The sequence below is a fragment of the Thunnus thynnus genome, chromosome 6 (assembly GCF_963924715.1).
Source record: "Thunnus thynnus chromosome 6, fThuThy2.1, whole genome shotgun sequence".
Classification (NCBI taxonomy): domain Eukaryota; kingdom Metazoa; phylum Chordata; class Actinopteri; order Scombriformes; family Scombridae; genus Thunnus; species Thunnus thynnus.
Genome location: NC_089522.1, coordinates 7,074,109 through 7,146,197, shown reverse-complemented (window position 1 = coordinate 7,146,197; position 72,089 = coordinate 7,074,109). Strand labels below are relative to the sequence as shown.

Below are 72,089 nucleotides of genomic sequence, written 5' to 3'. Positions count from 1 at the left end.
AATGTTCAAGATATCATCGAAAGAAAACCTTAACATGGCAACAGTGAGGAAAATACTTGTCAGGTAGGTCTTCCAGTCCGCCCACCAGACTGATGCTGACTGATAAAATTAGAAAAATAAACATAAGGATAAAATCGTGTGACTAAATGTTGAATAATGTAGCAGTTATAGTTCAAAACATGAATAACAAATGAGAAAAACCAATATAACATCTGTGGTCCTGAGACCTGACTGACAGAAAAAGAAACGTTGTGCAGGTACGACACATTCCAATTGAAATACAGTACATTAGTTTGAAAGTCGTGCTGAGTGTCACATAATAAATGGAAAATTCGTGTCCATGTACACGAATCTATAGATTAAATTTCGTGACTATTTCACAAACTGCCGTTAGACTGGGTTGTTGGGTAACCATGCTGACCTGCAGCACAGTCTCACTCAGTCCTGTCTTGACTGGGTTTTAACATATTCCAGGCATGTGTGACCTCAACTGCATTGACGCTGCCCTTGGAGGGATGTAAACAGCTTTCATGCATTTCCCAAAGCAAGTAAAATTCTCCGTTTGAACTGCAGCGGCTACGAAGAATTGAAATCCCTGAAGAGATTGTAAACTGGAAGGGAAAAAAAAGAAGTTCTGTTATTTGGTCAGAGACAAACGCATCTGTATGATACATTCCTTTGGAGACCAATAAAAGTAATGGAATTCATGAGATATTTTTCTTCTCTTTTACAAATAGCTGTGACTGTACTTCTTTCTGTCTTTGGCACAGCTTTTCTGTTGCTGAAGTGACCCTTCAGCACTTCAGAAAGCGTAATTTCCATCTCCAATTCCTTTTCAGATTTCTTATTACATCGCTATGATTTCAGTTCTAAATGACTTAGAAAATCACTGATGACACCAAATCATGAAAACTTTTAAAGATTAAGAGAAGACACTTATGGAAATTGAGGTAATCTTTTTAGTTGCTTCATGTTCTCATTGTGCAGTTCCTGAAACTACACCCTATTTACAAGATTTATCTGGCTCTTTTATTTCTATCCACCACCATCTAAACCACTATCAGGCTTCCCTATGAAACATCCCACTTCTCTTATGTAACATCATTTGCTGGTGGAATACTGAAAGTTTTCATCGACATGCATGGGTGTCTCACTCCATTAAAATCTTCAGGAGAGACAGCCTCTCCACTCACCACCAGTCCAGGTGTATTTAAAAGTAATCAAATCAATTATGTGTATCTAATAAATTACAATTCTATACAGTCTCTCATAATGTGAGATAATGAGTCATGTTGATTACATTTGATACATTATGTGTTCTTGTACATTTGTTTAGTTGTATCTGCTTGATTTTGACTCATCAGCAGGTAGGAGTTAATGTTTTGTTTTGTTATAGCACAGCAGGTGTGGTTTTAGTTTTGAGAGTTTCTGTCCTGTCCTGTTCTGAGAATCTGTTTTAAAACCTGCTTCGGTTATAAATGACTCATCTGGGTGACTAGATTGTGATATATTGTATTAACTATGTGATTCAGAAGAAGTTATTTTTGTATTACTTTTTTTTAGCACTAGTGGCAATTTTCTCTCCATGGGAGGGTTGTTACTGTAAACACCACAAGTATGTATTTGAGTATAAACTTTGTAAAAAAAAAAAAAAAAAAAACTAAAAACCTTGCTTTTAACAATAGAAAGATGCAAAGCAGAATTTCTGTGGCACACAGTGATATATGTAAGAAATGATGGAGGGCAAGGAATTTTACATTTTCCTCATCCATTGTATACACATCAAGTTGACAAGTTCCACTTCCATGGACAGGTAAATTATAATTCAATAAAGGCTCAGTGGTTGAGGTGAATAAAGGCAAGACCTGAGTCATACCATCTAAAAAAAGGTCACTGGTCCCTAATTACCCTGAGGTCTCCTAATGAGATCTGAGGAAAGAGTGAGCAGCCCCTCGTCCACCCATGGCATCTACTAGTCACATTGATTAAAAATATATATATATATATTTTAATGTTTATTATCTCTTTTAGGTCAAGAATATGTTGATATCCACATCCAACTATAAAGGATATAAGGACTTTCTGTCTGCCTGTATGTGTGTATGTCCTTCGCATATCTCAAGAACCGTTCATCTGATCAACTTCACACTCGATAGTTGTATTGCTCAGGACCCAAGGAAGTACAGTGACAATTTGATGCAATTTGGACATGTGACACATTATTAATAATCTCTGAATAAACAAGCGATCTACGAGCTGCTCAGCTCTGCAGCAGCAGGAGCGGGACTTCATGTCTCTGCGACTGCATGTCACGAGCACATCCGGAAATCAGAGAGAAAAGTATTTTCACATGGCGTGCTTATACACTCGATGTTTCATACTGATAAACTTTGAATAAACAAGAGAACAACAAGCCACTCAGCTCTGTGTCTGAGCACTGAGTATGCTGTCCAGGAGTAAAGAAAGAGCGCGGTGTTGAAGTGATGATGATGGTCCTCTGCTGTTGGAGTTCCTTTGAATCTGGGAATTAATTGAGATTAGTGTAAGTGGACATTCTTACTCAGGATAAAATTTGATGATTTGGAAATTGTATAGGGCCTAACTGTAAATGGCGTGTGTAATAGTCAAATAACAAAAGCAAACGTTCTATCAAAATGATGGATTCACTTTATTTTCAAGGTGCAAATTTTTATGTATTTTATTTTTAAATGCAGCCCTCATTATACTTGAAATAAGAAAAGATTCACTATTATAGTATTTAACACCTGTGTGTAATAGAATGTTAGATTCTTTCATGTTGTCAGTGTTTATACTCAGTTCACACCTTACATCAACAGTATTAATTTTCCTGTGATGAGGCAGCAATGCCAGAGGCTAAGCAATCAGCCCAATCCAACCAGGCATGTTATGAACGGGCACCATACTAGACACAATAATTATTTCAGAGCAGTATGCTGCTGTTACATGTTTAGCTTTTAGCTTTATGAGCGCAGGTTTTAAGACCAAACAAAGGATGATAAATTAATTCATGAATTTAACATATGAAATATGTTAAATTCATGATGCAGCTGATGCAGTTTGATTTGTCGCTGAGCTTCTTTGTAATTCACTTACAGGACATAACTCAGAGATGCACAAAAAGTACCTTTCCATCATTCTTCTCCACAGTAAAATTATCGAAGTCATAACTAGCACCTTCTGTCCATGACAGAATCCCAAAGGACACTTGTTGTGAAGGCCAGTGTCTCTCAGATCAAAGATCAATTCAGTTTGACTTTGGCAGCCAAACCTGGTGGAAAATCAACACAGTGCTTATCGCTATGACTCGCACAGCTGGACAGCCACTCTCTCCACTGTAAATAATAGCTAGCTTTGCCTTGTGTAACGTTGAACTTATACTTTTGGTGTATAAACCCTGTTAGAAGTGCTGTAAAGCATGTTTTTGAAATTTGGAGAGAACTAGCTAGAGGCTAACTGTTTCCCCCTACTTTCAGTCTTTATGCTAAGCTAAGCCCTCATCAGCATCCCAAGTGGCCCAAAAAAATGTATTAATGCAGGTGTATGTTTCACTTTATTATTCTTGTGGGCAAAGAAAGATCTACATCTAACACCACAATTTGATTTTGAGAATCAGGGGGACTATGCCATCTCAGTTTTAGGGCGATGGGGTGCTCTTTGCTAACGCAGCGTCCCTTGTGATTTAGGCTGACAAGAAGACTGGATTTTCACAGAAAATCACAGAAAACCCTTCCTGGCGCAGGGTATTTCCTTATATTTTCTTCAGTCTGTGCAGTTTTGTCATAGCTGCTCCACTGAGGTTCAAGAATTGGCCTCAAAAGGTTTGGGCTCTTTTTCCTTATCCCTCTCCTGGCAGCTGATCAATAGATGAGCAGGGATGTGTGCCCATTGTGCCTCACCTAAATTGCTGTGTGAGAGGTGTAACAGAGAGGGATTTCTTACAGCCAAGCCCTTAAAACCTACCCCTTCTCCTCCAGCTGGAATCTGCCACCACATGACTGTGTTTCTACTCTGCTCCTACTTGCCAATCATCTATCCATCTCATCTCCTTACCTTTAACTCTTCTTTGCTGCTACTTCCATGCCCCCCTTTTCTTTGTCCTCTATTCTTTATCCCACCCAACCTTTCTTCTTTCTCCTTCCCTCTCTGTCCCTGCCTTTTAATATTCTGTTTTGTCCTCCTCCAGTCGTCCCTTTCCAGCTTCACCCTCCATCACTCCCGCCATCCGACCACCGCTCTGTTCCACCTCACAGCGAGCAGCTCTGATTATATTTTCCTGCAGTGCAAATCCAGGAGGCAGGAAGCAAGAAATCCCCAGTTGAGAACCTTCACACAGGTGATTGTCACTGTCAGCTCACTTGGCATTAGCCAGATCAGTCTGAGCGTATGCCCTGCCATTTTCAGTTACAGTCGATACACTGATGGGACAGAACTTTAAATATTGAGGGGGACTGAAATCTCTTAATGTGGTTGCATGTACATACATGCTGGAGATAACGTCTTTATGTCCTGGCACAATCTGTTAAAAACGGACAATTAGATGTGAAAACAGGCTGCGAACATATTTGCTGGAGACTCGTCCTTTTTCTGTGGCACTGCAGCACTCCCTTTACCATATACTGCTAATCTGTGGATCCATGTGAGAACTTAATATGATTTGTGCTCAAGTCCGAACTGTTCATATTCAGAGTCACCTGGGTACCCTTCCTGCAGCCAGACTATTGTCAGGAGTTGTAGTTGGAAGTAGGGATTGGAGTAACAATGAATTGCCTTGTGATTTGGCTGCACCGTTGCTGACCAGATGGGCTCCTTCCTTTCTCAGTCACTTTCCATAGAGCAGGCAATCAGTCAGGTCCTTTGGACATGACCAGCACTGATGTAGCCCTGATGCGGATTAGTTTGAGTTCACTATTAGGCTGTGTTGTTACTTTGCAACCTTAGGGAAATACCAAGGTTCTTTGACTTTGATCTCAGATAAACATACTTACAGTGATTTCTGTCTCTGACTTACATATACTCATATACCAGCCACCAGCAGCTGAATGGTGTCCCTAATATTTTGTCCACTCCATTAACATACATGGGGGGGGGGGGGGGGGGGGGGGGGCAAAATATTAGGAACACTTTTCAATATAATGCACTCCAGTACACCACCACCCACTATGACCTCAATAATAAACAGAAAGTAGAATTATCACCTTTCTGACAATGTCAACAAAAACTGAAAATATATAAGCTTCATAAATGTAGAATTTATGGCAGAGCTGTTGTATTGAATTGTATTAGATTGCACAGGTGTTCCTAATAAAGTGGCTGGTGAGTGTATAAAATCATTACTTCAGTTGTTGGTGAAGAGAGGGCATTGGGGTATGACTTACAAGCCGATCTAATCCCCAGAGTGCGTTCGCCTTCATTGTTTTGTATTTTGTAATTTAATTGAAGGCTATTCACAAACTGATTAACTTGTGAAACTTGGGTTTGCAAAACCCATTTAAACAGCACCATAATCTTCCCATATGGTTAACAATCTGACAAAGAAAAGATTGTTTTCCTCTAAAGACGCATTGCCCCAAAGGTTCCCTGCCTGCTGCCCTTTCCCTGTTATCTCCCCTCTGTTAATTGCTCATTAGGCGGGAAAATGTGGTTTTAATCGTCTGCTGGTCCAGACAGTCTGAAGTTCATTAGAGCTAATGTCCAAACTTCACAGAGGCATACAGTGGCTGATGGTGCCCGTCTAGACAAACAGCAACACTTGGCCAATTATTAATACATCCCATAAGAGCCTTTAGAGGGTGTTGTTTGTTTGCTTATGAATGTACATACTGTGTTTAATCCAAACATTAGAACAGGGTACATTTGTTTGGTTATAATTGGGCTGCCTCTGCTGTATTGCATATTCATGCAGTTGTGCTCAAAGCAGCATCTCTCCTCAGAAGAAAAATGTAATGTTTGGGGAAGAACCCACAACAGGACATTGTAAATTGTAAACCTCAAATACTGGCTAGCCAGGGGACCCATACAGTATCTCAGGCTTACTCACTAAGGCTACATTTATTTTAGCAGTACTAAGAGACTGCAGTATTGCAAACAGCTTTTTAAAGGTTAATGCTCATTGTAAAGATCACCAAACTAGAAACATAAAGGTTGAGGTTCAAACTTTGTATCTTAAGCAGTTGTGATGTAATTGCCAAATGATAGTGTCAGACTAAAGAAAGAAAAAAAACCCAAAACGTTCAGACACAGATAATGGCAAATGATTTGCTATCAATAGAAATTGTAAAGATATACAGTATCTCAAATTATATCCTTTTTTAAACTTCAAAATATCTGTGTGTCCATGTAAATCACACTTTCAGTTCACATGAAAAATAAATATGTCTTTTATTGTTCTGGTATTATTTGTCTTTAATTTCAATATTTCAGTTTAGTGTGCTAGCATGTAAGTTAGCATTAAACACAAAATAGTTTAGACTTATGGGAATGTCATTAATTTTGAAGGTAAGAAGGTGATCATAAACCAAGTTTTGCATACAATTTAGATTTTGAGTGGATGATGGTGTTAGATGAATTTCTGCTCTAAACTGCATGGTAATCTATCCTACAGCTGTCGAGATATTTCACTCTGAACCAAACCACTGTGTTATTAGGCTTCATGCAAATGGGGCCATGAATGACTGTACAAACTGTCATGGCAGTCAATGCAATAGTTTTTGAGATTTCAGTCTGGACCATATTGGACTGACCATCATTTCCATCTCTAGGGTTATGGCGCTAGCTTGGCTAAAAATGACAGTTACAGAACCAGCAATGTAGTGTATACTTAGGCCATATGTTTCATTTGGTCCTGAGTCTAATACCTTATGTACAGCATTCTTGCCTTTTTGTAATTATAGATATTGATAGCAGGGGAAAGGTCTGGCTGCAGTTGGTGACAGCATAACTGTAAGGCAGAGAATGTAGAGATTGATTACTCCTGTATTGTTTCACAGGTATACTTGGCAGAAAAGTGAGAATATAAAATATATTGTGTTCATGTGTTTTCATTATACTGTACTCATTTGTTGCCTTATCTGTGTTTAATGTGGACCAATGTGTACGATGTAGATTAAATAAACCCAAAATTCCTTTATTGCCCTGAGGTTTCTCATTCTAACAATAGTGTTGTAATGGTTTTTATAAAAGAATTATTGACTTTGCCTCTCGCTTTGTCAGTGAAAATAGATGGGTCACATTGATTTTCTTACCTGAGTGTTTTAATATCTGTCAGGTGCTGCAGGTGCCAACTTATAAAAACCATCAGGCTAATCACCGAAACTGAACATTATCTTTTTTTTTCTTCTTTTCCTCACATTTCTCGTTCATCATCTTCTTCTCCTCCTCCTCTTTCCCTTCCAGTGGTCGTGCTGTATTTGCAGGCTGTGGGAACCAAAGAGTGGAGGGAGGTGAGTTCAACATCCTTTTGTTCTCCGATATCAATATCCTATATTTATGCCTACCTCTATGCCAGATACAGTATGTGTGTATTTGTATGAATTCTATATAATGAATATTAACTTCAAGACTTCTCCTTGATGCCAGTCACAGCAAACCCCTGAGAACAGTGTTGTAGAAAATTGAAACTGTCAGCTTCTTCTCTTGCCCACACAAGTGTAACCGCAGTCTGAAATGGACTCAGGTAGGGAAAAAAAAAGCTCCATATACCCCACCCAAGCTGATGAATTAATAGTAGAAGTTAAAGAATAAATAAATAAAAAGGATCTCATCATATCAGGTTTATGATGTTAGACAAGAGGAATTCACATTATGACTCAGGGCTGGAAGAAAAAGAAGTAAGGTTCCTTTTAGGTCTCATCAAATATGCACGTCTGCTCCCCGAGACTTCTTGCTATCTCGCCCTCTGTCACTCCTTTTTAAGGCAGGGTCATATGACCTTCCACTCACGGCTGCTTCTTTGAATACCTTCCCTTTTTTCAATACATGTCTCTGGCACACAAACACATTTCTGTGTCATCTCTCAGCCCTATTTTACCTCATCTAATTTGCCCATGACAGTCTGTCTTTAGTCAGTGTATTTACCGATTTGCAAATTCAAAGTCAACACCAATGTTTCAGTGAGGGTTTTACCATCGCTGATCCCCTCACTTCAAGACACCTCACACCTTTTCATTCCATGTGGCAGGGCTTAATCAAAAACACGGCACCGCAATCAGCAGAGTAAACATCTCACTGCCAGCCATATACATATCAACGCCATGAGCAGATAATTGTGCTTGACTGGAAACCTGACAAATCCTTTGTTTTCTTTTGACATCATGTTTTGCATTATGGCAATACTGTTGTAAGTGCAATTTTGTCCTTTGAGGGAGAAATTGTGCATTTACATTCCAGCAAAAATATAAATATGTGAAAAATAATCTTTGTAAATAGCATAACTTTTATCATATCACTATATCCTGAGGGTGTAATATGATGTTCCTCTGTGTTTAAAAACTTTTTTTTAAAAACAATATTGGTTGTTTGGGTTTCTTTTTTCTGGTCTGTTTTTTTTTGACAAGTGGTTTGTATAAGGTCATAGTTACCTTGGGCTTCTTTTCTACCTGTTCCAGCTGTTTTCGGGTGTACTGCTATGTTTTCTGATCACAGTGGTTCCATTTCTCCCAGCCAATAGATCCCCCACTCATTGGCTCCCACATATCACCTGTGGTGGCCCATGGGGGATTACCATGGATGTATTAAGAGAGGTGAATACAGTGCTGCCACTCAGCCTTGCTGCCAATTTGTCCCAGTTGCCTGCATCAAAAAGCATTTTCCCCAGACCAAGCTTATAAAAAAGACATCTTTAAACTTTTTGACTGAACAAATTAAACTGCAAACAAAATCAGTTATTACTGTCATTCAAGTGAATGGCCGCCATCTTGAAGTATCCAGTTCTTATTAAACATCTATGGGGACTACAGACAGCTCAGTCTGCGTGATTACATGCTCTAAAATCAGAAAAAAAGGCCTTGTCACACCAATATTCTAAACAGTGAAGATTTGTGGCAAAATCTATTAATTCCAATGGAATTGCTGAGAGGAGTTCAACTTTGATTAACTTTGAAATGGTAATTTGTGCTCTTGATCAATAGAAAGGTGTCATGACAGTGCTGACTGTTGAGGGAACGAAGAGCTGGAGACTCCAAAATAGAGAAAGTAGCTTATCATTTGTGTTTTTTCATTCACCTTTATTTAACCTCCTCTGTCTTAGAATAATCTGTTCAACAAAAGAGGAATGGTTTGGAAACAGTTATTAGACAGGAGTCAATATAAGTACAAATGTCTTTCAATTGCATTTTGTGAACTAGCAATTAGCAGTTAGCCAACTGACACTTAGCAGTTAGCAGGCTAGCTCAAGGAGCTTTTTAATGTCTTGAATAAAACTCTTTATTGAATGAACCATAGCATGTCCCGGCTGGCTAGCGGGTTAGCAGTCAGCTCACCAGTTGCAGTAGATCACTGTGAATAGTCCTTACATCACCAAGCTTCTACAACTAAATAGTTTTGAGAACACATCTTATTTATTTATTGGGACCATGTACAAGACATGTAGATGAATTTCGCTTAGTCACTTTCTGGTGTGACCAGGTCTTCAGGAAAGACCCTGATTATTGCCAGATCATCTTGTTTGCATTAGTCCCTGAAATCCTATTTCCCAATCAGCCTCTTACTATGAATTATGGGGCCCTATATAATTATACAATTTTCTGTTCAATGGTCAAAGTTCAAAGTTGGAACTGCTTTAGTTATTTCATTTGAAGTAGCGTTCGGTCTGTGTTTTTCTCACTGGTTTGAAATGGGCAGGGCTTGGTTGGAAAAACAGGATGTCACGTACTTCCAGGCACTAATCAGGGTTTAACAACATTTGAAACAGAATATGATGACAGTTGTGAGGTTGTTTGTTTATGTTGACTGGCCACCATCAATCAAATCAGATCAAACACACCCAAGCAGATTAGCTGAGTTTTTAATAAATAATACCTTTGGATGTTTTTCTCCTATTAAAATTGATTTTTGCTTATTTGATCAATATTGGACTATTGGAGGCTAGGTTCTCATGGGCTTTAGGGTCACATTCAAATAAGCATAGCTAACTGTTTAGCTGCCTTTTGAATTATTCTGAGCTTGCATACATCTTAGTCTGAGTCTGGAGTCTTTCCAGGTACAGTGTTGAGTTTGCATAAGCTCTACCAAGGTCATGCAGCAGAACATACAAAGCAGTATTTTCAGGGTCTATTTATTCCATTCTGTTGTTCAAGGATAAACACAGATAATTCCATACACTTTATATTTGAAATTGGCAAAAAATAAATAAAAAGGAAGAAATGCAAATCCAACAACTACACCATAAACAATAAATATTATACTGCCCTGCTGTACTTCTAATACCCGTTAAATAAGCTATAAGGCACACCTAGTTGCCAGCTTGAAACCTGCAAGATTTCGTAGGCAAATCTTTGCAAAAGCTATAAAATAAACAAGAAAAATGCTTTCATCTAATGCAACTATTGTTGTCTGTATGAACTCCATTTCAGTTTCCCAAACACAATGAATGCAAATCTCTTACAAGTCAACACACAATTGTGCATACATGCAAACAAATTTAAGCACAAATCCCTCTTTTGTGCCCCACTGTTGTCGTTATTATTTAACAGTTATTTTTGCCTGAATGGGTTCTTTTGTGCATTTATGACCCTGAATAAATGTTTCTTTTCAATGGTTTACTGAAGAATATTACATCAAGAAATGCATGGTATCTGTAAAACACCCATTTGATATTTCTACATATGCCTATGTTGAATGCAATAATTGTCTTTGCTGCCAACTGCTCTTCTTACTCTAGAACAACAAGAAACATCTCCCTCAGTAACAAAGCAATTCCCTAACTGTCACCCAAAATGCCTGAGCACCTATTAACTAAGCACGCCTGAGTGAGATTATAAACCAAAGGACTCCAGCCCTGAAAATAGCAACACTACTACTAGGAAATATCATGGGATTTTCCTTTCAGGTCGATAAGGCGGGTAGGTTCTGAGGTCCAATACACTCCCCTGCGAGGCCTTGGTAATGGATAGGCTGGGGACGCAGTTGATAGCGCGGATTATGTGCGTTGGGCACTAAAGACATGAGTCGAGGTATTGAGGCTGCAGTGAGGCAGTACCAAGATCAATAGCTCATTACACGGTGCTGTCGGGCCAGGCCGCAGAGGCGAGGCTGGCAGTCCACCAGGGGGATTACTGGTGTGATTGGTAAGGAGATGGAGAGACGGCCTGGCCCAGGAGGGAGGCTGGGACCAGGCCTCTGTGCTTATGTAGGGTAGAGTGCTGGCTCTGATGCAGCTCTAATGTAGCATTCTGATTTCTCCAGGGACTCAAGATTTAGCAAATAGCACAATGAAGCTCGGTGTTAAAAAGTGTGGTCATATTTTAGCCAAAGGAGATTTATATTTATGAATTCTAATCCTGTGTTAAATGTTACAATGGTAATATGGGTTGCTGCTGAATCTCACAAATTTTATTCACTTTTTCCTCTGGTGTGTTTGTCTTGATATAAGCTTAATCACATTTATTTGACCATTGAATCAGTGCTGCTTTTACAACCAATTATTTCTGTCTTTCTATTTTTGTAGTTTGGCAGGACAGAGGTAATCGATAACACTCGGAACCCAGATTTTGTCAGGAAGTTTGTCCTGGATTTCTTCTTTGAAGAAAAACAAAATCTAAGGTTTGATGTGTAAGTATTCTGACAGTATTTTACTTCACTTTTTTCTGAATAAATCTGAACTTGTTTAATTCTAAATTTGGATACATTCTGCTATGTGAATACTTAGATTCTGAGTAACCAACCTAAGGTAGCAATGCCTTTGATTACATTTGAATAATATCTCGCTCTGCAGGTCCTCAGTTGGGTGAAAAGCTAATCTGGTTCATTAGGAAAAATGAACAGGCCAATCATTGCTAAAATTAGATTCTGGGATGTCCAATCATGGAAGGAGTTTTTTTTTTTTTTAAAAGCCCACTTACCAAGGCCACTTGCTAGACCCACTGATTAAATCAATGTCTGTATACGCACTTGGCTGTTCTGTTCAGTTGACCTAACAGTTATCCTTAATCAATAGATTGGAAAGATCACTTATATGCCTCTGAAACTTAAATCAAGGCACAGAAATGTGCTTTTATTGTTCAGTGAGGCCTGTGGGGCAGTTGCTTGTATACACTGTTGGGGAGGATTTGTGTGAACTTGAAAATGTAACAGGAACACTGTTTGCTTGACCTCAGAGCGTCTTTATTGTTTTGCGAGGCCATTTTCTATGTCCAGTATCCAAATAATACACTTTTTTGTAAAACAAACCTGAACCTCTGATACAGAGGTGAGAAACAATAGGCATCAGAATTTCAACATAACAACATTATATATATTCTTGTTTTCTTGGATTTTTTAGTCACTTTCTCATAAATAAAATGGAAAAAAACATATGCTAATGATTCACAGTGTTGGAGAGGTTACCTGAAAAATGTTATCTATCACTCACTCTACTCACTGAAAAAAAGTATGTTAAAGGAATTGTTAAGCATCCTTGGAAATAGATATTTTCTTTCTTGTCAGTGATGGTGACCTCAAAAAGCTAGGAAGTTTTGGAAGTACTTACTGACCGTCAACAGCTAGCTTAGCTCTGGTGACTGCTTGCAGAAGTCTTAAACTCAGAATCTGTGTGGTGCACCCTCCAACTCTGAACAAAAGACATGTGATCCCTGAATGTAGTTAGCAAGAGGCTAGCTAGCCAAATAAGTACAGGAGAGAAGTTAAGAGTTGCAGGAAAGATGATTCCTCCTTGCTACAACCTTCAAGGTGAGGATAATATGTGAACGATGGGGTAAGCAATCACTAGTTAGTTAATCTGCTAGCATGACTGCCAGCTAACCACTATTGGCTGTGTTATCTTATAGAGCACACTGGATGTGGGATTCACAATGTTGTTTCATGAGTTTAATTTAAAAAATGAATGAATAATGAACACATTTCAGTGGGAAGTGATTATTGAAAATGTTTTTTACTACAGCGGCATTGAGCTGCATCCTCCACATTATCTGACATTTCTTTACACTCTGAATAGAGTTGGAGGAAACTGGGTGACAGACTTGCATATTAAAAAACTGGAGAAAAAAAATCTACAGTAATAAAAATGTAATACAGAAATTCCAAAGCAACTTATAGTGAAGGGATCCTTCAAAATCTGACTAGAAGTTACGTTTGCATTAATATTCGTGAAGGGTGTAATGGCATATCTTAGAGGAAGGTTAGCTTATGCTACAAATCTTTAATTAGTGTGTTTCTGTCATCATCTTTGGTTTCATATTATTACACTGATCACATTCAAGTCACAGTAATGAGGTACTGCCTTGTCAAAACTAAAACGATGTGAAAGAATAAAGAAAACACCAAGATTTTCCAGCATATTTTCAAGCATAGCTGTTATGTCAGTCTCCATTGATCAGTAAGTAGTACAGTAAGTAGCAATAAACTGGAAGAGTCCCTCTAGAGTTCTTCAGATTAGCAATTGCAATGTAATTACTGAATTTCAAAATGTAATCCCTGACTCACTACTGACAAAAGTAATTACATTACCAGCACGCCCCAGTAATGTATGCATGCATGCTACTTAACTACAACATCCCCAGTTCGGTTCCGGCAGTTTGTTGCATGTCATACCCCATTTCTCGCTCCTTGTTTCCTGTCATCTCTACTGTCCTATCTAATAAAAAGATATTTTAAAAAAAAAGTAATTACATTATTGCAACATGTTACTCAGTAATACTGCTCAACACTGATAATTAATAGTTAAAAAATGAAGCAGGGAAATCTGTGCTTTTGGAAGTAACAGCTCTTTTGTTATGATGGTGGATCTGTATATGTGGTTGTTTTAAAACTCTTTGAACTTGCTGTCACAAGTTCTTCTAATCTTATCATCTATTTCTTTCTCACAGGTACAATGTGGACTCCAGAAGCTGTAACATTTCCAAACATGTAAGAGCTGACAACGTCCATCAAGCCTTGACGTGTTTCATATCGTGTTAAGCATTATTCATATTGTTAAAGCTAATTTACATTGAATGAGTGCAGCTGCAGCCGATTCTTGATTAAGCATATATAAAATCTCACTGACTATTCAATATACTGTAAATCCTTCTTCTGACAAAAAAATTTTTTCTTCTTAAAAAAATCTAATCATACCGGAGAGCAGAAGGTGAGTAGTTTATGTGTAGATTGTTGTGCTCATGAGTTCACCTTCATTTATTTCATTCTTTATTTCTCTAATATATTTCAGGTCATTGTATTTTTCTCCCATTGTTTCATCTCATTTCATCAAGAACAAACACCAACCGCTCCCACCTGGAAAGCTTCACCCATAATGTTATTCCTCATTTTGTCTGTCTGCATTTTATCAGTTGCTCAGGTAAAGCAACTTTCAGAACTCGACTTCAAAGTGAAAGCAGCTGCTGTTGTTTGAGACAGTGTACTATACCAGATTGTGCATGTCAGGACATTTACAGGAACTACACACACATTCAGTTTGCAGGACTCACACCTACACCTGCTTGCGCCCACACGCCACACTCATCAACACATAGTGCTCTGCCCTTGTTGCTGCGCAGGAGTTTTACTGTGTCATGTCATCACTCTGTTTTTTCATGTTGACATATGTTTTCTCTGTAGTGTGTGGGCAGGTTGTAAACTTGAAATTCTGTTGTTCAATGAAAATGTTTCTTTTCTACTATAAAGATAGGTGCCCTATGACAGTGTAGCCCTTTTAAGAATAATCAGGTCAACAAGCACCTGAATAAAGCAACCCGCTAGGACTTCCTGGGCTTGACCTAGTTGAGTTAATGCATGCTTATATAAAAGATGGAATTAACCTCTAAATCTAACGCTTAATTTAAAATGACACTTCAATAAAATAAGATTAAACTTTAATGAAAGTTTAATAACTTTACTATCTCTATTACTATCTCTATTGATTTTATAGTGTTTTATAATTGCTATTGAACCTATTATCTTTAGTGCGAACCCTATAGAGAGCTAATGGTGGAACCTATAAACTCTTGTTAAAAAAAGTTTGAGAGCTCTTAAAAATAAATGGAAATCTGTCAACACTGAGCACACTATGGTGTCTTGGAAATGTGTTAAATTAAGAATGCCTGAGTCAGGCAGGTCATTATTAAGTTACCTTGAGGTTGTATTTATGTAACTTTCCTGTTAGATAGAGCCTGTTTTCAAACCTGGATTATCTCCTGGACCTGTCATGCAATTAATTCTCTCTCTTCTACCTTTCTCTCCCCCTCAGGACTTTCTGGGCCAGACCTTCTGTACCCTCGGAGAAATCATTGGCTCCACAGGAGGACGGCTGGAGAGGACTCTCTCGTAAGTTCCCCCATGCAACAGTTTCTCATTTATACCAACACTGTATAGATGAGAAATGACTGCCTTTTTTGTTCAATCATATTCATAATAGAAATAACGCACAGAAATATTTCTTCAACTGTGCAAAATGAGAGTGAAATGAGTCCCTGTCTGTCCATATTGATGGCTACTGTTGAAAACAACAGTATATGAGCCATCTCACTAATGCAACGTGTATGGACTCACACAGTTTAAATAGCCTCGTCCATTATATTGTTAGATTAGAGTGTGAGAGGCCAGATCAGCCTGCTGCATCATTGCACACTGAGCAGTTGCCGCTGAAGTAGTATTGAGTTTTTGTTATGTTTGACAAAAGCCACCGAAGCCTGCAACAACAGTCTGATGTGAGGGAAGTCAGCATAACTTATTGACTGATAAATACAGAATCTGCTCATATCTTCTGGAGAGTGATATCTGGATGGGAGAAATCAATAGGTTTTTTTTTTTCAGATAATAAATGTATACTCATTGCAAGCACAAACACCTATTTTATTGCATCTCTGCAGCGTTAGATAACACACTGTATTCTGAGGAGTGAAAGGAATGCTGGGAAACAGAGAGAGATGTGATGTCAAAAATGTCACGAGCCATATTTCAACCCCTTTTATTGCAAGGACAAGGAATCCCCCTTTGTCCGCCTATACACTGTGAAGCTCATCATACAGGGTTTAGGGAAACAACACCTTAAGTCCTCACAGTAGCACTTACTGTCAACAATCATATGAATCAGAGACTGTATAGTATCAGCTGAACAAGCATAATTGTAGCACAGGAGCACTGGTGGCTGCATAAGCAAAAAGAACTGTACAGCATCAAAACAGTCAGTTTGGTTGTCTTTGTTTGTGGCGCCGCTGGTGGAAATGGAATCTGATCATCCCTTCTTTTGGGATGAGGAACTTGTTTGTAAAGTGAATATTTAGATGATCATGATTTTATGACAAACTAGTGTTGATTTCCTCATGAGAAACATTGAGTAGTGCATGAACTGATTTGTAAGGGAGTGGGGGTTAAATCCTCTAAACACTGAAGCAAAAGTAAACTAATTGGCTGAGTAACATTGTCATTAACCCTTTGTAACTGAAGGACACAAATTCACATCAGGATTCATACCCTTTAAGCATCAGTAAACCCACTTTGAAATCAATTCTTATAGCTTGGTATCTTGGTTCATGATAAAATGGAGTTTCTGTATTTTGATTGTGTGGTACTTTCAACACTTTTTTTTTTTTTTTTTTTTTTTTTACATTACTATGGCTCAGAATGTCCCATCAACATGTTTTTTATATACCCAGAATGCTGACAACCACCCCTAACCTTTCATATATAGATATTTGTTCTGTATTGAAAATATCCATACAAAATGACAAAAATAACAAAATTCACATTTGTATTTTAACTTTTTTCCACCAAAAGTCTCCTAAAGCATGTATAGTACTACTCACATGCAAAACGACATTTCCAAATAGCATAACATGAAAAAACAATATACAGCATGGCTGGGTGACATTTACAGTGACTATGCCATAAGCCTATATATAAAAAGAAATTACAAATGAGAAAAACAACCTAGGATTCAAAGGGTTAATGGAGTCAAAGGCCAACAGAACAGAGAGCAAGAGGGACAGGTGGAAGTAGGTGATGTTACGAGGCTTTGTGAGCTGTTTCTTACTGACAGGCCAGTGTACAGAACATGCTCTAACGATTCTGGGCAGATCAGAGACTCAGACACAGAGAAAGACTCAGAACACCAGGTAGATTTCAAAAATAGGCAAAGTCTCTACTGGAAAGCCAGGCAGTCATTCACAGGTAAATCCGGCCAAATCAACTAGCAAATCCAGCCAGGGAGTAGGCAAAATCCAAAAACCAGAGAATAAAGCAAGGTCAAAAACCTTGGAGACTTAAGGTAGGAATAAATGCTGGAAAGCAATAAACACACAAGGATGAACAAAGGACAATCAGGCAGGGAAGCCAGGAAAACAGGCGAGTACATGTATGGGGTTGGCTGATAGCAAAACAAGGGGCAGGTGAGTAATTGGAAGCAGGTGCAGATAATCAAGGGAGTGGAAGACACGCAAGGGCTGGAACTGAAACAACAAGATATGTGAGTACTACAAAATAAAATAGGAAACACAACAGGCAATGATTAACAGGATGTTACACTTGCCTGTTTATCTTGACAGTTTGAGCTGTAGCTCTGCCCTCCTCTGAAGTGTCCAAGGTGGTGGTGAGATGAGCGCCACCAGGTGGTCACCACTACCTGTGACATTTCTGAGGAGAGCTAAAACTGGAACTATCAAGGTGACCAAACAAGCAAGCTAGTCTGAACTCAAAATAACTCACAATTGAGACAGACCTTTTCCAACTGTGAGTTAGGAATTGGATACTGTGTGCCCTTCAAACTGAACGAAAATTATGAATGCTATTAGTGTTAGAATGTTAGCTTAGCTGACCCACTAGCTCACTAGCTGCACTACCTTATACTTAAACGGTTAGAGGCTCTTAATCCTCAATATCAAAGTCACAATTAAATCAGAACATATAATTTGTATTAAAAAAAAAAAAAAAGATTCCCTTAACTCAAGGTCCACTTGCTAGCTTTTTCCAGTGCTTCCAGCCACATCCCTTCCTCACCAGAAGGAGTTTGCTTAGTTGTTCGTTGTTTCTGTTATCACATGACCAAAGTCCCATACTTCTAATGACTATGAAGGTGATGACAACCAAGCCCCCAGGAACAGCGCCAGGCTGTGAAACCACTTTCATATAGCTGCCAAACCGTGTAATTACAATGTCACATGATGCTATTGGGCCCAAAAGACTTTTTTCCCATAGACTTACATTGTGAAAGAGATGTCTGTAAAACAGTGGATAATTTTTTTTTTGAGCATCATAACCCGAGTGAAATGACTCGTCTCAGTATGAGAATTTGATCCATTCGGTCTGATCACATTTTGAAGGTCTAGAAGAGCCTCATGATTGAATTGTTTTATCCCCTTTCAAGTTAGCCGGAGGGCTCAACCAGAAGTCAAACTTTTTTGGCTTCATGCGCCACAGAGCAACTTTCATAGGAATGAACGGGGCCCTGCCTCCAACACTGTATCCAGTTCTCTTTATACATCCATGATGACAACACACTAGACAACATCAGCTAAGGAAGACTGTGAGAAACAGGTGAAAGCTAAGTGGACCTTGAATGTATGATTCTTTTTTGTCAAACTATTGTTTCCAAGTTTGAGAGTGAACTCAAATAATGAGCATTTTATATTCTATTCATACATTTACCAGAGTTTCTTCTTGCTGTCCAAGGTTGCAAGCTCATTTGCACTCCCCAAAGGGTTAGCTCAACCAACAGCAGCAGCTCTGCCTATGAAAATGCTTGTATAATTAACTCCAATCTGTCAATAGTCTGACTTGGTATGTAGAGTTTTTTCCATAGACTCTAAAAAAAATAATGGATGTAGCCACTGTGACGTCATCCATTGGTTTGTGGACTCCTGTTTTGAAGCCTCGAGTTTGCATTTTGACTGTCGCCATCTTGGATTTTTTTTAGCCAGAAGTGACCAGATTTGGACGAGAGGGTGGAGCTGACTCTAGCACTAGCTGCTAGCTTGGTTAGCACAGGGGATTTACAGTCTATGGACAACCGTGATAATGCTAATGCTAAAACTAATTTTCACTAGCGAAACCATTAAAACAAAATGTACTTACTGGAAAAACTGAACATCTGACTCCTTAGAGGGTCTTTTAATACAACCAAATGCTGGACAAAACTTTTTTAGGCAACCAAAATGTTACAATTTTAACATTCATGAAGTGAAACCACATTGAAATAGCAACGGCTAAGGCTACACCAGTACTTTGCAAGTCTGGGGTTACGCCATGGTTACGTTACCTAACCAATGGTTGCAACTTGTCAATCACAACATAGCCACGCCCTAAAGCATACCCTGCTTTATCATCTATTTTACTCTAAATGGGGCCATAATTTACAAAATCATGCTGTATTGAAGAAGACTTGAAACTAGCGATTGAGACCATAAACTCATTTGGAAAGTGTTTATTGTGGTAATAAATCAAGTGCGAAATAGGGTCTTTTTCTCAGACTTCCATATAATTGGACTTCTTTTTGAAGCCAGTGGAGTCACCCCCTGCTGGTCATTAGAGAGAATGCAGATTTAAGTCACTTCCGCATTGGCTCCACTTTTCAGACCCAGAGCTACCCGCTTGTTTTTTTCTGGACCGGTAGTAAAGTATATGAATCACTGCCACTGACTTCAGAGATGATGATGAGCGGTCTGATGATGAGTCAAGTCAGTTAGGGGGCTACTTTATGGCCCCTGCAGCTGCCCCCTGCCAGTGGCACTATTGACATGTTTTAGAAAGCTTATCATGCTCAGACAGACCAAACAGTCAGTCAGCTATGGTTTGCTGTCAGCACCAAATGCCACTGTGCCAGGTGGGCGAGGGAGGAAGAGAGAAACAAAAAGGAAATGGAGGGAGAGCAATAAAGTATTATACATTTTGGCATTATTGAAACATGAATGTGGTGCCAGTACCTGTAGACATGTACACAACAAACCTAAAAATAGCCTTTAAACTTGATATCAAAATTATGCAAAAATAAATAGAAAATAAAAATAATTTAGGGTGACATCCAAGCCATCATCTCTGTACAACTCAGTTAAGTATCCTTCATAAGCCTTCAGCATGCTTTCTTTTAAACCAAACTCTGCAAAACACACCAGGGCTGGAGCAGCGATTTTAAAAGTGTGGGGTTTCTAGAGGTGGGACATGAGCACGGCAATCCCCCTACCTTCGAGCCCTGTTCCAAATCAAAATGAATTCCATGCAATTTAAACAATTTTTTCTACTACTGTAGTTGTAACCACTGCTTCAGCTTACCATAAAATAATTACTGAGACGATATGAGTGTAACAACTCAGCAGAATTTATTAAGGGTTTGGTAGCAGTTTACTACTTACATTGAGTTATTTCTATGGACTGCTGGACTGGAGCAATGCTATCCTTATTATACTTCAGTTAATCACAGAGTATCTTTATCCTGCTTCCTTACATACCTTATAGACATGAAATTAAAGGCAACTTACACTTCCATTAAAATGAAATGGATAGTTATAGATGCAAAACAAATTGAACCCTGGTAACATATCAGTATCAGTAAAGAGTCAAATCAGTAAAGAGTCATTTCTGAGTCCATGGACTAGTACAACTACAACTACAACTGTCTTCAGTTTTTTTTAAAAAGTGTCTCTTTTAGTAGGTATCAAAAGGGGACCTTTAATTGTCTTTAATTGGGAAATTAAAAGTTGTCCAGGAGGTTTTGTATCAGCAGGCATCAGTTCCTCTCCAACAGCCACAGGGAAGAAGCAGTCCCTCTTCATCCAAAGTCTTCCTCAAAGCTAACAGGAGAAAATCACATAAGCAGTTGATCTGAGGCTAGTGAGTGCAGAGCAACTAGCATTCACAGGCCACAGCTACAACCATCTGAACCCTCTTTAAGCTCAATGGTAAATAGTAATATTACTGTGGTCTAGCTTTAATACACAATACAAACTATGGGTCATTCTAACTTATATTAAATGCAAAACACACATTACTCCCTAACATAAGGAGTAAAACTATGACGTCTATAGCAACATATTCTTTTGACATTTAGCTTAAAACAGCATGATCTATGTGGGTTTACATTCTGGACACAGGTAACTTGTACATATTCTTGCCAAAGTCCGCCTAGCATGGCGGCTAATTAGCGATAACTGTATTTTCTCTGATAGTTCAATTAAAAGCCGGGTCTCCAATAATGGCCGGGGGTGTGGTCGATACAAACAAATAAAGGCTGGCCCCAAATACAGGCTGGGGAGGGAAAAAACGAGGATGGATTGAGGCTGTATTCAGACCAAATCAGGTGTTGCTGCGCACCGCTGCAGGGTTGTATGGTGGTGTGAGGAGGTGTGGGTGTGTTTATTTGTGCTCTAGAAAGTAACCGCTGTGAAACAATAAGATATTTTTTTTATTGATCTGATTCACTGCTGTCTTACCAGCTCCATCTCTTCATTCACTCTCTAGCCCTTGTCCCTCTTTTTCTCTCGTCTTTTTTTAAAATGAATTGGGAAACCGACAGCAAAGCCTAACTTTAACGTTATCAAATGAAAATAAATGTCCGCCCCCCTCCTCTTGATGCCTGTTATAATGTGACTGTGGTTTGTAGTAATGTACAAGTGCCACAAGATGGCGGTAGCTAGTACCATATAGGACCTGTGCAAGTGTCAGTGACTAGATATAACATAACACCAATGCCACTACACTGTAGAGAGCAAACATGGCACCAACCAGATGGAAGTTTGACATCAAATTCAAAGAGAGAGTTTTGCAATATGCAGAGGAAAATTAAGGAGCGAAAACTGCAAGACATTTTGACACTGACCCGAAAAGAATCAGATACTGGAAAAAACAGAAACATGAGCTGCTGTTAGCTGACAAGAGGAGAGCACGGCTAGCTGGAGGTGGGCGGAAGAAAGTTAGCTTGGAGCTAGAGAGACAGCTGATTGATATTTGGGCCTCTCTCTAATATAAGCCTGCTTCCAATAAAGACCTGATACCCTCTGCAGTTGAGGTAAATAAACGCCCCGGCCGCTATTAGAGAAAATACGGTAGTTTAACTCACGATTAGCAATTAGCATACTGATAAACATTAATTTGGTCGATAAGACTTTACCATAAGGAAACACATTGCCATAAGACAGACAGACGTTACACATCTTAAATATGAATGCTCACCTTTGTCAATGACTATTTGAAAACGAAAATAGAAGTGACTTTTAAAACCAAATTTGCCACCTGGCTTACATTTAGGATAGCCTATTTCATTTATGTTCAATGATGTTAGCTAAGCTGACACATCACATAACAAGACAAAGTTACAAAATAAAATTCCTCATTACTAACTAGTTAAATAGCTGTTTCATACCTCTGATCTGTTATTCTCTAATCTGTTATCAAAGCCAGCGGTGGTCTTCCCTGGCCTGGTGGGTTGGTTAACTGGCTGTGATTGGCTGGATGGCTGTTCAGTTGATCTAACTTGACCAATAGGTTTTTCATGTATGGGAAACTCAGTTTCGTTTCATCAATAACTACCTCAGGAAAAAGTGGAGGGGGGGTGGAATTATGTTTCTGTGAAAGTGCGGGTGTCACAACACCCGTAATACCCACGGCTGCGACGCCCCTGCAACACACACACACAAATGTTGGGAACATAGAAGAGATTTATAGATTTTTTGTCCCTTTTTTTAATTAAATGGACTTTTAAAGGCAGGTACAATTATTCACAGTCATCACATACCTGCCATAAGTACCATGTGATTAATCATCTTTTCACTGTATCCATTAATGGAATTCACCTTGAGGAGAGAAATGAGAAAAGTGACATAAGTGAAAGGTTACATACAATAAGACCCCTATCTGAATGGTTCTCATAATGACTTATTCTGTGATTAATGGGGGACAATGGAGCTTAAAGACCCTGACAAGGGGATTCTCCAACACTGTCCTGATATCAGCCCAATCTATCCATCAAATGAAGTCGTGGTTGTAGGAAAATACTTGCTGCATGTTGGAATTTAAACTCAAAGGTTTGTGTAGCCTGAATTTTAATTTAAACAAATGAATGTGCAGGTCAATGTTGTGAGATTTGTACCAGGTATTGCAAAATTACTATTTTTTTCAACAGTCTCAGTCTTATATGTCTCTAAAGAAGTCTGTTGTTTCCATATTTGAGACATATTGTTGGTGTTTGTGAAGAAATACTTTATTGATTACTGGCGTCCCCCTGGGCGGTCGTTCTTGTGGGGCAATAGTGAGATCTTTCAGTCTGGTGCCTGGAGCAAGCCGAGGCAACTCATATTCTCCAACATATTACGTAGCCTCCTATGTCTCCACTGTATTACCGTATATCACACAGTATATGTACAAGCACATTAGACTACCGTATGTGACATGGTTATGGTTGACGTTTTTTTTTAAAAATGCCGTGATGACGGTAATGAGCTTAACCCTATGATAGGCATCACATGACCGTGGTATTACAGTAATGCAGTTATCGTCACAGCCCTAGATGGTATCCCATTCAACATGGTTGGTGATAGCATTTACAGAAAGAAAAAGAAATAACTGTGAAAATGGTATGGACTCAAGCATGCAATACAACATTAAAACAGTATTAATCAACATTAATATGTTGACTACTTAGGGGCAGCAGAACAGGATGTAAACACATATTACTTCATATCTAACGTGTCTATTTACACACCCAGTAGACACAGAGCAACATTAGCATCCATTTGGAGTTGTGTTTCTGCCCACCTGATGAATGTAATTTCAATATTCACTCTCACTGTCACTCTTTTTTGTTCTTCACAAACTCCTGGGGGAAAAATATGGCTCTTTAGCAGCTAAAGGCTGATCGCTAACTAGGTGCTGTTTGGTGCCGGGCAGATCGCGTACCATTGGGTCTATCAGAGCTTTTCCACTGAAAACAGCTGCCTGTTGTGGATTCAAACAACACTGAGAGTGGTGAGATTGAACCAAAACAGTAAAGTTGCAGGCCAAAACAATGAGCTTAAAGACACTAATATACTCTGTAGAGCTGAAGTGAACTGCAGAGTGAGGTTATAATGTGAGTTCATTGCTACAAGTGATACCTTTAGTGCAGCTTTAAGTTTATACCTGCACTAAAACTATAAGAAAGAAAAAAATCTCAATGTGCCAAGGCATATTCCCTTCAAGTTTTGTAGTGTGCTCAAATACAATGGCAAATTGAAACTGACATTTTATTTCCCATAATCACCCAAAAAAATTTTTCCTTTTTATCTTAATTATTCTATCCCATGCAAACGTCCTAAAATACCTGAGACAAAAATACCTGGTGGCCTTGATTCCCTTTCAAGTGTTGAATACAAAAAAAAAACAGTTTAACAAGTGAAAAAATACAGCTGAGCTACATAACTGTCATATAATTCCCTAATGATCCTTCAATACACCTCGTGTCTGTGGCTTTGTCACAAAAATACCTACTTCTCCTCACTACCGTCCCTTCTTCACCACAAACCGAGCAGTTTGGCTCCTGACTGCTGCAAAGATTTAGAAAAACAGCAAAATAAAAGGAACCAAAGGGAACAGTTATACAATAAGTGTTTTGGTAAAAAAGCTAAAAATGAAAAGGAAAACAAAACAATGAGAGACCAACGGAGCACAATCACTATTCCTCCCATATGGTCAGTGTCTCTGATGGCTGCCTGCAGGGAATAGACAGCTGTCTGGAGCCTCTGATAGATCAGACACAACAAAGCCCAGGGGGAGAAACAAGGGAAGATGAAGGGAGAAAGGGAGGTAAAGGGAGACATGTGAAGGGTGACAGACAACTCAGTAGACCAGGGAGAGAGGGAGGAGGGAATGCAATTCATCGAATGGAAAAGAGGAGGATGGTGAAGTTGGGATAAAGGAGTTGGTGCAATAAGAAGAGGAATATAGATGCAGGGACGGGAGAGACAGAAAGAAACAGATTTTTACTTTCCAAACTGCAGAGTCCTCTCTATATGTGCTGTCATTTAGAAGACTCCACTTCTGGAGCAAGCTGTGAGAGACTATACACACACACATACACACACACACACACACACACACACACACACAGACATGCACATACAAAGCTTGGACAAAGAAAACAAAGACTCCGTATATAAAAAAAACTTCTAAGGGTACATGGATTATTGATTGTTTTTCTGCATTTGCTGTCATCAAACACATACGCACACACACACACACACACACACAAAGAGTCCACAACATATATGGCTTTGGTAGCCTCCTCATGTTGGTGGGTGTACGTTTTTAAAGGGTCAACAGTCTTAGTAACGGGCTTCATGCTGCGTGGCAAACTAAGCACTCCTTTCCACTTACCTGTGTGTTGCTATGGTAACCGAGGGGGGCTATTAGCCGAGGCGGTAAAAGTATAACAATGATCCAAAATATACCCTTTTGACAAAATAAATGGGGAGCTCAGCAGGATATATCATATGGACACCCATACAGTACGACCACATACCAGAGGTATTTTTAAAATGGAAGTGATGTTTGTGTCTAGAGAACAAATACACATGCACATATAATGTATGAATTCATCTATAGGAAGCAGGGCCGTGTTGAGCATGAGCTAAAACTTTTTAACTTTAGCATATCATCACCGCTGGCAGTTGATAAGTGAACAAAAAAAACAAACAAAAGAAAAACCAGACAAATCACCCATTTGTACATGTAATCTGGAAAAATGAGGCCAATCTATTAACAATCCCACACGCTGCCAGTCAGTCAGATGTAGATTGATGAGGTGGACAGTGGACTAAATAAGCTGCCAGCAGGGATGCTTATGTTGCTGGGTGTGGGTGTCTGTCATGAAATCATGCCTGTCTGGATTTCGCAGCGAGACGTTGGTTGGTCTGTCTGTCCGAGGGCAGAGTGTGTAATTGGGGGCAGTTGGTGGGATGTCTTCTGCTCTGTGGCTGATGTCATATAGACAAAGACCGATACACATGTAACACAAAATTTTGAAGAAAAATTGAATTGTCAGCCACACAAAGTAAGATATTTTCTCCTTTGTGAGAGGTGGAAAACAATGGCAGGTTGCAGGCAGTATTATGTTAGTTACTGAGCTGCTGCTGGTGGAGGGGGTATCTGTACATGCTCTGTTATATTGTTGCTGCACACAATAACATAGACCGACAGGCAGAGATGCATTGCTAGAAAGTGAACTATTTTTTTTTACCCATGTGACTTTGTTGAAGAGAGATGTCCAGTTCACTGTATTATGGAAGTATCTCAGGTTGGATTACATTACAATATAGGCTATACCACAATATAAATCTGTCAACTGAGATTTTTCCGTTATGTTTATACCGAGGATCCCTTTAATATCTCTGTGTGTATGAGAGCATTGTGGGCAATGTTGCAAATCACTGAGCAAGACTGCTTTACAATTTTTGGTCAAAAATAGACATTCTCTGTCTTGTTATTTTATCCACAGAGTTTCTCAATTGAATTTTTTTTTTTACAGAAAAAGTACTATTTCACAATATACATCAATATTGAAAAAAATACATACATTGTGATAATGAATATTGCTGTCATGTAGAGCTACCAGTGACAATAATAATTCATTAATCTTGTAAAATGAACCAAGATCCTCTTGAACTTTACTGACAATGTGACAGATCATCAATAGCAGAGCAAGCTTAGGGGTTCTTGACACACACAAAGACCTTCTTCCTGGTCTTCCTCTCTGAGAAACCCTTGGAAACTGTGCTAGTAAACTAATCGTTAATGGTCAGAGAACAAGAACCAGAAGTAGAATAAGAGTCAAGGTTTTGGAAGGTTGGTGCCAGTCAAAATGTCTCTATCCCCAGCAACTTCCATATGGGATCCCAAGCTTTCCCCAGTCATTTAGAAGATGACCCAAAGTCTTCTTCCAAGTAGCTCAAAAAGGCACAAAGAATGAGATGAGCCACCCTGCTGAGAAACCTCATTTTAGCAATCCACAATGTCATTCTTTCGGTTGCTAGCCAAAGCTTTGAATTAAGTCTGACCAGTAAATTGAGAGTTTTGCATTCTCATCATCATCATCAGTCTGATACAAAGCTCGGATACAGTGAATGCCCGCAACAGGTGGTCAAGTCTCACAATTCTTTTAGCTTGACTCAATAAGACAACAACTGAAGTCCTTGCCTTGAGGAAGATTCTCCCTCCTCAATTTTTTTTTCAGAGAAGAGTCGTGGTTTCAGAATTGGAGTTGCTGTTTCCTTTATGCATTCAAGGGGCTCTTTTTAAAAACATTCCATCACTGTGTATACAGTATGTACAAATGATTGCAATGTCATGATTGTGTTTGAGGAAAGATTATCCAAATGCATGCACTGTTATCCCCATTTGAACAATTATCATGTTTAGAGTTTTCTTTTTCAAGGATACGCTGGTCTTCAGCCACAATTCTCGAAGGTGATGGTCTGATGAATTCAAAATGACAGCATCATATTCAAAAAGCAGAGATTACACCCCAGTGACACCAACCACAGACCTTGGCCTCACCTTGGTATCCTGGTTGTGCCCATGAATATCACAAACAAGGAGAAATGGCAAGAGACTACTCTGTCAATCCCACACTGGATGTAGTTTGATTAATGCAGAGAATGTTAAAATAGTCTGAGAGCTGAGGGGGTGGATCATTTTCAACAGCAACCTCTGCAGCCCTTCCTATAGAAGACCTCAGGGAACATGGTGGCAAGCATTTTCCAGATCTAAAGAACAAATGAATCACTGGAGTAGCAAATTACCCAGACTCCTTGATTATCTGTGAGAGGGTGAAAAGCTAACCCTCCGGAGGAAACTAATATTGTGAAGCCTGGTCGAATGAAGTTTGTTAGCGACCTGAATTTCAAGCTGAAAGAGCCTCACTTGCCTATAGCTACTGTAGGAACTAATTAGCAAACCTGCTAATCTTTAAAGGTCATGAACGCCATAGTCACTAGTTAACATTTACTGCATGTTTCATTCAGATGATTTAGTTTTTGTCAGTTGACATTAGGTTTGCCAGCGAAAGACTCCACGCACTGAGATCTGGCCTACCGATGACATCATTTTTGACATCACATTCAATTCCACTTTTAATAGAACTCATGCGCAATCTCTCTCTCTCTTTATGAATCTGTCTCTCTCTCTCACGCACACACACAGACACACATATCAGTGTGGTCACTGTGTATCTCTTGTGAACTGTGTCCTACAGAACCGTCACCTGCCATCTGGTGTGGTGGTTCAGGTCTCATCTGGCCGGCTCTGCTATGACAGACATGAAGACAAAACACTTCTTTTACTGCTGTTGCTCTTCTTCTGTAAGGAGCATTAAACCTTATGAGCCCAAAAATCAAATATGTGACATTTAATCTTGCTCCTGCTGCAAATGTGATTAAAAAAGTATAGTTATCTCTGTACATGTCAAACTGCTAGACTTCCATGGCACCGTCTCATAGCTCAGCAAATACCACGCTGAAACAGTGATTCTTACAGTTAATGCATTTGAGATTATGGAAAATGTTTACAAAAAGAAACTATTTTGTTTATCAGTCCCATTTTTCCATTGAAAAAAATCAGCCTCCACTACACAGCAGATGAAACAGCACAGAGATCTACAATTGTGTATCTCCCAACTGGCAAGAATTAGTTGTTACTTTATCTTGTGAACCAAAGATCTGTTTGCAATTGGCTTTGTTTGAGCAAGCGGAAATTAGCTTATAGCTAGTTTCATGCTTGGCAGCTTTGGGCGTCTTGGCAAATAATGTGACAATGTTGTCATGGACAGTCATGGATACAGACAACACTTGTAATCTGTTAGCAACAACACTTGTTCAAACAACAAAGGATTTTTTTAGGATAAGAACATCATGACTGAGTGATGAGAGTTTTTGGAAAGAGAGCTACAAAAACATGCTGATTATATCATGGCTGTTTTATTTAGAATCATACTAATTTTTATCAGTTATTTGTTAATGGTATTTTTTGCTCAGATATGTGTAGTGGTTGTGGTGGCTTTTCTACTATCATTCTACAGTATTCTCTTGATATTGTCCTGTTTTTGTTTTCTCTGCTTTAATCATCAAATCAAAGTCAAATCAAAGTCATAAAAATGTCAAAATAATGGTGGAAGCAGTAAGTCATGACTGTGATTGTGGCCTAAAAGAGCTGCTCTTTTGCTGTCTTTTTTTTACAGTTGTAATTCCATTAATCATAGTTATAGCTGTCCCCAGGGTCATTCCTGCTCTGTATCCTCATTACTGCAACTTCACTTACTGTAGACTGTAGAGCATTAATAACATTGTATAAAGCACTTTTTGACAAGTCGTTTTGGGCACGATTCTCTGAGATACTAGGAGCTCCAAGGAGAACCTAGTCCTCATCCTTGATGCCTTTTGTCTTGTAAAATGAAACGTGAAATACTTCAGGAGGACGTACAGCTGTTAGCATTTTTCAGGTTGTCTTTTTGAGGTCCTAAACATCTGTGACACCAGCAATTCCTGGCAGCTTGATAGATGACTCAGTCCTCAGTCCATTTATGCAGTAAAGATTTTGGGAAACACTTTTGACTTGTTTTCACTTGTTAATTTATTTCCTCCAAAACATGTTACATGAGCCATCAGAAACTCCCACAGAGGTTACACCTGGCTAACGAAATGCTTTTAGTGCTGATTAACAGACACACTGTGAAATGACTCACTTAGTGACATTAGTCAGATTTCCACCCAGATGTATGGCAAATTTAACCAAAGTTTGAGAAAAGTGATAAAAGAAAATACGAATTAATGTCCCTTTCCAACCACTACTGTTCTGTGAATATTAATAGTTGAGCGCATCAATAGTTTGTGGCACTGATTGTTCCTGTCAAGTGCAGTAAACAACAAAAAGAAGAGGTCGGTGCAACACAGTGACGTAATTAATAGAGTGACAGTCAAAGCTGAAGCAAAGGAAAACATGATCCAAATCCTGGTGATGGAGAGCATGATGGACAGTGGAAATGGAGGATCTTGAACAATTAACGTCACAACTCTTGAGTTTGGAAGCGTTTTGATAATAGCCCTGTGTCAGTTATACAAACATGTTTTAAATGCTGCCCAGAGACGAATAAGAGAGTTTACAGTGAAAAATGTCTGCCTCCATTTTTCGTCTCTCCAGCAGGGCGGGAGTTTCAGGGACATTTAAGTCATATGCTTCCTGTACGTCATCACTCTAAAAATCTGCTAAATCTGCTTCCATTGCACTTTGTTGCATTTTGCTTTTATTGATACATCAACTTTTCCACCTCATCCAAGCGTAAGAAACTGTTTTTTGCAATATTTTGACTTTTTCCGAATTTCCAGTATTTCCATTAACATTTTTTTATGCATAAATTGAAAAAGCGCATTAAAAAGGTGGATGGAAACCCACCTATCTGAAGGAGCCACCACCAGTACTCTCTCCATTCTTAAAGAATATCTGCTCTTGTCAATACCAAAATTTCTGCTCCTCAAATATGATACAAACCCTGCATTTCAAACATAATTTCCAGAATTGTATGGCATAGATGTGACGCATACTGTATGTTAAGTATGATATTCATTTTTTTCTTCTTTTTTCTTCTGATTTGACCAGTCAGTGGAGTGCAATCACCCTCTTGTTAGCCTTTATATGGGATTTTTGTGTATTTGGAGGGCTGTGTGTGCGTGTGCCACTTGTATAAACAGAAAAGAAGAGTGAGGGCAAAGGAAATCACACAGTTCATCACATGTCTTGGTGTCTTGGATCATATCTCCTTGATTCATACAGGTTTTATAATCCTTTCTATCAGGAAAAACAGTCCTATGTGGAGATAATACCTACTTTTTGCATATATAGAATAAGTCTCATTTAAAAAGCCTCTCTTAAGATTGTGTCTTGTGTACATGGAGTGATGACATTTGTCTCAGCAGATATCCGGTGTGACAGGCTGAAGGTAACACTGTGTAGAGGTGATGTCAGATTCAGGTTAAGGTGATGTTTCTGTCTTTGGCTCCTCTGTCACAGCTCATTCCAGCTCATGTGTTTGCTCATGCCCAGGCTTGTAACACAACACAGCTTATTTAGCAAGGGTATGAGAGAGACACAGAGATGCACAGCAACAACAATAATAACATTATTAGATAATGTGTTTCTAAGGTGTTTAGGGCCACACACAAAAACTTCAGTTTTGTCTGAGTTTAGTAACAGAAAAAATGTGGGTCATCCAGGTCTTTATGTCCTTAAGACATGCTTGAAGTTTTAGTTAACTGATTGGTTTCATCTGGTTTCATTGATACATATAATTGGGTATCATCTGCATGGCAATGAAAATTTATCAAGTGTTTCCTAATGATATTACCTAAAGTAAGCATATATAAGATGAATATTATTGGTCCAAGCACAGAACCTTGTGGAACTCTGTGTCTAACTTTTGTGTGCATGGAGGATTCATCTTTAACGTGCACAAACTGAAATCGATCTGATAAATAGGATTTAAACCAGCTTAATGCAGTTCCTTTAATGCCAATTAAGTGTACTAGTCTCTGTAATAGGATATGATGGCCAATGGTGTCAAATGCAGCACTAAGGTCTAACAAGACAAGCACAGAGAGAAGTCATTTGTCTGATGCAATTAGGAGGTCATTTGTAACTTTCACCAGTGCTGATTCTGTGCTATGGTGCACTCTGAATCCTGACTGAAAATCCTCAAATAAACTATTGTTGTGTAGAAAGTCACACAACTGATCAATGACTGCTTTTTAAAGGATCTTAGAGAGAAAGGGAAGGTTAAATATAAGTCTATAGTTGGCTAAAACAAGTAGGCTTTTTAAGAAGAGGTTTAATTACAGCTACTTTAAAGGACTTTAAAGGACTTGACAGATTGATCATATCTAGAAAAGAAGTGCTAACTAAGGGTAAGACTTCCTTAAGCAGCCTAGTTGGGATGGGGTCTAAGAGATGGTTTAGATGAAGAAATCGTTAGGTCGGTTAGTTCAGGAAGGTCATTTGGAGAAAAACAGTCTAAATATATATCAGGTTTTACAGCTTTTTCTAAGGTTCCTGTGTTTGGGGATAAATCTGTGCCGGTCAAGGGCAGGAGATGATGAATTTTGTCTCTAATAGTTAGAATTTATTCATTAAAGAAGCTCATGAAGTCATTACTACTGAGAGTTATAGGAATACATGGATCAATAGAGTTATGACTCTTTGTCAGACTGGTCAAAGTGTTAAAAAGGAAGGCTGTTTTAATTTTCCTCCATTAATGATGAGTAATAGGTTGTTCTGGCATTACAGAAGGCCTTCCTATATGTTATACCATGGAGTTAACATCTTTTGTTTTATTATCTTCTTTTTAAAAGGGCGATGGAGTCGTGTCATTCGCAGTGAGCCTGCAGCACTATCAACAAGATTATCAATGTAGGAGGGACTAAAGTTAGTATAAGAGTCCTCTGTTGTATTGAGATATAGCAATTAATTAAATGCTGATGGAATCACTTCACCACAATTTAGCTACAGCACTATCAGATAGACATCTAGTGAAGACATTTTTGTCAAATGTCCAGTAATAGGAATTCAAGCAGAGCTCCATGTGTGGTGACTGGTGTAAGGTTTACTTAGACTCAGTCTGACTATGGACGCATCTGGCCACATTTAATATTTACATGTGGTGGACATATATAAGTTGGCTTTGAGGCCACAGAAATCATGTTCTTTTCTGTCATGTCAGTTTTAACTTTTCATACAAAGTTATAATCCATTTAGGAGAGGGGAATAATTGTTTTATCAAATTCAACTCTAATCTAGGTACAACCATTTATAATAACTTTTCTACCGTAGACATTTGAATATTTTAGGTTGTGGCCCTGAGCTGTAGCAGCAATAGTTCCAGGTGACCAAGAAGAAAATATTCAGGTGTTTATTGCTGATACAGAATAATTTGATGTGAACCCTGATACCGTGATAAGTGATGTTGAAGTTTTGAATGCGCAATAATGAGCATGTAGTACTTATATTGTATATAAGGTATGTGACAGGGAGGTCATTATTATTTTTAGAGTGGCCTTGGAAAATGAGGAAAACAAACAGATTGGTTAACTGATCTGGGAGGCACCACAGAGAAAGAGGGAATTGCACTGACTGAATAAAATGCTTAGGAAATGAGTTTAGTGGTTAGGGGATAAACACAGGAAGAATGTGGAGTAAACTGATTTAAAGGATAAGAAAAAAAGGGGGAATAAGAGCTCCAAGGTGAGCTGACCTTCCAGGTTTATCTTTAGCAATAACCATGGTAGCAGCAGCAGTGACTGCAAGATCATGATGTAAACAGTAAAGGCAGTAGGAGTGGTTCTATTAAATTATCTATTTATACTGGTAACTACTAGTAGAAGGACTAATGATACGAGTAATAGTAATAGTTGCAGCAGTAGAAGTTTAGGACAGATGATTGTGATTCAATGAATCGTTCATCTTTTCCTACCTCACTCTGTTCAGTCACCTGCACAATTAAAATGCCAATAGCATTCAAAGGAACTTAACTGGAGGATTACAATTATATAGTAAAGACTGGTGCAAGACAGTTCAAGTCATGAAATAACAATGTCATAGTGCAAATATTTTCTATAAAAAAAAAAAAAAGAATTCTATGAAATACTTAATCATATAAATACTTAATCATAGGGGTGGGCATCAAAATCCGTTTGTGAGTTGGAACTGTTTCTACATTTATAGGGACCAGGGATTCATTACATAACATGATGATTCATCAGTTTCCAACCGTGTCGCCTAGAAATTACATTTATATACAGTACTGTAGTACTAAATTGTTTCCCCAGTTACATTGTGTTGACAGCACAACTGGGCTGTTCACATGTTTTCAAATGAATGAAGTGCTACATGTATGCTAATTTGTAAAATTGTACCAATTCATGAAAATTCTAACAAAAATAATACAAGCACAAATAGTACATATTACAAGTCAGCAGTGCAGTGTTGTTGTAATGAGATGAGCTACAGATCCAGTGTCTTTCGACAAACTCACTGCATAGAGGAAGAAGCTGTTTTTGAATCTGGTTGGGAGATTCTTAAAGCTGTGATACCGGCATCCACAAACAAGCTGAGGAAATAGTTTCTGAGCTGAGCTAATCAGTGAAATCACATTCTGCACTATTTGGTTAGAGTGAAAATTTGCACACACAGCCTTCCATGATTGATATTCCCTGAGACAGAGAGCCTGTCCTGAGCCAGAGAAATTGTTGGGTAGATTCCCAGAAAAAAACAAACTAAAAAAAACTTTTCAAATGACATCTTTGACCCCAAAGTTAACCAGTGTTCTGTTATGAGACTATATTTCACTTTACTTCATCAAAAGCAGATGGCAGCTTAGTTGTTTGTGTTTCCCATGAGCTACAGCTTATTATGAAATAGGTCATAGCTGCCTTGCTTTGTGTAGGTATTGTGAAAGATTTTGCAAAAATTCCCAATCAGTACACATAAACTTGGTGTTGTTTCTTTGCAGTAATATCAGGCTTACAGCAATATAAACACAACATCATGAAAACTGAGCTCAAATCTAAAAATCTCATGATAATAAACAGAACAAACCAAATACTTGTAATGTCGATCACTGGAACAGCATGTTATTATTCTGTAGTCAGTCAAGGCTTGGACAGATACTTCAGAGTCCAGGCAGCTCTTGTATCCGGTGGGCTAGCCGGCGGGTGTGCAGTTAGACACATTGTGTAGATAAATTCATAAATAATTCTCTCACAGAAGCTGCCTATTACAGCGGAGGGGCAGCATACGTAAGAGAATCTATTGATTTTAAAACTACGTCATGGAGGGCTGTGAATTTGTGAGGCGAAGTGAGAGTGGTTAACACTGCTCTCGTTGGATTTCACTTTATTTTCGTCGTTCTTTCCTCCCTCTCTGCCTTCAAACTCGTTTTTCTTACATGGTCACTTCTTTTTCCTTTGCCTCTCATCTTCTGTCAGTTGTCTTGCTCCTTCTACCCATACTTTAATACCAAAGCTGAATAAGTCTGCATCAATGGTCCTTTGACAGGGCTGTAATTCTGCATTCTGCCTTATCGTGACACTGAGCTGGGACACTGCTGAAATATTCAGGGTCCGTGGACAGCAAGTCTACCTCTTGGCTTAGCCTCAGGCTCCCCTGTTTCCTAAAAGTTGGATTTGGACCCCACTGAAGAGTCATGGCAGCAGATGAAAATGTAACACAATAACAGAAAAGAAAGGGAGTGTTAATGGAGAATAATTACTTACAATGTAAATTCCAAAAGCTTTTATTCAATCCAAGTTCAAATATTCAAATTAAGCTGTACTGAATTAGAAATCATCATTAGGAGGGCATCTTCTGCACCAGTTTAATTATACTCTCATAAACATTTCACACACAAGTGGGTATGCGTATCCTATGTGCAAGTCTGTGTGCACATAGAATAGGATTTGGAAAGGGAGGCTGGATATCAAAGCCCAAACACATTGCGACCGTGCCATACAATTTGACTTAGCTGTCACTGGAGCCGTCAACTGTGGAGACAATGAATGTCTTTCAGTATACTTTTCAAAAACACAGCTGGTTCAAATTTTTCTCTGTTCTTTGAGCTTTAAAGTATTGTACCCACTGAATCAAACCAGTGCTGATGGAAAGCAAAAGAGTTCAATGACAAGGCATACTATATGATGACATGAAAGTAATTTGCTGAAAAAAAGACGATGTTGCTGTTGCAATTAATGCTGTGTAATCAGTGCTTGACTCCTGCAATGACTTGTTGTTCAAATGCATAAATAGCGTATGTTTATGTGACAAAGTAATGTAATCTCAGAGGTCAGTTTATCCAGAGATTTCAAATGCATCTCACTGTCTTTATTCAACTCAGCAGTTATGAGTAACTGTGTGGAAAGTATATGTGGGGGAGGTCATAACCCCTGGTTTGGTTTGTCAAATGTGAATGTCCTTAATCTTTCTCTGGCTGTCCACTGATTGGGTCAATGACTTTAACCCCTTCCATGCTGTGACTGGGCCATCAACACTTCAGAAATTGCCGTTCATTTCCCATTTTCTCAGTCAACAGTCAGTATTAATATCTTTTAACGGTGATAACGATCATACCATGATATTTTTGTGCCTGAACTAAATCTGATGAACAATGCTGTGACAATTTGGGCGCCAGATTAGAAATTGCTGTTATGGATCATTTTAGAAGGCAATGACAACTTACCTTTTAGCTTGGAGGACTTAACTTAACTTATGCCGTTTCCAAAACTCTCCCAGCTAGACATTGCCAGAACTGCTAGGACATTTACATTTGTTTAGTATAGGTTTTTACTGTACTGAATGAACAGAAGATTTGTCCAAGATCAACAAAATTGAGAGACACATATTCAGGTGAGCTTAGCAGAAAAAGCATGAAGAGGTGTTCAAGGGCATCAACACACAAAGTAAGAAAATGTTTGTCACAGGCTTGCACATAAGGGATTTGGGGTTATATTCCTTTAGCCTAATACCATTAAGCTTTTCCACACCTCCAGATTTAATAAATTAGTTTTACAAACCAAATTATTGAGAGAAGATAAGAACAATGGACATGATAATAATAATTAAAAACAATAATAATGATAATAATAATAATAATAATAGTTATATAATCAGGTGCAACCATTTGCCTTTTAGGTGATACTTTATTTAGAGTAAAATTGGGGACAGTTGAATAGAATGAAGCTGTTGTTAATGTTATTGGTAACACTTGTGCTTTTTCTACTACAAATCATATGTGTTTCAAATATAGAAAGACTGCTTAATGTTAATTTCAGGATGCCTTTTATTGTTCTTTGTTTTTGGAAAGAAATAGTGAGATAAACTGATGGTGGTGGCTCTGAGTCTCTCTATGTGATTGTAATTATCAGTCACAATCATTTGTCTTTTGCTCAGATCTCAGATGTTTCCCACCAAAAACTTAAAAGCACTTTGAAATATGCCTGATGCTTCAAAAACTTCAAGTGCATTTGGTAGTTGGCGGTACTTTTCACTGTTAAATAACCAGCTCTACAATCTCCATTTTCGATCCCAGTAATATGGGCAAAGAAATATCTTTTTGTGAGCTCTGTGCTGACTTTTACTGACCTTTTATTCCAGTCCATCTAATTAAACCCCATCCAATACATGCATATTATTTGACAAAACTGTATTTAAAGTGTGTTTGACTTCGGGATACATACCGACATTACTCCTGTCTCAGCCTGTCTTTCCTCCCCTTCCCTGCTCTCATCTTTATTTCATTCCTATTTTTCATCCCCATGTGTCATTCCCCTCCTGCTTCTCCTCCTCCTTCTCCTCTGTCTCTTTTAACTTCATCTTGTGAGTCAGGAAAGTATAATGAAGCAGCAGTCAGGCTTGGCCCTTTTGTGCCCCAACTGTCACAAAGTTACCCCTCATTTTTCTTCCCTCACTCCCAATCTGTTCCTCTGTTCCCTTTCTCTGAGTCCATTCTATAGACTTCCATTCTTTTTTTTTTCTTTTTTTTTTCTTTTTTTTTCTTTTTTGTGACGGTTCAGTAAATTGTTCTTGTACTGTAGTCAGTTCAGTCTCAAGCCTTCAAATGTAATGGAAGTTTAAATAGGATAGAAGCAAAAGAAGAAGGAAGAAACAACCGTTACAAGTTTTAACCTTGAATGCATCATAGAAAAGCACAAAAGGTGATGGATGGGATGCATGCACATGCACACATGAGCACATTTTTATGTTTGTGTATGAGTTCTTCCTCCAAATTGGAACCTTTTATGCTGAAATGTTAATAAGGTGCCAAAATAATATAATTTAATAATACTCAAAGCAGTCAAAGACCAACTGTTAATTTCAAGCTCATCTAAACATATTACTGTACTGAATCACTAATTTTATTACCTGAGAGCATATTTTGTATGACCAAATGTTTTGCTTTGTGCCTAAGTATGTTCATTCAATCTTTAATAGCAATTAAAGTCAACTTGAACCATTTGAATAAATATTGTGTTGCTTTAATTATTTTCTTTGCCTCATATTATTTGTTATAGCAGTCGGTGGTGGTAAGGGAAAGAAATGTAGCGATGTGCTGACAAATACAGGGAAGAAGACCAAAAGCTCGCAAACGTGATATAAACAATGCAGGATTTCAAATAGTTGGCTTTGTAAAACAAAACTGGCTTTGTAAAAGTGAGATTAAATGCATTTAACACCTTGGACCTTTAGGATACACACCGTGCATTTTGTTGAGAAATTAATGTAACATAACTTTACAAAAAACCCATATCTTCCTCATACAGATTAAACATTGAATTCATGACCAATAAAATGCACCTTTTTGCTCTATTAACACAATAGAATACACTCAATACACTCAGAGATACAGCCTCACGTGGTCTGGTGTTACCAGTAGCTTACAGTGTCTAATGTTAACAGATATTGCTTTGTAACTGACATTACTGACTCAATTCACTGACTTTATGAATATTGTCTACTTGTGCTACAGTTACACTACATCATAGTACTTGCCATTATCCTGTAATTGCTGTTCAGCAGCTGTTACATGTGGTGGCTTTAAATTGGTGAAAAAGTCATTACTTATAAGCCTTTTACCTGTACCTGTACTGAAAGTCCTGTTTCAGATTACATTCAGTAATCTGGGCAGGAAGGCGAAAGAGCTTGCCCTACCTTGTTACCACCTCTGGGGTGACCTTGAAAAAGCTCCAACTGATCCTGTGGAGCTGTTCATTGGTCAACAAATAATGAATATTGTCATGGCTAGCCTCCAGCATTTCTCGTAGAGAAATTATCCTGGCAAAAAATGTTTTAAACAATGGTAATTTTATTCACTTACTATTTGCAGGTCTGATACAAGCAACAACTACCACAGCTTGAGGTTGAAGCCAATGCAGAATTACCTTAAAGTGCAATACCAGCAACGGCAGCTAGATGCTCCAGCTGATTCCCATTCAAAAAGTGTCAACTTCTCCCTAGAAATACAGTAAATCATTTTTTTCAATGCATCATTATGGTCTCAATCACTAAATTCGGAGCCTCTAATAATTGTGCTGGTGGTCATTTTGGAAATTATTGCTATTGTTTATTGTTAATAAGATTTGAAGACTTTTAGTAGCTTCGATGTCTACTGTGTGGGCATTGATTGACATCTGTGATTGACAGTTGGCTCACCTGCTGTTTTCCCCGGCTCCGGGACTTGCACTGAGTTGGACTATTGTCGCAATATTTCACTAAGTTTAACATTACTTGATTATGATACCTGCCCTGTTAGCACAATTTAGCTAAAGTAGCTAACATTAACCCAAGTGTGCACTGCTCAGTGTTCCCAGTAAGTTAGCATTAGCTTTGGTCCGAGGTAGTAGGGTCTGTTTCCAGATTGTGAAAGGAAACACCCCACACCCCTTATTTGAAGGGCTTCAACCAGCTCCAATGCAGTCCAACAGCTGACCTCACACCTTGCTACGTCCATCTTTATATACAGTATATGGTCTGATACATGTTAGGAATGGTATGTCCAAAATGTTCTTAGAATCCACAGGATTTTGGTGGTTGAAGATGTGATGTGATTTTGTTTCTTCAAGTCAAATGTGTCCTCTTTCTGATAGAATGTTTAAAAAGATGGATGTTTACTGTGTCCAAAAGGCACCCATTCTCAGAAATAACTTTCATGTTAGAAAGTAAGTGCAGGACTCTGTGAGCTTTTTCTTGTAAATATGACAATCTGCATGCTGGGCTCGCACCTATCACAATAACAACTTATAGCTATGAATGACATCTGCTTGGCAATTGTATTATTTATATAGTGCTACAATTATTGTCTTTCTCATTCTTTCTCTCTGTCTCTCGCTATCTCTCCTTTTGCTCTCAGTGGGATTCCAGGAAAGAAGTGTGGAGTCATTAACTTAACTGCAGAAGAGCTCAGTAACTGCAGGGTCAGTACACACACACAACCACACACACACACACACACACACACACACATACACACACACACACACACACACACACACACACACACACACAGAGAGACACACATACACACACACATCATAACTGTTGCTGGAATATTTTCATATTGTCTGCAGTTTTTATTTGCCCTGATGTTGTTGTTGTAATAGCTTGCAATCCTCACCCCACACAAACACTACTGTAAATACACCCACACACAGCCGTACACATTTCCAAATATGCAGAAAATATCTAATGATGGGCCAATCTTTCAAAAAAAGATCATGAAATGTGACAAATGTATAAATGTCTTACAATGTAAATCACTTCATCTGGACCTCTGCCTGCAATTATATTTGTTCAGCATGGATAAATGCTTGATTTTGTGTTACCAAGACCTCTCCCCAGTCCCCGAAATGTGTTTAAAATTAATTGTCAAGATGGTTGTCTTGCTATGAACTAAGTGAGTTTCTCTTCCAATTTTGCCATTCCCTTGTCACAATAATATATTAATACCAACCAAGCAGTCAGATACTAACAGAATTCCCTCTGTGAGTGTGGAGAAAAACGATGTCCCCGACTGGTAAAACACTCATTTTTTGGTCAGTGGTTAAGATTAGGTTAAGGGTTAGATTTAGGCAAGTAGTGGTTATGGTTAAGGTTAGTGTAAGTGTTAGTCTCCAGGAAATTAATATAAGTCTATGTAAATTATGTGAACAGGCTTATCTTGGTTGTGCTTACCATCATTATTCTGGGAGGTTTTGCCCCTGACAAGATCCAAATGCTCCTCAGAAATTTTGATAAGTATGTTTTTGTGTGTGTGTGTGTGTGTGTGTGTGTGTGTGTGTGTGTGTGTGTGTGTGCGTGTGCGTGTGCAGGGTGACAAACTCCTATCTGCCAATGACAAGCTTAGGTTTCCCATGATGGCCTACTACTGGAAGCAATGGCTAAAAGGCCTCATTAAGGACAATCTATTCATTCATCCATCCATATATCCTCTCTTGTCCCAAGCATCTCAAAACAGAAGCAGCAATAGCACAGCTCCTCATTAATGCTGAAACCATTCCATACATATGTATGAAGCCATTCACTGTGCCTCTCTGACTATATTACAGACAGCCCATAATAAAATCAGTTTCTCCCACTAATAAAGCGTGTTATTTAAATGAAACACTGGATTGCAATCAGTGTAATCTATGTATGCATTGCTTATTAAGCTGATCTGACTGCCGGTGTTTGGGATTCAGATCCACATTTACATCACTGTTATGCATGAGTTTTTACTCTGCCAATTACTTTGCATTCAGAGGGAGTCGTGGTTTCAAAATTGTTGTGCCCAAGTCCCACAAAAACCTGCGCTCTCATCACAAGATATTAGAAAACAAGTTGCTGACTTAGAAACTAAATTGCATCTGAATGATTATATTGATGTTCAACTAAAATTGCCTGTCTTGTCTCTCAGGACATTGCTACCATGCAGTTGTGTGCCAACAAGCTGGACAAAAAAGACTTTTTTGGCAAGTCAGACCCCTTCCTGGTTTTCTACCGGAGTAACGAGGATGGAACGTGAGTCTGAGAGTTCAGAGAGGACTCAAATGTTCACCCATGTCTTTTACCTTTTACCACCCACTGTTACTCCCATGGGACAGTAGCAATATGTAAAAACCTTATGGATTGTTAGAAGGGATGTGAACAAATACAAATACATTATTCAGATATGGATATATACTGCACTCTGAATAAATGCAACAGATTTTATGTTCCACAGGTGTTCTTTTTACCAAATCCCCTGATATTTAAGCCAAGGACCTTGTTAACATGAACGCAGATGGAAACAATGAGCTGAAGTTAGGGACTGTCTCAAAAGTGCATGCAAAATGCCAAGAGAGCTTTTCACATTTCACACTATTTTGTCCAAGGTTTTCTCATTTTTTTCATTGACACTTAAGGGGTTCACAATTTTTCAAGTGTGTCTTAAAACAACAGTCAGGTGTCCATATGAACCCTGGAAGAGGTTTTCCTCACTGTAATCATTCCTCCTGTTCATTCTGGCTATTAAAGATCCCCTTCAAATGTGCTTTCAATGTAAGTGATGGGGGCCAAAATGCACAGTGTGTCCAGGACTGTTGATTTTGGCCTTATCACTTACACTGTGAGTGCATTATGAAGGGATCTTCTAACGGTCAGTATGAACAGGAGGAATGATTACAGCAAGAAACATCTATTTCAATGTTCATTTGGGCACCTGACTATTGTTTTAAGACTGACTTGAAAAATTATGAACCCGTACTTTAAGACCAACTTTATTTTCTTCTGCACTTCCCTTCATTATTAACACAACCTCCAGTCTTCTTAGAAAATCATGAAATATGGATTTTCCTATTCATTAACAGCCACACAGCTTTTACTTAGACTCTGTTTACACTTATTTTTTATTTTTTAAATTAAATTTGGGTACATGGTTAAAATATTATGTGATAGATGTTATTTTGTATATTTCGTGGGCAGCTAAACTCATAAAGCTTAATTTTCAAAACAGTCCAGGTACAATGCACAGCAGAGTATACAACTGAACTGAAACCTTGGAAATATGGTGTCTCCCTACCTTCAGAGCAGTCTGGCATTCCAACATTTAAGACATCCATAAACACCTTATGTTCCAATCCCTAAAGAACAATTTGTGCATCATTTTGTCATAAAATGTAGCTAAGATCAGCATGTGTACATTCAAGAATTGCAGGGGATGGCTGTTGCCACAAGCCTTTTCTGGAACTTATCCACAAATGCCACCATCAGCTAATCACTGAACCCTCAGTAGATCCATTGGTGCTGCTCAACGGGAAGTTGCTGCAGCAGCTGTGGTCTCACTGGACAGTCCCTATGAGTGTAAGGTGGGATGTTTCTGAAAATCAGCCTGCAAACACTGTGCTGGATAAAGAAAAGTTTAGATAAGTATTTCATGAGCCTTTTGAGGATGAAAACTACATCAATGGAAATAATATCAAATTTCACAGTAGCTTTCATCTGATTTTCACTTGTATCCTATCCAAATCATATTTGTGTATGATCTTTTTTCTGAATCAAGTGGCACCACTCATTGAGGCTTTTTTCAAACATTAAGATTTTTACTTCCTTCAACTGCTCTGCCTTGGAGAGATGTTTGTCGCAATAATACTTCATCTGCAATTCTCTCATATCTCCCAGATATACTTAAGCAGATATAAAAAGACAACAACCTGCAAAGCATTTTGTAACATTGCAGAGGAAGCTGAAGTGATGTGGGATTATCTTCACAGGTACAACGTGAGCAATATGAATGTGCTCTCCCTTTAGTGGCCTTATGTCTGTTATTTTGCTGGCAGGTTCACCATCTGCCACAAGACAGAGGTGATCAAGAACACACTGAACCCAGTGTGGCAGCCCTTCACCATCCCTGTTAGAGCTCTCTGCAACGGCGACTATGACAGGTCAGGAAACATTTTGCACAACTCTATTATATATTCAAATGTGTGAGGTACTGAGATATTTAATTACTGAATAAAGATGTAGATGAAACAGCATAGTAAAAACCATGGGCCATTGATGGGACTGATTTTCACTGCTGTTTACATAAGCTACGTACTCTATATCCCTGTGTGCTCATAAAGCCTGCATGATTTCCTCTGATTAGTACTATGAAAAGTTACTAATATGACTATGTTACATATGTATGGATAGGGAGGACACTTGAGAACCAATAGAGAACAGGCAGACTCTGTAAGTGGATGACATCACCTGTTGCTGGGGCGGTCAGAATAATGCCAGCAGTCGGTCATGGTGTCCCAGGGACCAGCACTGGTGTTATTGAGACTGACTCAGTTTTCACACAGCACTCGGTTATATATTCAAAATCAAGTTGAACTGTGCTGAGAAGATGTGATAGCCATTTGCTGCCACGTGCACAGTGCATAAGGTAAAGCATACAGTGCCATTCTTGCAGTTCTTTCCTTGCAGTATTTGTCCTTGTAAGAGTACAAAACATGTGGTATTATACCCCAAAGTGTTTCATACCTTAAGGATTAGGCTGACATTATTCTAGATTTCTCTGATTGTCAGCTAATCCCAAATCATTCCTACCAAAAGGTATATCTTTCTAAATGGATTACAAATTCAGTTTTTAAAAGGGGCAGAGCTGAGCACTGTAGTTTTTAGCAAACATTACACAAAAAGGAGTGAATAGTGCATTTGTTGGGGATTATTTACAGCTACGGATTACACATTTGGTCTGTAGTACATTTGCATTTGGTGCTGTATTTACATTAATGTGTTTTTAATAGGTTGGACAACAATGGAGCTCTATGGCACAGAGGAATAATATATCAGGCTTTGGCAACAGAAACAACACACATTAATAGCTACTTACAATGGAAAGTAGGATCATTTCATTGTTTTCTTCTTTTCATGTGATTTGTTGACAAGACAGAAATAAATTGTAAACAGAAACATGAAATAATGATTTATTATCATTATTATTAGTAGAAGTGCAGGTAGCATGAGTAGAACTATTATTATTGGGAGGGTTGTCAACTTTGGGTACCTGGCTGGAGTGAGATTTTGATACCATGGGCTTAATCACTCACATGCACACTTAATCACGTGCACATATTTAGACTCAATTCACCATCAGGGTTTAAAACAGTATGCAGCTTACACATGTGGCGGGAGCCAGAGCTTAGGTCTAAGATTTAAGGATATAGCCTGACTACGCCACCCCTGGACTCCCAGCCAGGGAATTACTCAAAAAACCCATAGATGCCATAGATAGACATGAGTCTACAAATGGCATACTAGCCCTTATACACACATTGCACTTACACACTAGGGATGTGCAGAGAGCCCAGTATTTGCATTTGTATCTGTATTTGTTGAGGCAGCAAAATTATTTGTATTTGTATTCAAATAATAGTGGAAAGAGGCTTAAAAATCCTGTTTTTGTATTTATTACGCTATTAATTTTAGAAAATTAAAGTGTTACAATTAGTGTTCATGAATAAACTACCTTACGAAGGAGGTTCCCACACCAGGTCTCGAATTGGAGTCTCCCAGATCATAGACGACTGCGTTGACTACTGAGCTAAAACTTTACTCATGGACTCATTGCAGTCAGACCTCTGATTATTTATACACCCATAACACAGAGACATCACACCATGTAACATGTAGTAGAACTTCAAAGGTGATTCTTGCTTTACATTTCTCATTTATTGCCTATTTTTTACAACCTAACTTTGTGGAAAGGAGATGGGGAATAACAGGTTATGGAGAGTTACTTGGGACTTACCCCTGATGATTAACATGTTTTTTTTTTTCTTCTCAAAAACAAATAATTTTTAAAATACTTGTATCAAACAAATATTCTTATAAAACCCACTATTTGTGCTTTGCCGATTAATGTTTTTGTATTCGAGCACACCCCTATTACACACATCCCGATGCAACACGCTAAATCTTCATTCATTATCTCCATCATAAATTGCATGCAAAACCATTACAGGGTATGTCTAAAAATTCATTATACACATATACGAAAAAAGGCAAGTAGCCATGTTGCAAGCAGCCATTTCACCAGCTGGATGATCACAGAGTGCCAGGTGAGGTGATGTGAAGGTATAGGGAATATAAGGTATTGAGACAATGTATTGCAATGCGTAGGGTATAAGAAACTATGGTTCTTTTGTTGTTGCTGTTTTCAGAAACAGAAACTAAAAGAATGAAAACAGAATATTGATTTGATTTTCACTTCAAAATCCACAAACGAAAAGGCATTTTTCATCTTCCTGGTCAGAAATGGCAGATACAACATTTATGAAGGACTAGATTGTTCTTTGTAAAATTAAAAAATAAAATAAAATAAAATTGTTAACAAATCTACTCAGGAATACGAAGGTGTACTTGTTCCACACAGGAAGGTGGATTAGTAAAATGGTCTTTGAATATATTTTCTATCAACAATTCAGTGTAGTTACTTCTGTTTTTACTGAAATAAACAGCTTCTCTCTCTCTCTCAACACCTTTGTGGTGCACTTACTTTTTAACTGTTTTGTTATTCTTATTATTCATACTCTATAAGAATAATGATGAATAAAATCGAAAACAAGTGTTTTATAAATGTTGTAACTGCCATTTCTGACCATGAAAACTATATATGTTTTTCATGTTGGTGCCCTCCAGCATGGCAAATTGATTATCATTTCTACCAGGGCATTTGTAGCAGCATGGTTCAATCTGATTACCTTTGATGCACATAACGGACGACAGCGTCCCACCTAGTGCAAGTCTTTATTTAACAAGCACCCTGGGTTCATTAATTAATTAATCCGTGATTGATAGCTGTTCATGCCAGGTTAGTTGGAGTGTGGCTGGCTCGTTTGAATGCCGTCTGGGCTCCTGGCTGTGAACTTGAGCAGTTGTCCAACACAGAGATAAGCATAAGTCAGAGAGTAATTTAAGATGCAGTTCTATGGAAACACCCAAATGAAACACTGTTTTCGAATGCCAGAAAGACTTTGACCATACGTTTGCCTGTTCATCTCTGTTGCTTTTGCAGTGTTTTGGAGTGAGAAATGTTTGGGCAGTGTGAGAGCTTGAGACTGAAGGTGAAAGCACGTGTCACATGCCAGAAGCGTGAAAGTTAGATAGTGTGGGGTTTTATGAATCTACTTCTTGAATGTAAATTACAGAAAGAATTGGAATTCCTGGTAACATTTCGTCAGAGTCTGAGCTGAACAAACACGGCCGATACATACGTTGCTAGCTAGCTTAGCGGTACAGTTGGTATATTGGCTGTGTAGGGCTAATAAACAGACTGCAGTCAAACTCGTGTGAATAAAGCAATAAAAAAAATCACTTTACTTTCAGTCTGAACCCACAGTTTCACTGTGGATGTGTCAATGCTTATTAGCTAGCAAAGTACCTTACTCGTTAGCAAACATTGTAATAAGCAACTTACAACGTTCTCCAACAACTGTGACTTTGTGCTAGCTGTATTTTGTTTTTTTTTGTTCTTCCCCCACAGCAGGTAAAGATTAAACTGCCTGACCAACCACTGCATTAGCTTTTCGTTGTCAGTTATTTAGCAAACAACTGGTCAGACTTCAGGCAAATTTAGCAATTTCAAAACTCTCCTTTTTCATGTTGGTGGTCAGTTTCGCTTTGCCATGCTGACTAAAAATAGAAATAAATAGCTAACTAAATAGAAAATGAACAATTAAACAAAATGTAGCATTTAACACAGCACAACAACATACACTATATCTGGCCCTTTGCATATGGCTGGAAGTACGTATATAATCCAAAACAAAAAGTTTTATTCATTTTTCTCTTCTAGATGTGAAAATGATAATGTTCACTTGCTGGAAACTACTCTTGAGCATGTATGGGCCTTGTGATTCAGAGTTCCCATAACGACCTGTTCCTACTGCGCCAATAATCCTCTTCAGCATGACACTATTGAATCAGTGAATTGCTCTGTTGCCAGTGTGATGGAGTAAAAAGAGTTTTTTTTCTAATTAAATGGAACTTCAAGTTCTCATTTTATTGACTGGGGACTATCTGGTAAATAGCAGATCTTCAGAAATATTCTCTGTCTATTTCAGGACTGTGAAGGTAGATGTGTATGACTGGGATCGAGATGGAAGGTAAAAGCATCCATGGATAACCACTCACTACAACCTCTATAATTCACATTGATGTCTCTTAAATGTCAGAAGGAAATGAAATGCCTTATGTATATTATGTGGGTGAAAATTTGAAGAGTGTGCCACAATATTTCTTATGCAGCAAGGGGAGAGATCAGGTAGAGACTGACAGAAACAAAGGTAGAGAAATAGATGTGAATAGAGGCAAAGATATAACAATTTAACGCAGATTATAAAATCTGTGTGCATGCTTGCCTGTCTGTGTGGGTGTTGTTTGTCTGCAGCCATGACTTCATTGGCGAGTTCACCACCAGCTACAGAGAGCTGTCTCGGGGGCAGAACCAGTTCAATGTCTATGAGGTGAGACACAACATGCAGGTGGTTTGTTTTCATCGTTTTTTTCATATGAGGACCTAGCAACTGCAATTTAAGTGATTTTGATATTTTAACTTGAGCTGGCTTGCTCTCTTGCTGTCTATATATGATAATAACAGGTCCCCTCAGATGAATGGATTAATTAACAAATAGGTATAGCTGTATAAAATCACAGGAATGAAAGTCCTGTAGGCTGCTGTTCAGTTTTCACAATTTTGTTGCTAATTTGTTATTTATGTATTTTGTTGTTATGACGCAGGATAAATTGAAATGTTGAATTAGACTGAATGAAATAGAAGACTAATATAAGACAAACCTGTGGAGTCTTTCCGGGTCAAATGCTGAAAACTGGCCTATTTGAATGGAAGTCAGCTTGACTAAAATTTTGAATCTCCTCACTTTTCATGTAAGGAAATATAAACTATAATAATAATGTAGCTATTGTGCATACTTTTCAGTTTTTAAGAGGATAAAACCACTTTTGGATATAGTCATGGAAACAGTTTTTTAGCATTAACTCTTTGGGTTGTCATTCACCATGGCAGCGGGAAGTCATGGTAGCTATGACATCTGACAGTCAGAGTTGCTAAAACACACACAGTCAACATCTGAGGTGCCCTACTGACTGAGAGTGTCACATTTTCCCCCTTTTACAAGAAGCTCACATAGCTTTGGCTACCAACAGTTTTGAGTTATTTAAGCCTTAAATTTGTATTCAACACAGAAAGTGGAAGCTTTCAAGTTAGGCTAACTAGCTTTCACCTGGAGCCTAGCTTGGCAATGACAGCACTGATTCCCACCAGAACTTAGTCTTCGTTCATGTTATTTAAAGGATTGCACCAATCAAATTACAGTATCGAAAGTGTCAGTCAGAACCAAAAATCTGCAGTCATTGCATAAAAATATGTAATACTGACATTTCTTAATTTTGATATTGATATTTGATATTGACATTTGATATTTTTATCAAATGAATACACAAGTCAAAAAAATCATTTTTATTTCAGTATTTTTAAAGCTGCACTTTTATATTTTACAAGAAACTGTTCAAATAACATGTTATGACAAAGTCTTTATTGTTATTTAATACACTTTTTTGATCCCCCATTTATTGTTGCCACTACAAAAAAACCTCTTCTTCAAATCTTTTGAAGAACCCCACAGTAGATATATATTTTTTTGCTGGCAACGTACAGAAACAAAGAAATATTTGAATATCTGCTGTATAATGTGGAGCTTTCAGTGCAAAAATATAATATCATACAATAGAAAAGAGGGAAAGTAAGAATATAATATAATATATTATGAGTAAATTTACTGACAAGAACTAATTTGTTGTGCTGAAAAAATTGCCAAAAACACATATCAACCATTATTACCACTATTTAACTTCTGAAAAGCTTATTTCATTAATGCCCTTAACTTGTTACAGCAGCTTGCTCCAAGGAAAATAAATTCATAATACTACTGCAGAATGATGAATAAAGAAATCATAAACTCAATAATCATCTGTTCTGAAAGAGAAGAGAAAGTTTATTTGCAATGAGAATGTATGGGCGAATGGATGGATGGATATATAGATGGTTTAATGAATAGATTCAAGATTCAAAACTTAATTTGCCATTTGCTCAGGTACAGGTGCACAAGGGAATTGGAAGTCTTGTGCAGATCTCTCAGTCAAGTAATAAAAAATACAATAAAGATATGCACATAATAATAAATAAAAATAAAAATAGTTTGATATAAGAATAGTTTAATCTCCACACCTCAAAGTCCATTTTTATCTTCTCTGCTCTCAAAATACACACAGTTAAATATAATATCAGTTTCAATTCATGGGCTGCCAGTATTATCAGGAATCTGTTGAATTATTCATACTCATTATTAAACATCATTCCAGGGTATGAAGTGGTTTTACAAGTAGCCTCTCAATCACTAACTTACTTTTTCCCATCATTGGCAGGTTTTAAATCCCAAGAAGAAAGGCAAAAAGAAGAAATACATCAATTCTGGGACTGTGAGTACATCCACCTCTCCCATATCTGGCTGTCTTTTCTGCTGTATTGGTATTTTATGTTATCTTATATATTTATATAGATATCATCACCTCTTACATCTGCCTCTCTCTCACTGGCTCTCTTGCTGTCTGGCCACCTGTTTGTCTCTTTGCCTTCCTGTCTACCTGGCCCTGGTCCCTTTTCCACCCCCCTTCTCTGTTTATCACTTTGTATGTATGTGTGTGTGTGTGTGTGTGTGTGTGTGTGTGTGTGTGTGTGTGTGTGTGTGTGTGTGTGTGTGTGTGTGTGCGCTAGGTAACTCTGCTGTCCTTCAAAGTGGAGTCCGAGTACACCTTTGTGGATTTCATCCGAGGAGGGTGAGTGGAATAATAATTAGCCTGCTGCACAGTGAGTGTCAGTAGCGACCATTTTGGTTGTTTGTGTCTTTGTGCGTATATGTGTGTGTGTGTGTGTGAAGTTATCTGAAGATACTAGATTGAATTTCCCCGAAAGCTCTTTTGTGAGCATCACACTGAAAGTTTGAGGGAAGTTTGCATTGGAAAATCTAATTCCTAATTTATTCAGTTCATTCACATTTTAATTACTGGTTGCATTTGTTTTACCAAATTAGACCTTCAAGATGGTGAAGGTAATATCATCCCGCCATACTAATTAGCCAGTGAACCAGTAAACTGATTAAATTGCTGTTCATTGTGTTGGTGTGTGTGTCTTGGGAGATACAGAGTGTATGATGCATACTGAAGTGTGTGATGCTCTTTGTTGTTTCTTCCTTTCTCCTCTTTGTTTCATATTTCCTATGCAACAGAACACAGCTGAACTTTACAGTGGCTATAGACTTTACAGCATCCAATGGTAAGTCGCTTACTGACATGAAGCTAGAGCTAGGAGATGGTTAACTTAGCATAAAGACCGGAGGCAGGACGAAACAGCTAGCCTGGCTCTGTTCAAAGCTTAAAGAGCCTAGCAGGTGTAAAGCTAACTTATTAACATGTTATATCCAGTGCTTAATTTGTTAGTCAGGAGGCCCAGAACACAGACGTGGTGCTGTTCCAGCGGATCAGGGGGGAGAGAAAAAGTCACAGAAAGCATAAAAAAATCCACAGTGCCTTGAGCACCAATCAAATAGGTGCCAGTCCTAGTCGGTCCCAATCTAGGAGGTCAACGGCACAAATTAAGCCCTGGTTATGTCATTTGTTTAACCCATACAAATCTTGTTTTTTATTGGGGGTTACATGGTCGATTTTTTTTTTTTTGATCAAACACAGTGATCTTCTTATCTTGTCCTCCCCATGAGGTTGCCAGGCAACCAGCGGAGACAATCAAGATAGAACATGTTAATTATTTAACTTTAGAGGTGCTGATAGGTTGTTTTTTTGTTTGTTAGTTTTTTACCTTTGCACAAAACCAGGCTAGCTGTTTCCCTCTGCTTCCAGTCTTTATGCTAAGCTAAGTGTTTTCTGGCTCTATCTCCATATTTACTATACTGTACAGACATAAGATCAAATCTTCTCATGTAACTCTTGGCAAGAAAGCAAAGAAAAATGTATTTCCTAAAATGTCAAACTATTCCTTTCAAATGGATGTTTTGTTTCCAATAAAAATGATTAGTTCCAATGTCACTGAAGGAAGCAATTCTGTTCAATATTGTTGCGATGTTGGAGTCATACATTAAGAAACACAACCAGCTTTTGTTGCTCAAGAGATGAGGACCTCCAACATGACAGCCAGAGCGTGATTCCAAAACTGTTTGTTGCTATCTGACCTCTTTTTGGTACACCTGCTACAAGATATCACACTGCACCTTCACTCCACTTTGCTAGTGAGCAAAGATGTACTTATAACTCTAAAACGATTAAACGATTAAAATGCCACAACCTAAGTTTTATGTTTTCATACACTACAGACAGGAAGGAGTTTATTATTAAATTATAACAATTCAATGTCAAAGGCATTTGCCTCTTTTCATCTCTGTAATGTAACATGACTTTCCTTCATTTTTCATGGCAGATGCACTTTTGCTTGTGATGGTGGGCACACCGCTGTCTTGAATAGATTGTTACATTTAGCCTCTTATTTTCACATAGTGGAAAGTTCAACCAACCGTGGAAGGTGCACAGGGTGTGGTGAATGTGTTTGGTATTTTCATGGCCAGAGGCGCGTGGTGCACCTGCGGCGCATTTGGAAGTGAGATGGGATTAGGAGGAATACATTATCAGTAGGTGTGTTAGGAGCAGGCATCTATCCTGTCTAATCAAATCATCCTCCTCCTTTCATCCCATTTAAAAGCATAGCACTTGTTTCATAATGGAAGAGAGAGTCCAGACCTGCACAGCCCAGGGGAAGAAGTCAGAGTTGGAATTCATGTTCACATGTGTGCAATAATTTCACCACTTAAAATATTGAGGCAACTGTGTAATACATTTACATAATTTCATAAACTGATAACTCACCATAATAATCCTGTTTATAAATTGTTTCTTTGATTTTCCAGAGATAGAAAAAAGTATCTCATTTGATTATTCTACCCTTAGTTCATCAGACCCAAAGCCTGTCTCTGTTACATTTAAAATGTTAAATGCTACTTTTGGGAAACCTGTTGGAAAGAAGGCGACGTATTTTGTTGGCATCAATCATCCTCTGTTTTCCACTTGTGCGCACTGTTGCTTGTATTTTGCAGGTGAAAAACTGGCAGAGAGAAGGAAGGAGACATATCATCCTTCACTTCATTGTGTTGTGTGTGTGTCTTCCTCCAAGGTAACCCATCTCAGCCCACCTCTCTCCACTATATGAGTCCCTACCAGATGAATGCATATGCCATGGCCTTGAAAGCAGTGGGTGAGATTATCCAGGACTACGACAGTGACAAGCTCTTCCCTGCCTACGGCTTTGGAGCTAAGCTGCCCCCTGATGGCAAAATCTCCCACGCATTCCCACTGGTAAGACACACATGCGAATGCACACACAAACATATGGAGTCACACATACAACACACACACACACACACACACACACACCTACAGTTCACCCATAGCAGGGTGTTTGGACCAGGAGTTGTCGCTGCGACAACAGCTGGTTGCACAAGTTGAGAAGCCGGCTCATCTGCCTGCCAGCAGGAATCTCCCAGCACCCCCTCCACTTCCTCCTTGCGTCCTCCTGAGGGATGAGTGCAAACAGTCAGAAAACACTGGATGCAAAACTGTAGTCAAGCTAACTCTGTCCTAGTGTTATAAAATTGGTATTACATTTGTATCATTTTATCCATCCATTTGGGTTAAATGTAACCACCTTTTACAATGCAGACAGCTTAACCCTCCACTTGTCCTAAGGGTAATAAATTTCAGTTCAGTTAGAGTTCAACAGCAGAGAAACCCGCTGAATACTTATGTTTCAGCATGAAATCTGATTCGTTGTTAAGTACCATGTACGAGTGGTTTAAGAGAATTTGTGGCATTCACCAATTTTCGGTACAAACAAAATTCAGAAGGATACCTAGTATGAGTCATGAAGTATCTCTTACATACATACACACTAAGATAGTTTGCCTTTCTTCACAGGGATAATAAAAAAACAACACTCATTTCACCAGAAATAATAATGTTGTAATCTGATTTTTTTAGTTTAAATATGATACAGAAATGAACTAAGATAAAATATATAACTCTACTACTATATAAGACAAGCTTTGTACAGTGGAGCAGAGCAGGTGGACCCGAATGCAGGACGCAGCAGCCTGAATGAACTCAAGAATATCTCTTTTTAATAAAGACTCAGGTGTGCAGGCATAACAAAACAGAATAGGTAGAGCAGAACAGAATAAACAGAGAAAACTGAACAAACTGATCAAAGGATCCAACAAAACTGAACTGAAACACAGGACTAAAATACTAACTAAAGGGGTGAGGTGCAGGTGGGGAGATGGGCAGAGAAACTCAAGTGAGGGGAATGAGGAGATGAAACAGGAGAATGGGAAAGAAGCTGATAGACTGGGGAAAACACTGGGAAAAGGGCAGGACTAACGAGGCTGATGCAGGGCAGGTGTGGAGGAAAAGGCAGAACAGACACAGGAAGAAAAACCCAGAGCAGCAGAAAACCAAGAAACCAGAAAACACAATCCTCTTAATAATCAACCGACATACATAAATACGTCTAAGAATATACATGAATATAACCTAAATAAAAAGGTACACTATAACCTGCAAACTCTCTTGTTGACAATTTAATGATGCAGTTCAAACATAGCACACAGAGGCTGTAAATGCAAATTACTCAAATCTACAGGAACAAATGTTAAACTCTTAGTCACATTACACCACTAGTGTGAAAGCAAACTCCAATGTCCTGTACAAGGGCCTTCTCCCACTCAGTCCAGTATAACAATCAGGGAAAAAGTCTGAGGGAATTTGCTGGACTGGTGGACAATTACAACAAAGGAATATAGAGCCAGACTGGGACAGAACCATGACAAGCTTAATGAAAAAATAATATTCTGTTCATTATAGACTATCATCATCATGGTTTGTCAGTTCTTTTTGTGTAATCACCTGCTGTAGGCTATAATATTCCCTCCTCTAATATGTGTGTGTCTGTCAAATCTCTCTCATAATAGAATAATAGTCGTGGGCCGCTTTGCTTTAGAAAGATGTTTATTAGTGTCTGACTTCATGTCAAACCATTACATCTTTATTTCTGTCAAAGTATGTTGCTGCTCCTCTGACACATGTTGTTGGCAGTTGATATTTTCCAATTGTCCAATTCTGTCAGCTCCTTTAATATGACTACTGACACTGATAGATTTTGGAATTTACTCATTTACTCGCCTGTTGGTCACCAATTGGTCGGTGTGCACATAGTGTGTGTAATAGTGTATGGGTGCAGGACAAAAAGTAGCAACAAAGGAAAAAGAGGGGCTGATGAAGACCTTGCAGGTCGAAAAGTTGCATTTGTAAAAAATTTTAAACCTGGGAGCTTGTAAATTTCAGTGTGTGGACAGCCTCTCTTTTTTCAAGTGACCAGCATTGCCATGGAGACCCAAACTCCAACAAGTGGAAATAAGAATATACCCAGAAAATGTCATAAGATATTGCTCCTACTTTAGGTCGACTTTGAGTTATTTTTTACAGTTTATTACCTGTGTTGAGCACATATATCACATGGTGTGTCAGATAATGGTAAATTGAATACAGTAGATAAAATATTATAACCACATTTAATGCATCCATATCAACAACAGACTGAACTGGAAGACCAACACCGAAGTTGTATATAAGAAGCAGGTAAGCAGATTATTTCCTACGGAAACTGAGATCCTTCAACGTGTGCAGCAAGATGTTGGAAATCTTCTACCAGTCTGTTGTGGCAAGTTCACTGTACTTTGCTGTAGACTTAATAAACTGATTGAGAAAGCCAGATCTGTAATTGGCTGCAAACCAGACACCATTGAAGTTGTGGTGGAGAGGAGGACACTGAACAAACTTGTTATCCATTATGGATAATCCTTACCACTCTCTCCACCACCTACTGGAGCACTTTCTCTAACAGACTGGTTCAGCTTCGCTGTCACAAGGACCGATACAGGAAATCTTTCCTGCCCAAAGCAATAACGCTCTACAACACTTCACTTCTGTCTAACGGAGAATCCTCAGAACTCTCAGCTTTATAATTTCTGTCTCAACCAAATGCCACAGTTTTGCTCCTTCAGTAACTTTGCTCATGGTGAATTTGCACATCTTTATATTCCTACTCTCTCTTTTAAATTTCAACAACTTTGCACATTTGTCAAATGTATATAGTATGTTATCCTATGTTTATATGTTATATTTTATTATATTTATAGTGTATGCTATGCTATAGTCTATGCTAATCTATTTCTTGGATTTCCTAATAATTGCAGTGCCTTGGTAATCATACTGTTTGTTAACTGGACATGTGAATGTACTCTGTGTTCTTCATCAATGCGTTGTGTGCTGTCTGTTGCAGGGTGGTGACAATGATAATCCAAACTGTGTGGGTATAGAGGGGGTTCTGGAGGCCTATTTCCAGAGCCTGAGGACAGTGCAGCTATATGGACCAACCAACTTTGCACCTGTTATCAACAAAGTGGCACAGTGAGTTTGAGAACATGTGTGTCTCAGAGTTATAAGGTTCAGTTATGTGTTTTAGATTGCAGAAAACATTTTCTTTTCTTTCACCCAAACCCACATGATTTTTTTTTGTCTTTATTATATTTATAGGCCTTGATCAAAGCTTATTAGTGACATGACTCACGTGTAGCTTCTTCACCAGATTAGAGATTCAGTTGTATTTATGTAATATTAACAGTGGGGGGGAAGCCAACATGTGCAGGATTAAGGAGGTTACAGCCTTCCATCAGCTAAGAATCTGTTTTTTTCTTCCTCAAAGTGTGGCATCAGAAATCAATATTTAAGGCAACATTTAAAGACTAAATCTAAGATGCACAGACCTCCTCTTTAGAAACATCTGGTATTAATGATTGCTTGCTGCTGACATTTCCTTGTATGGTTTTGAACATCTTAAAACATATCTGAAGAAGAGTTTTCAAGGGAATTTTTTTAATACCTAAAATTTTCTGAGTTTTTGAGGTGAGGTGAAAAGGTAATGATTAGAAAACAAATTAGAACCATAACCAGGCTCTGATACTCCTCTCCATCCTCTTCCTATATCGACATTTAGCATTGATCTTCTTGTCTTTCTTTGCATCTTACAGTTATGTGAAGTACTTCAATGGTTTTTTTTCCATTTTTTGTTGTGAAAAACATGGATTGACCTTATTGTTAAACCAGAATAGTGTTGGAGATCTTAGCCTACATGCCATTGCACTGAATTATCAGTTTTTTTTATCTCACCCTGTGTTTGACACCAATGTGTCGAGCTGTAAGAGGCTTTCACCCACTGAAAACACTCACACATAAAGACAGAAGTGCTGTCACACACACACACACACACACACACACTCGTCTGTGTCCTCACTCCTAACATTTGGCTAAAAACACATCTATGTGCACTCATATATAGATACACCCACACAGACACACACGTACAGATCAATGTCTTGTTCAGCCAGGTGGAACAGCTGAGTCGCGGGTATTAGATTCTATCTCATTGGAATAAATACACACACAGCAGGTGAAGGGCACACACAAACACACACGCAGAAACACACACACACACTTTCGTGTTGAAACACTCATCTGGCATCATATCAAGCCAGCGCTGATATTTGGCAATGTGGATATTTTCATTTGTTTTTCTCATCAAATCCCATGTTGGAAAGGGAATGAAGAGTGGTGGAAAAACAAGACACAAGGTCACATTATGTTCTTCGTGCAGGGTTTTTTTTTTTGTTTTTTTTTTGGTGCTTTTTATTTTTGGGGGTCTCTTTGTTGCTCGAGGTTGTACTTTTAGGTGGTAAACAACTCACTGGTCTGGTGTGGGGGTCAGTATTCTAAAAAAAATGGTGTGTGGAGATGTATCAGATCCATTTTAATACAGTTTTTCTTGGTTGCATTAAGTCCAAATGTATTTTTATCCCAGATACACCAGAGTTAAAGGTGCAGTGTGTAGAATTTAGTGGCATCTAGTGGAACGGACTTGGCAGAAATGGAATATAATATTCATAAGTATGTTTTTGTTACCTTAGAATGAGCGGTGTTGTCAATGGTGCTGCGGTGAAAAAAATCACACTGTTGTACTGTAAAAGCTTGATTCAAGCTTGATTCAAGTCCTGAGCTACAGTAGACAATGGAATGACCGTATGTTTGAGACCAACAGGCAGGTGTGTTGTGTGTTTCCCTTAGTAGTCTGCTATTCAGGTACACGGGCAAAATTTTAGCCCTAACCTGGGTATTTGTATTTGTGTGTGTGTGTGTGTGTGTGTGTGTGTGTGTGTGTGTGTGTGTGTGTATGTGGTGTGTGCGTTCCCCAGCTGTGCAGCAGAGATTACAGATGGCTCTCAGTACTTTGTCCTGTTGATGATCACAGATGGAGTGATATCTGACATGGTCCAGACCAAAGAGGCTGTGGTCAATGTGAGTAAACAGACACATGCATGTGTAAACACAAACACAGAAACTGATGGATGGCAGTACTTTCCCCCTTAGTTACTCCTGCTACTGATTTCTGCTCAAGATTCATGTCAAGGAGAGGAAAAGACCGTTTTCTTATTATTGTGACTGATCTCACTTCTTTGGAGAGGTCAATACTCGTTTCAATAATCTGCAAAATGAATGTTTGAGAGGTGTCTGATCCAATTAGCTCGGCTCTGAGTGATTTCTCTCTGGGCAGGCAATGTAGAATATTAAAAGCAAATTGGCTCTTTTCCCCCTTAATTCCCTTACATGTGGAATGTATTTAAAAAAAAAACTTTAGGGAAGCCTCAGATATTTTCGAGTCTTCTTTGTTGAGTATCTTTCAGATGTACAACTTTTCTCTGCATCAAGGAGAGTTAAGGTTTGGAAATTGCATGTGATGTTAATGACTTGACCCCCCATTAACCCTGGACTGTAAGTGAAGGATATTGAGTAAGATTAATAGCCTAAAATTAATATCAGTTTTGAATCATTTTGTGAGACAAAATGCTCACAACGCCAACTTAATTTAACTCTCGACAGCTCTGTTGTTCATCCGAAGCTTATAAATGTCTTGATGCCTTCTGAAGATTGAATGTGTCAACTGAACTGAATGTTCATTCATGTCTTTCCATCTGTCTCCTGTACAGGCAGCATCACTCCCACTGTCCATAATCATCGTAGGTGTTGGGCCTGCTGAGTTTGATGGTGAGTATTCCGTTTTAGTAATAGGTCTATTTTTTTTTTTAATTTAACATGAGTAAACAAATAAAAGAAATAGTTCTTTTTTAAGAAAAGAAATATATAACCTAAAAAGGACAAGGAGACAATTAGCAACATTAACTTTCATCATGAGTTATGTTCGTGTCCACCAGGAGAATGTACATTTAAAGCTATAATATGTAACTATTCTGCATAAAAATGTCTAAAAACAACTAGACCTATGTTATATATTTTGTTGAGTTGTGTACTTACATTATCCCATATATTTCCAACAATTTTCAAACCCAGAGAAATCAGTAATTTTAATCAAAGTAACAGTCCGTTTCATTTGGTCGCCTGTCAATGGCGTCATACCCCCTCCACCAAAGAGTATATGTGCACAAGATGTATGCATCGGCGTTGTGTTTGTCTGCTACAAATGCGTCTACCAAAGAGTATACACCTTCAAGATAATACATCAACATTGTGGCTGTTTGCCACAATGGCATCTACTGAAGAGTATACGCATACAAGATGATACATTGGCGTTGTGGTTGTTCAACAGACACTTAGTTGTAAATTGACTTTTATTCAGTTTTAAGCCACATTTTTATGATAAACTTTTTAGATCTTTGTCGTTTTTAACTATATCTTTTAACAGGATGAAGGATTTTAGTCATTGGAAGTTATCAGAGAAACAAGCTGGGCAAATGTTGTCAGCAGCTTGGCTAACAGCCCCTCCAGGAAGTCCAGTGCTCACCAAGGATCATCAGAGAAACATTGATTTTTTATGTGAAACAGCTTTATTCAGTATTTTTACCGGTTTTAATCCCCCTGTACATTTGTTTCTGGAGAGGAAGAGACCTCTGCGGATAATTCAGCTCCCGGTAAAAACATCCTGATCGATTAACACTGAAGTAATCCTAACGTGAAGAAGCTGGTTGTTTAATAATGAAGACAACACCTCCCATGATCCCACACTACGTCATGCCGTCATCACACTCTGTCTTTTTGTTATTGTTTTGATTGAGAGACCCCTAGCAGCTGAAATTACATAGTGGGCGTTCAACATGAATCAAAAGTGTAAAGTTGCTGTCTGTAAAATCAAAACAATGAGCTGAAAGGTGCTAAAAGGCTCCATAGAGCTGTAGGGAACTGCTGAGTCAGGTGATCAACTGTTTGCTAAGCCTCGCCCCTTAGTTACTGTTGCTACACCAAGTTTTCAATTCTTGCACAGCAGGTATGCTGTTTACAATAACAGTGGTACATTTACTACAAAATTCTTAGTAATTCTCGAAACAAGGGGTTTTTCCATCTGAAATGACAACTGTCGCTGGCAGATTTTATCAGTTGTATTTAGCTAATTAAGCTGATGTTAGCTCCGTGAGTTGGTTGAAAATGCCTTTATTGAAGAAGGCCACAGAAAGCCACAGTGAAATTAAACAATGAAATGTCCTGGCTGAGATGGGCACCAATAACAATGAGTTACAGGCAAACAACATAGGATGCATAACACTACATATACCGCAAGATCAGAATTAAATTTAAAATCATGGATAATATTTCTCATACAGTCATGTAAAAGATTTCATCCTAAAAACCAAATGAACACCTTAAAACAACACAAGATCAGTCTAAAAACAAACTGATGATTAGGGATTAGTGGATGTGCAATTTTTTTTTTTTTTTTTAAATGTTTTTGGACAAGTAACCCCACAAACAAATAGAATGTAGTTAGTAAATGATGTGTTCCTTGGTCTTGGAAGTAATGCTCTTTTACTACTCTACAGAAGTGAACTACTTAAGGGGACATGCTAACATTTGCAGTGACGTGATCACTCTCAGCATGTGGAGAAATCCAAATCTTGACAGACCTGCTGTGTATCATTACAAACTATGATTGGATAATATCCGTGGGTTCATCACTACAAGCAATTCATTTCACATTAAATGTAGTAATTTGGTCTATTAATATAAAAATATTGCATTGGCAGAATAAATATTTCTACATGTTTTGTCCTAATCCAAAAGTAGGCAAGGATTCTTTGTACGCACTGCATGTATCCTTACAAACATGGTGAATGTGTTTTCTGCCCCATGAAAGCTGAAACCTGCATTGTTTACAACAGCCTGTGGTATTTTTCTCTTTCATTGGTGCAATGCTACTTTTTTCAAAACACCCGGTGTCTTCATCCTGGCAGAGGACAAGAAACAAACAACATGAGGACACAGTCATCAAGATGTTGTTCTATAGTGCCAGTGGTGAACAAATTTTCCACAGTGCACCTTTCAATAACGCATAGAGCTGAGCAGAATTTGATAGCCAACCACAGGAAAGTTCGGCTATCGGGAGCAATGTGCAGTGAATACGTTTGAGATGTAAATAGTTTTAATCAAATTCAACAACCTTGACATTGCAAAAACATAAATATGCAATGTTTTATGAAAAGCAAAATTCCACTTTGACCTTGACTTTCTCCTGGCTTGATGGGATTCAACAACACCCAGTGAGCAAACAGGAAAGCACTATAACAGCTGTATCATAATTGGTTCCTCATATACACGAGTGTGCTGTCCCCTTTCCTGGTAGGGTTGCTGCAGAAAGTCAGTGGAGTCAAGTGTGCAGGCAGTGTTACAGCCCACAGATCAATGACTTTTCAGTGGGGAATGTTTGTGCGCGTGTGTGTGGGTGTGTGTGTGTGTGTGTGTGTGTGTGTGTGTGTGTGAGAGTGTGTGTCTATGTGCTCTGTTGCCGCTCAGCAGGGTGTGACGACTTAACACCTCATCATTGTGTTGGATGGCCCATCATTTTCTACTCATTTAAGCAATCAAATAGTGGGATTGGTAGTGAAAGCACTCGGGCATGTTTAGAGGTCACAAGGTCAAAGTGGCTTAATAGCACTTCGGAGTGTGTTTGTGTTTGTGTGTGTGTGTGTGCGCGTGTATGTCTACACCTTTTTGCCAGGCCTAATTGACTCTGTTTGTTATTTGCATTGTCTTTGGTTTGTGATCTTTTTTTCCCTCCTGACACTCCTGGCATATCACTTTCAGTATTATACTGTCAGTTCTAGTGTTTGTCCTCTAATATTTTCTGGTTCTGTGTGTTGATTTTTTTGCTCAGCCACCTTTATCCCGGCTGTTTTGTGTCTTTGCAAGAGCAGATGCTGGATATACACTGCTGTGCAGGTACTACTGTTGAAAACCTTCTCAGAATGACATGTCCATTGGAGCACAATTTTCGAGCAAGCACATCTACCTATATTTGGCCATGTATCAGATGGCTGCCTGAAAGCACTCCAGTAGCTACACTCTTAACCTATAAAGCATACCCTATAAGTGGCCAAAATTATTCTCGTTTCTCCTCATGCTATGTTCCATTTCAGCAATTATGCTGAGAAAAAGCAAAAGAACATCCTGTACCTTCTTCGTATTCTCCCTCAGTGGTTCCAGTATTGAGTCATACTTTGCCTGGGTCCAGACCTTTGAATCCGCCCACTCCATCAAGTTGACTGATTCTGGTCTGGCATCATGACATGAAACAGCGGTTTCTCGGTTGAAAAAACAATTGATCCAGTGAGTGCCGCGGGGGGACTAAAGATTAGCTAATCAGTGCCACAGGCAGGACTAACGTCGCTGTCAAGCTGTTGTCAGGCGTTGTCAAGCTGTGCGCTGGAATTGTTTTACATAGATGGCATATCACTTTCTCCATTCTTAAAACCCTGGCAAAACCAGTATGTTGGCATGGCTACGCATCAGTTTCGATTTAAAAAGACCTTAGATTCAGGCGGATACGTTGCTCTCTAGCGATTGGTTAGGGAAAATCGAATCCCCCTCCTCCACGGAAATCGGTAAGAGTGGAGGCAATGCCAGACTGAAGATGGAAATGAAGTGCAACGTGTTGACAATTCTGTCTGATATCAGGAAAAGTCATAGTCTCTCTGTCTTTCCCTGAATTTAGCTATGGAGGAGCTGGATGGAGATGAGGTGAGAGTATCCTCCAGAGGACGTCTTGCTGAGAGAGACATTGTACAGGTACTCATCATTATTCTATTTAACTTTGCAGGTTAGACTTCAGCATGTTTCTGTCAATAGCAGCAGCATGGAGGTGTAGTCCCCGGAGGAGGGTGGCTTACATTCACAACACATACTCACATACACTGGAACTACCTTACACAATACACAGTACTCATCTATGACGGGCCACTAAACAGGCCTTGTATCTTGCTCAAGGGTACAATACGGTAACTCTGGTTGTATTTGTCCACACAGCTCAAAAATCTACACATCCAGTGTAAAATCAGCAAGGTCAAAAGGTCCATCTCAATTTAATGAATCACAGTTTTTCTCAGATGTACTAACATAAATGATATTCCTTAAGCAGTCTCATCAAACTTTATTTGTATAGAACTTTAATGTAATTCAAAGATGACTACATACAAGAATTTTTTTCAAACAGTAAAATTAGAAAAAAAAAAATTACAAGTAATTAAAAAATAATAATATTTTAATAATAAAACAAATAATAATAAAATAATTAAAAGAATAGAGGTATTGTGAGATGTATCATTTTTAGAAAGATTCAATGGAAAAGCTAGTGAAAAAGAGTGTTTAATGTTCAGTCACAATTGCCATCAGTGAAATATTTGGTGCTGATGGTATTTTTGTACCTAAACAGATATAAATTTACAGAACACAAGTATAGTGCATATAGTATCATACACCATTATCACATTGTGTTCTGTAAATAAGTTTTTTACACTAGTGTTGGTTTCAGGTTGGGGAAGCAGGAGTGGACCTAAACACAGAGGCTGGAATGCAGATTTTTATGAAAAAATCTCTTTTACTCGTGGATGGTCATGAACAGGCAAACAGAGCTGAACAGAACTAGCAGACGAAACAAAACAAATAATCCAGCAAAGACTCAACTCAAAACCAGACCTTAAATACAGACTAAACTAATCAGGGAATGGGGAACAGGTGACGAGACACAAGGGCAGGCTGGGAGTGATTGGCTGAGGGAAACACAGGAAGCAGGGCAGGGCTGACGAGACTGATACAGGGCAGGTGTGGGGAAGACACAGAGCAGAGCAGGGCTAACGAGGGTAAAGCAGGGCAGGTGATGAGGAGTACATGAACACACAAGGGGAACACGGTAACAAAACCAAAACCCAGAAAACACAATACTCTAAATACAACCCACACCAACCTGTCCAAGAACCATAATGAACCTAAACTAAAGTATACAACACACCAGGCTAAACAACAAAAGGCAGTCCAAACCCACCACCCAAATATAACAAGAAAACCCATATGAACCAAAGGACTAAAACAGAAGTGCAAACCAGGAGACCCCAAAGAACACAAGAACATAAAAAGACCAAAAAACACAAAGTCCAGGCAGGGTGTGACAGTTGGTGTGGATTTTGCAAAGGTTTGTGTAGCAGTAACATATCAACAAGCCCTCCAAACTAAACGACAAAACAGGATGTTTGTTGTTTCCTTCCTCAGCAACCCATGTGAATTTTTTAAAATTTTATTTGGAGCTCCTATCTGCAGACTGACAGTTTGTCAGTTCCTTTCAAAAGCATTACCCTTAAAATGATTCATACTATTATGACTGTTTTCTGATCTGCGTCTTGTGTGGATCAGGTTTGCTTAAGTTTAGGTACAAAAACTATTTGATCACAAGTAGAGATCATGATCATTATTCAAAGAAACCAACAGTGGCTGTTGCTAGGAGATGGGAAAACTCCAGTATTTTGCTGACCTCCTCCTAAAGAGATTTTACTTTGTCACTTATGTAGACATATGTCATTTTCAGCATTTCAACAAATAGCTAATGCAGTTGTTTTTCAGTGAGAGCAGTCTCTGACTTTTTGTTCAACAAATGAAATCCAAGGAGAACAACGCCATGTCATCTCAGACCAGTGACCCACAATGGTATGGTGCCATTCAAAAGATAAGAGGCAGGGAAGAAATACTTTGAAACTGTTGTGGTGAGGACAGTCTCTCTTATCTTTGTGGCCTCATGGCATTGTGGGTCACTCGTCTTGAAATGTTGAAAGTTCTGAGGGCTCATAGAAGATGTCCAGAGCCTGACTTAAAGTCAGTCTTAATGAATGGAGAGACTCTGAGAAATTAAATTAATAGCCTATAAAACAGAAAAGTTTTTATTGGTCACTATAAAAAAAAAACTGGCTAAACAAAGAAATGTCCTTAGTGTACCCACAAGACACTTTATCCATAATCATTTTTAAACTCAACCAGAGAGAGCAGCTGTGTCTATAAATTGTTTTGCAGTGAGTTTCATGAACAATGAGCAGGAACCCCATCAGGGGCCGATAAACCATATCTGGGAACAGCAAACTGTAATTTTAGAGAGTCTTTCAGAGATATGAGAACACAAATAGGAAGCAAATACAATTCCCAGTGATAACATTGTACAGTTGAATTTTTATAAAGGAGTGGAGAAGACTGGCCAGTCAGCTGGCAAATCATAGGGTATACAGTGATAAATGCATACGAGTGTATATGATTGCAAAAATGTAATTGTAGCATCAAAGTGGCAATGGCTATTTGTTGCAAAAGTAGTATCTAGTTCATCAATATAATGACCTAAAGTAACTGTACTCTCACATTCTTAAAATGTTTGACTTAATCGCCCGTATATGACTGTAATACAAAAAGACATGAAATATTATTTGCATCAGAGACCCCTGGCTTGAATCCACACCAGGTTAATAGCATAATTTATGCTTCCATTCCAAAGCTGTATTGATATCGTCACCCCCCCACCCGCCCAGTTTGTTTCACCAACAGTCGTAATCACATTTGCATGCACACAGTAATCTTCTGATTGCCTTTAACCTCCTAATGACAATAATTCAATCGGAAAAAGAGTTCAATCAATCAATTTACATTTCATTCACTCTAGCTGTTATTGATTCAATATGATGACTGCCTTCACTACAGCAACACTGATTTTCTTCCTCCTGTCATGAATTAAAGTCATATTTCTCCCATTACCCCTCTACTTACTGTATGTACTGTAAACTGATGGACAGTTGCCTTAAATGTCATCTTGACTTATATTCAGTGGACGCTAGGTAGGAAGTGTTTTGCCTCCAGAATAAAATTATTGTATAATTGTACAAGTGACACAGTGACACAACAACAGTCAGGCTGAGTAAAATTTTTGAGAGAAATTTTATCAGCAACAATCTTGGTCTAGTAATTGTTAATTGTCATAATTTCAATACAAATGCCAAAAACATACTAATTCCAGCTTCTATTTCCTGATTTTCTTAGTCTTCTATGATGGTAAATTGAATGTGTTTTCTGAATAACTGATTATCAGACAAAACAAGCAGCTTGAACATGTCAGCTTGGGTCCTAGGAAATCAAGCTGGGCATCTTGATCGTTATCTCAACAGGTTTTAAACCAAATGATGAATGGATTAATCAAGAAAAGAAAATAAGTGTTAGTTGTTGCCCTAGCATTTATTACTCGATAATCTCCATTTGTGCACAGAGGAAAAAAAAAAGTTTAATCAACCTCAAAGTACTGTGAACGACCCAATTTCAGCTTGTTGGAAATTTTTCAGATCAGTCTGTAAAACTTTTTTGCCCCTCATGGCACAGGACAAAAGACATAAAAAAACCAACAACTTACGACCATAATAATCAGACCTGCACTCCCTCCCTGTTTTCAACTTGAATACACCAACGGCATAGATGAAATTGTGAATGTAAGGATTAGCAAGTGGTGGAGGAAGGATATAAATAGAGAAGAGTCTTCACCCAGTGTATGTTTATTTTTTAGAGGACACCAGATACACAAAAGCATTTCAAGATGGTTTTAGTATGAAGGTGGTGAAATTTTTTTTTTACAAAAATGGAAAAAAAAAAAAAGGAAAAACTGTAAGGAAACTCATCAGTAAATCTAAAGAAAACCTAAGCTAGGCCCATGGCTAGGTGCAGCTTGCACATGCAAACATAAAAACACCCTGAGCAGCTTCTATCCCTGCCTTCCATATGGGGACAAACTAAAGTTACAACGAGGTTAAGTAATCTGAATAACCTTTTTAATGCAAAACCAAGATGGACAATATCTGTATGTTATTCAAAGTGTCCTAACATAGGAAACATTGAAAAACTTATTGTTTGATGTACCAATCCCCCAAAAACAATGAATAATCCCCCTGTATACTCCAAACCACATGGTACATTCTGGGTTCCCCCTCCTATAAAACTCTTTGGAGCCTCCCACTTCCTGTTTGGCAGTTTGGATATGGAGTACATGGAGCACAACAAAAATCTGTGTGCTGAAACATAAAATAATGTAGCATAGAGACCTGACAGCAATGCAGATAATAGCGTTGCAATGGTAAATTAGCCTAATTACACACTTAGAGCAAACTCTATAGTGCCGGCTTGATGGAACAAACTAAAGAATTTGATGAGGTAGTGTATGTTTTGCCAGAGTGCAGCCTACTCTCTAGAGGGCATGGGCTAGCACAGTGACAGTGAATATCCAGCATAATACTTTACATAGCCTACAGTATATGAGCAAACAGGAATTAAAAGAAGAGTCTTAAAGGTGCAATATACAACATTCAGCCCCACTAGATGTCAGCATACAACTATTTTCTATGTAAAGATATAGTGGAGCAATGATGTCTTGAGCAGAGAATGAAACCACACTCCTTCTGTGTGTGTTATAATCTGAGCCTCTCTGTTCTCTATTTCAATAGGCGGTCCAGCCATGCGTGCATGTTAGTGCAAGTGAGCGTGTGTGATCATGCATGTGAGTCCCTCCGTGTCCTCCCCATGTCCGTCTTCAACATAGCGGCCAGGTCACAAACTTTCTCACATTACAGCTGAACAGTGCACTACAATATGTTTCTGAAAACATTTGAGATGAGAAACAGGCAAATGCAGTTACAGAATCTTTCCCAACTTTATTGAGTAAACAACGCACACATTTGTTTTGGTCTGAGATGCTTCCACTCTAGTGCGACATCTAGTTGGTCTGAATGTCATATATTGCACCTTTAACGTCTCTTCATTATATGTTTGTGCTCTGTCTGACTTAAAGTAGGGATCCACTGGTGAGAAGCAAGGGTTAATGTTCATGATGATGGTCATGAATGAAGCCTTAAGAGAAAGCATTTTTCTTTTTTCTGATATTACTTTCCAAGATGCCAAATATCTTGTGAGGATTGTGCCTCCTCCCGTAACGGTCCAGTCGTATCTGAATAAACCGAAACTGAAAGTGTCTGTCTTTAACAGACAGATGAAGCCAGCAACATCGGAATGAAAAGGGCTTGTTTAACATTAATATTAATGAGAAAATAATCTAGATCTATTTATTTATTCATAATGAAAAGAAAAAAAGAACAGATAAAGACTACATTCTTAAGACACAGTGTATTTTTAAAATAATCAATCATATTCTCTTCCTCTTGCTCCAGTTTGTTCCATTTAGAGACTACGTGGACAGATCTGGCAACCAGGTCCTCAGCATGGCCCGGCTGGCTAAAGATGTCCTCGCCGAGATCCCCGACCAGCTGCTGTCTTTTATGAAGAGCCAAGGAATTGAACCGCGGCCGGCCCTCTCCACCTCGCCGCTTCCACAGCTACACCAACACATCTGACCCTGACACAGCGGCCATTCGTCTCTGCCTCTCCATCCTGACTCCCTCTCCACCTTTCTGCTTATCCACGCGCACCTCCTGCACGGTTATTCGTCACTCATAAAGGAGCAGAGGGATCGACCTGTGACTTGCCCTCTCCTCTCTTATCACTGGTGAAACTAAACAGGCACATCACAGCAAAGCAGCGGGCGCTCATCCCTGACTTTCCTCTCTAACTCACCCTGTTATGTACCATTACTTTTCATTTATTTTATGAAAGAACAGTGAGACTGAACCATGACTGACCCCTCTCCTCCCCACTGACTGCAAACATACGGTTCATAGCTTGACTTTCTGAATTTGTCTTTGAATCCCCCTCACCAGACACTTGTTTGCACAAAAAAAGTTTTTACACGTGTCCTATCCTCAGCCGTGTTGACACTTCTTACATTTGGCAGGAGTCCCAGGAAATGCAAGACACTAAATTTAATTAAAACGAGTCCCTAAATGAAAGCAGAGTGCATGATGAGCAATATATGCCAGCTTACATCAAGTGCTTTGGGGCTTTTGTTTTGACTGTAATTTATTGGAGTAATTGGAGACCATGAGGACAGGTGTTTTGATTTATACTTTCCCATCCTCATTATCATCAAGCTACACATTAATGTGTGTAGAAAGCTGTGCCAAATCTCTTGAAATTAAAAGAGAGAAAAAATTAGTTCAACCCAAACATAATCAGCCTCTGATGTGGACGTCACATGGAGAGTAGCAGACAAGTGTTGGCAAGTCTAGTGTGGGGTTCCGGTCACATGTTCATTACTGCTAAACACACACAGACACATGCACCGAGACAAACACACACAGTCCTCTGTCTGCCATGCCACACCCACCCTCTTTGCCCAGCGTGGGCTGTTGCCGGGTGCAGATTCCCCTCCTGCTGTTAGAGAAATGCCAGTTTCCCTGGCTGCCCTGCTGAGAGGAGGAGGATGGAAGGAAGGAAGGAAGAGGCAGGGAGAAGAGAAGAAGACAGGTGAGGGAGTTAAATAAGGAGAATGAAGGTGCAAGAGAGCAATAAAAAAAACAGTGTGGAGGACAGAGACAGAGATGGACAAGGAAAGGATCAGAAACAGACGGAGCCAGGTGAGAGTGTGAGATGGTATTAAAGAGGAAGACTAATAGCTCAGGCTTCAGTTGGGGGGTTTTCTCTATCTGATAAGTCTTTGTATGCATATTTTTGGGGAAGGAGATCTAAATGATGGATAAATGCACATTTTCCGAAAAGCAATATACCTGACTCCCAGTGTAATGTTCACCCTATGCATGTCCCTCCCTCTCCCCTGCCATGACTTGACATTTTGTTCCCAGGCAGGTTCTCAAACACAGAGCTGTGTACAAAGTGGGCAAAGTGTGCCACCTAGTGCTCATCCTTTGTATAGCAGGGTCTCTTTATTATGCATGACTTCTGTACATCATATACTAACTCACACAGCACATACGCATGACCTGATGCAACTGTCCTTACTCACCAAGCTCAGCAGTAAAGTCAAGCATCCCAGTAGTTCAAATAACAAGTTGATCGTAAAGAACTACAAACTCCGACACTTCTATGTTCTTATGTGAAATGTGACAGTCACTTTTGAAGACGTTTCGTTCATATCAGTGTAATGATGGTGGCTTAGAGGGGTGTTTACGCTGTTTTATGTGTCACTGTTGTGCAAGTATATTCATTCTTTTTTATTACTTTGTACAATAATTAGTTTAATTGTCAAGTTTTTTGCATGTTGCGGAAAAAATGCGTGTTTTGTTCAAGTGGGTGTTGTCAAAAAAAAGAGAGAAATATATCTCTAAGTAATATGCATTTCACTCGTGTCATTGTACATTTTCAGCTGTCGTTTTCAGAACTAACTTGTGTGTCTGCAGTGTCTTGCAGAAACCTAAATTAAACTTATGAATTTCCCCATCGAGAGACATGTATTTTTGATATTTTGCAATGACATGGCCGGTTCTCAAGGTCAAAAAACAGACGTGTAAGGTCTCTGTAAGACACCAGCGGAATCAAAAAGTATTGTGAGGGCACTTAAAGCCTGCAGTGTGGTTTTTGTGCAACAGGAGCATTTTTGTCTGTCTCTTATCTTTGTCTCATGCCTGTATGAGCATATTCAGCCCACTGATCAGTGTTTAAAATATAAAGATGGATATGGTGTCATTGTATAAAGAACAGTACATGATGAAAATCTGTTTGCTTATACAGTAGAGCTACAACAACCTTTTACTTCTGTGTCTAAAATAATAAATCTATATTGTATGTTTTTATGAATGTCCAAATAAGAAGAATGTAGAAGTTTGAACTAGAAACCCTTAACTGTTTGGACAAATATCTTGTGTTTTGATATGAGGTTTGATTACGTTTGTGTTTACCCATATCTCCAAGAGTTGATGAATTGCATTACAGTATTACCAAACATAAAGTTGCACAATCTGATCATTGTTTGTCGTTTGTCCACAGAATGATGATTTAAGGTGGCATGTTGATGTTATTACAGTTTTCCTGGTACTGAATCAAATTCTACAACACTCTGAACCTCCTCCCATCAAAATGAGTTTTGGCTGATTCAGTAAACAGATTAAAACACTATAATACACAGAGCTATAAATAACATATAAAGCACTCATGGATTCATCACTATTCCCTGTGTCTGTTTGCATCTTGTGTTGAAAATAAACGCAGTACCTGACATAGAGACATATGCAACATCAAGTCTGAAATAGTAGCAGTGAAATGTTTCTCTGTTTTCTTTAGGAATTGGTGACTTTATCTGTCTGTGCCAGCATGAATGATATAAGCACCTTCCACCTTCTTGTAAGTTCACTATTAATTTACAGCTGAGGAATATTTATGTCAGGGTTGAAAGGTGGTAGATATTCCATAAATAAAAATATTCTGTTTCTTATTCATGTTAATTCAGGTCAAAAGCTGTGGATTTACAGACATTATTGCAATGGTTGAATGAGTGAGGCTAGTCGGGTAAGGAAAGAGAGAAGAATGAGTAAATTAAATGGTGAATGATACATTATGGCCAAAAATATGTTGAAATCCAAAGCTTTACACCCATATGTGATTGTTCAACTTTCCATTTCAAAACCATGAGCATCAATATACTGCTATAAAGCCTCTGGGAATGCTCTCTGCATGGTTTTGGAACCAGGCTGCAGAGGGTAAATCCGTGACAAGTCTCAGCCATCCAGGTCACGGTATATCCAGAAGGGTCAAGTCAAATGGCTTTGTTTTGGATGAGAGGCAAAAAAGAATCTATTACAAGTCCTGTTGCTCTTGACGCAACCCCTCTGGAGTGGCTCCCATTCAGCCACAAAGTTGGCCACTGATGCTGGGTGATGAGGTCCAGCTCACAGTCTAGGTTCCAGTTCATCCCAAAGGTGTTGGATGGGGTTGAGGTCAGATCTCAATATAGGCCA

The 72,089-nt window shown here is 38.6% G+C and overlaps 1 protein-coding gene across 1 annotated transcript; it reads left to right on the top strand.

Moving 5' to 3' along the window:
* Positions 1–14,394: 14,394 nt before the first annotated feature.
* LOC137184089 (copine-9-like) lies at positions 14,395–70,572 on the top strand. Its single transcript, XM_067591441.1, has 16 exons — positions 14,395–14,509; positions 15,398–15,474; positions 40,046–40,109; positions 41,588–41,691; positions 43,488–43,592; positions 47,760–47,801; positions 48,086–48,161; positions 50,140–50,193; positions 50,489–50,550; positions 51,000–51,046; positions 52,949–53,130; positions 56,171–56,298; positions 58,137–58,239; positions 58,929–58,986; positions 62,939–63,012; positions 68,454–70,572. The coding sequence occupies exons 1-16, from the start codon at positions 14,465–14,467 to the stop codon at positions 68,634–68,636; spliced, it is 1,404 nt and encodes a 467-aa protein (XP_067447542.1). The 5' UTR covers positions 14,395–14,464; the 3' UTR covers positions 68,637–70,572.
* Positions 70,573–72,089: the final 1,517 nt, after the last annotated feature.

Excerpts from the sequence above, each read along its gene's own strand:
- LOC137184089 (XM_067591441.1), top strand. The coding sequence starts at position 14,465 with ATGTTATTCCTCATTTTGTCTGTCTGCATTTTATCAGTTGCTCAG. Across the intron at positions 43,593-47,759 it reads TGCAACGGCGACTATGACAG|GACTGTGAAGGTAGATGTGT; the intron begins GTCAGGAAACAT and ends TGTCTATTTCAG. Across the intron at positions 50,551-50,999 it reads GTGGATTTCATCCGAGGAGG|AACACAGCTGAACTTTACAG; the intron begins GTGAGTGGAATA and ends CCTATGCAACAG.